The sequence below is a fragment of the Lolium perenne genome, chromosome 2 (genome assembly GCF_019359855.2).
Source record: "Lolium perenne isolate Kyuss_39 chromosome 2, Kyuss_2.0, whole genome shotgun sequence".
Lineage (NCBI taxonomy): Eukaryota > Viridiplantae > Streptophyta > Magnoliopsida > Poales > Poaceae > Lolium > Lolium perenne.
The window spans coordinates 30,386,289-30,449,535 of record NC_067245.2 but is presented as its reverse complement, the minus strand read 5'-3'; the positions used below and the strand labels follow the sequence as shown (position 1 = coordinate 30,449,535).

The 63,247-nt window shown below is 48.3% G+C and overlaps 4 protein-coding genes and 1 long non-coding RNA gene across 5 annotated transcripts; all 5 read right to left on the bottom strand.

The window, feature by feature from the left end:
• Nucleotides 1-18,861: 18,861 nt before the first annotated feature.
• LOC127331664 (uncharacterized) lies at nucleotides 18,862-23,016 on the bottom strand. The gene is made up of 5 exons (XM_071825935.1): nucleotides 22,816-23,016; nucleotides 22,528-22,742; nucleotides 22,061-22,443; nucleotides 21,553-21,704; nucleotides 18,862-20,574 (listed from the first exon to the last, which is right to left on the bottom strand). Exons 1-3 carry the CDS (start codon nucleotides 22,952-22,954, stop codon nucleotides 22,432-22,434), a joined length of 366 nt encoding a protein of 121 aa, XP_071682036.1. The 5' UTR covers nucleotides 22,955-23,016; the 3' UTR covers nucleotides 18,862-20,574; nucleotides 21,553-21,704; nucleotides 22,061-22,431.
• A 4,875-nt stretch (nucleotides 23,017-27,891) lies between these two features.
• On the bottom strand, nucleotides 27,892-32,045 carry LOC127331667 (uncharacterized). Its single transcript, XM_071825934.1, has 6 exons — nucleotides 31,845-32,045; nucleotides 31,557-31,771; nucleotides 31,092-31,474; nucleotides 30,584-30,735; nucleotides 29,474-29,605; nucleotides 27,892-28,408 (listed from the first exon to the last, which is right to left on the bottom strand). Exons 1-3 carry the CDS (start codon nucleotides 31,981-31,983, stop codon nucleotides 31,463-31,465), a joined length of 366 nt encoding a protein of 121 aa, XP_071682035.1. The 5' UTR covers nucleotides 31,984-32,045; the 3' UTR covers nucleotides 27,892-28,408; nucleotides 29,474-29,605; nucleotides 30,584-30,735; nucleotides 31,092-31,462.
• Nucleotides 32,046-36,927: 4,882 nt separating this feature from the next.
• On the bottom strand, nucleotides 36,928-40,202 carry LOC139829972 (uncharacterized). Its single transcript, XR_007869924.2, has 4 exons — nucleotides 40,128-40,202; nucleotides 39,620-39,771; nucleotides 38,510-38,641; nucleotides 36,928-37,444 (listed from the first exon to the last, which is right to left on the bottom strand). It is a non-coding gene; the product is annotated as an uncharacterized lncRNA (long non-coding RNA).
• A 2-nt stretch (nucleotides 40,203-40,204) lies between these two features.
• On the bottom strand, nucleotides 40,205-41,062 carry LOC139835973 (uncharacterized). Its single transcript, XM_071825933.1, has 3 exons — nucleotides 40,880-41,062; nucleotides 40,592-40,806; nucleotides 40,205-40,509 (listed from the first exon to the last, which is right to left on the bottom strand). Exons 1-3 carry the CDS (start codon nucleotides 41,016-41,018, stop codon nucleotides 40,498-40,500), a joined length of 366 nt encoding a protein of 121 aa, XP_071682034.1. The 5' UTR covers nucleotides 41,019-41,062; the 3' UTR covers nucleotides 40,205-40,497.
• Nucleotides 41,063-45,953: 4,891 nt separating this feature from the next.
• LOC127331668 (uncharacterized) lies at nucleotides 45,954-50,107 on the bottom strand. The gene is made up of 6 exons (XM_071825932.1): nucleotides 49,907-50,107; nucleotides 49,619-49,833; nucleotides 49,154-49,536; nucleotides 48,646-48,797; nucleotides 47,536-47,667; nucleotides 45,954-46,470 (listed from the first exon to the last, which is right to left on the bottom strand). Exons 1-3 carry the CDS (start codon nucleotides 50,043-50,045, stop codon nucleotides 49,525-49,527), a joined length of 366 nt encoding a protein of 121 aa, XP_071682033.1. The 5' UTR covers nucleotides 50,046-50,107; the 3' UTR covers nucleotides 45,954-46,470; nucleotides 47,536-47,667; nucleotides 48,646-48,797; nucleotides 49,154-49,524.
• Nucleotides 50,108-63,247: the final 13,140 nt, after the last annotated feature.

Genomic DNA, 63,247 nt, shown 5'->3' with positions numbered 1-63,247 from the left:
CGGAGTACATAGCGGCTTCAGAGGCTTCATAAGAAGCGGTATGGATGAAGAGGTTCATTATAGAGCTCGGTGTGGTTCCTAGTGCATTGGACCCACTAGTCATCTACTGTGACAACATGGGTGCCATCGCCAATGCACAAGAACCAAGGTCACACAAGAGGCTGAAGCATATCAAGCTGCGTTATCATTCGATTCGCGAGTACATCGAAGATGGAGAAGTAAAGATTTGCAAAGTACATACTGATCTGAATATAGCAGATCCGTTGACTAAAGCTCTCCCTAGGGCAAAGCATGACCAACACCAGAATGCCATGGGTGTTAGGTACCTTACAATGTAATCTAGATTATTGACTCTAGTGCAAGTGGGAGACTGTTGGAGATATGCCCAAGAGGCAATAATAAAAGTGGTTATTATATATCTTTATGTTTATGATAAATGTTTATATACCATGCTATAATTGTATTAACCGAAACATTGATACATGTGTGTTATGTAAACAAACAAATGAGTCCCTAGTAAGCCTCTTAACTAGCTTGTTGATTAATAGATGATTAGTTTCATAATCATGAACATTGGATGTTATTAATGACAAGGTTATATCATTATATGAATGATGTAATGGACACACCCAATTAAGCGTAGCATAAGATCACGTCATTAAGTTATTTGCTATAAGCTTTTGATACATAGTTACCTAGTCCTTATGACCATGAGATCATATAAATCACTTATACCGGAAAGGTACTTTGATTACATCAAACGCCACTGCGTAAATGGGTGGTTATAAAGGTGGGATTAAGTATCCGGAAAGTATGAGTTGAGGCATATGGATCAACAGTGGGATTTGTCCATCCCGATGACGGATAGATATACTCTGGGCCCTCTCGGTGGAATGTCGTCTAATGTCTTGCAAGCATATGAATAAGTTCATAAGAGACCACATACCACGGTACGAGTAACACTACTAGAAAACAGCCTAGCCGTAAGATTGCTAATAGTGGCGCACGACTATACTGGTGCGCCACTGCTATATAGCAGTGGCGCACCGAAAAGTGGTGCTCCACTGGTATTCAATTACCAATGGTGCACTAGTGTAGTCGTAGGCCACTACTAATTGTAAAACTGGATTGTAGATTGATATAGAGTTAGTAGTGGCGCACCATAAGTAGGTGCGTTATTGCTATTTTAATAACAATGGTGCACCAAAATTTGGTGCGCTACTGTGCTGCCGATACCAATAGCGCACTAGATGTGCTGCGCCACCGCACCCACTGCGCACGTGTCGCCACCCACCACGACACCTCCACGCCTCACCCACCAACCACACCGCACCCACACTTTTCTCCATTCAGCCTCATCCTCCCTCGTCTGATCCACTTCCTCTCTCCGCAGAACACACCACACAAATCGAGAGTACAGCACAGTATAGTACCCAGTGCTGCATAGTTGTCTGGCCATGGTGTCGGTGAGGCTCATGAGCAGGCCGCAGATACAGAGCCCGAGCGCCGCCCACCACGTCCCGCACCTGCTCCCATATCCCCGCATCCGGCGCTATCATCTCCTCTGGAACCTGTAGCTCGGCCCCGTCGCTCGCGCCCGCCCCGGCGATGCATCGGCTGGCCCCGCCGCGCCCGCCTATTCATCTGCGTCTGCGCCTCCACGGTCCGCCCGCACCGCCGCCGCGGCCTGCATCGTCGTCGGCCCCGCGCGTGGCACCGTCGTGTGCGCCGCGGTCGCTGGTTTTCCGCGTCGGCGGCAGCGTCCTAGCCGGCCCCTCCATCAGCTGCCCCTCTGGCCCCGGGGCGACCGCGCTCACCTGCTCGGGGTCCGCGCCTTGCCGCGCCATCCTCGCGGCCACCAGCAGGCCGCCGCCCTCCCCGCGCTCGCCACGGCCTCCACCGTCGAGGACCAGACCGAAGACCAGCGCGACCCGGCGGCGCATCTTCACCCCCACCCCGGACGATGGCGCGCGACGCATCTTCACCTACTCATGGCCGTGCTGCTGCAGGCGCTCCTCCCGGCGTCGGACGCAGAGGGCCTGGTGCGGATCGACGACGAGCATCGTCGCGGGTGTCGACCAGCGTGCTCGGGCTCCACCGACGGCCTTCGACGCCTGCCTCCGCCGGCGACATGCGCGTGCAGGAAGCCAGGGACCTGATTGCTTTTTTGTTTTTGTTTTAGGGATTTAGTTGCAAAGTTACCTAAATGGTTGTATTTTGGTAGTATAATAAATGTTGAGTATATTTTTGTTTTCTTACCGTGGTGAAACGAGAGAAAGAGCATCGTGAGAGCAGCAGTGAGCCACCATACGAGGCACACTTCTTTTTTTTTGTTTTTTTCTCGTACTAGTAGTGGCGCACCATTTAGGAACCTAGTGGCGCACCTCTAGGTTGTAGCTATGGCGCACGTCAATGCTACCTGTGGTGCGCCACTGCTATGTGCCATACCAATAGCGCACTAGTGGTGCGCCACTGCTAAAAGTTAGCAGTGGCGTGATAGTAGTGGCGCACCGAGGTGCGCCACTGATAGCCAAAAGTGGTGCGCCACTGATTAGCTGTTTTCTAGTAGTGTAAAGAGTACTTGTCAGGAGACGAGGTTGAACAAGGTATAGAGTGATACCGATGATCAAACCTCGGACAAGTAAAATATCGCGTGACAAAGGGAATTGGTATCGTATGTGAATGGTTCATTCGATCACTAAGTCATCGTTGAATATGTGGGAGCCATTATGGATCTCCAAATCCCGCTATTGGTTATTGGTCGGAGTGAGTACTCAACCATGTCCGCATAGTTCACGAACCGTAGGGTGACACACTTAAAGTTGGATGTTGAAATGGTAGAACTTGAATATGGAATGGAGTTCGAATATTTGTTCGAAGTCCCGGATGAGATCCCGGACATCACGAGGAGTTCCGGAATGGTCCGGAGAATAAGATTCATATATAGGATGTCATTTTATGTGTTTGAAAATGATCCGGTGCATTTATGGAAGGTTCTAGAAGGTTCTAGAAAAATCCGGAAGAAAGTCACTTTGGAAGGCGGAGTCCCGAAGGGACTCCACCACCATGGCCGGCCAACCCTAGGGGGTGGAGTCCCAGGTGGACTCCACCTAAGGTGGCCGGCCACCCCCTCCCAGGGGAAGGTGGGAATCCCACCTCTAGTGGGAGTCCTAGCTTGGGTAGGTTTCATGTGATATGGAAGGTTTTGGTTTGGGGTCTTATTCGAAGACTTGTAGACCAACTCTTGGGTGTTCCACCTATATAATGAGGGCCAAGGGGAGGGGGCCGGCCACCCAAAGACCACAAGGTGGCCGCACCCCTTAGTGGCCGGCGCCCCCCTCTCCCAAACCCTAGCGGCCCTCTCTCCTCCACCACATCCCACACGCTTAGCGAAGCTCCGCCGGATTTCTCCACCACCACCGACACCACGCCGTCGTGCTGTCGGATTCAAGAGGAGCTACTACTTCCGTTGCCCGCTGGAACGGGGAGGTGGACGTCGTCTTCATCGACAACCGAACGTGTGACCGAGTACGGAGGTGCTGCCCGTTCGTGGCGTCGTGATCAAGATCTTCTACGCGCTTTTGCAAGCGGCAAGTGAACGTCTACCGCAGCAACAAGAGCCTCATCTTGTAGGCTTTGGAATCTCTTCAAGGGTGAGACTCGACAATCCCCTCGTTGCTACCATCTTCTAGATTGCATCTTGGCTTGGATTTCGTGTTCGCGGTAGGAATTTTTTTGTTTTCTATGCTACGTTATCCTACATTTACTTGGCACAACAATGCAATAAAATAAAGATAAGGAGAGGTTGCTACAGTAGTAACAACTTCCAAGACTCAAATATAAAACAAAAGTGCAGAAGTAAAATAATGGGTTGTCTCCCATAAGCGCTTTTCTTTAACGCCTTTCAGTTAGGCGCAGAAAGTGTGAATCAAGTGTTATCAAGAGATGAAGCATCGACATCATAATTTGTTCTAATAATAGAATCATAAGGTAACTTCATTCTTTTTCTAGGAAAGTGTTCTATACCTTTCTTGAGAGGAAATTGATATTTAATATTACCTTCCTTCATATCAATGGTAGCACCAACAGTTCGAAGAAAAGGTCTTCCCAATATAATGGGACAAGATGCATTGCATTCAATATCCAAGACAACAAAATCGACGGGGACAAGGTTATTGTTAACCATAATACGAACATTATCAATCCTCCCCAAAGGTTTCTTTATAGCATTATCAGCAAGATTAACATCCAAATAACAATTTTTCAATGGTGGCAAGTCAAGCATATCATAGATTTTCTTAGGCATAGCAGAAATACTTGCACCAAGATCACATAAAGCATTACAATCAAAATCATTGACCCTCATCTTAATGATGGGCTCCCAACCATCTTCTAACTTCCTAGGAATAGAAGTTTCAAGTTTTAGTTTATCTTCTCTAGCTTTTATGAGAGCATTTGTAATATGTTTTGTAAAGGCCAAATTTATAGCACTAGCATTGGGACTTTTAGCAAGTTTTTGTAAGAACTTTATAACTTCAGAGATGTGACAAACATCAAAGTCTAAATCATTATGACCTACAGCAATGGAATCATTGTCCCCAATGTTGGAAAAAATTTCAGTAGTTTTATCACAAGCAGTTTCAGCAGTTTTAGCAATTTCAGGTAATTTTACACGCTTTGCACTAGGATTAGAAAGATTGCCAACACCAATTATTTTACCATTGATAGTAGGAGGTTTAGCAACATGTGAATCATTATCATTACTAGTGGTGGTAATAGTCCAAACTTTAGCTACATTATTCTCTTTAGCTAGTTTTTCATTTTCTTCTCTTTCCCACCTAGCATGCAATTCAGCCATCAATCTTATATTCTCATTAATTCTAACTTGGATGGCATTTGCTGTAGTAACAATATTATTTTCATTATCCTTATTAGGCATAACTTTCAATTTTAAAAGATCAACATCAGAGGCAAGTCTATCAACCTTAGAAGCAAGAATATCAATTTTATCAAGCTTTTCCTCAACAGATTTGTTAAAAGCAGTTTGTGTACTAATAAATTCTTTAAGCATGGCTTCTAGACCAGGGGGTACACTCCTATTATTGTTGTAAGAATTCCCATAAGAATTACCATAACCATTACCATTAGCAGCAGGATATGGCCTATAGTTGTTACCAGAATTATTCCTATAAGCATTGTTGTTGAAATTATTATTTTTAATGAAGTTCACATCAACATTTTCTTCTTGAGCAACCAATGAAGCTAAAGGAACATTATTTGGATCAACATTAGATCTACCATTCACAAGCATAGACATAATCACATCAATCTTATCACTCAAGGAGGAGGTTTCTTCGACAGAATTTACCTTGTGGAGCTCTTTCCGTGTGCCATTCAGAGTAATTTATCGTCATATCATCAAGAAGCTTTGTAGCCGCCCCCAAGGTGATGGACATAAAGGTACCTCCAGCAGCTGAATCCAATAGGTTCCGCGAAGAAAAATTCAATCCTGCATAGAAGGTTTGGATGATCATCCAAGTAGTTAGTCCATGGGTTGGGCAATTCTTTACCAAAGATTTCATTCTCTCCCATGCTTGAGCAACATGTTCATTATCTAATTGCTTGAAATTCATTATGCTACTTCTCAAAGATATAATTTTAGCAGGAGGATAATATCTACCAATAAAAGCATCCTTACATTTAGTCCATGAATCAATACTATTCTTAGGCAAAGATAGCAACCAATCTTTAGCTCTTCCTCTTAAGGAGAAAGGAAACAATTTTAATTTTATAATGTCACCATCTACATCCTTATACTTTTGCATTTCACAAAGTTCAACAAAATTATTTAGATGGGCAGCAGCAGCATCAGAACTAACACCAGAAAATTGCTCTCTCATAACAAGATTCAGTAAAGCAGGTTTAATTTCAAAGAATTCTGTTGTAGTAGCAGGTGGAGCAATAGGTATGCATAGGAAATCATTATTATTTGTGTTTGTGAAGTCACACAACTTAGTGTTTTCAGGAGTATTCATTTTAGCAATAGTAAATAAAGCAAACTAGATAAAGTAAATGCGAGTAACTAATTTTTGTGTGTTTTTGATAAGGAGAACAAGACAGTAAATAAAGTAAAACTAGCAACTAATTTTGTGTGTGTTTTGTTTTAGTGCAGCAAACAAAGTAGTAAATAAAATAAAGCAAGACAAAAACAAAGTAAAGAGATTGGAAGTGGAGACTCCCCTTGCAGCGTGTCTTGATCTCCCCGGCAACGGCGCCAGAAAACAGTCTTGATGCACGTGAGACACACGTCCGTTGGGAACCCCAAGAGGAAGGTGTGATATGCACAGCAGTAAGTTTTCCCTCAGAAAGAAACCAAGGTTTATCGAACCAGTAGGAGCCAAGAAGCACGTTGAAAGTTGTTGGTGGAGGAGTGTAGTGCGGCGCAACACCAGGGATTCCGGCGCCAACGTGGAACCTGCACAACACAATCACAGTACTTTGCCCCAACGTAACAGTGAGGTTTTCAATCTCACCGGCTTGCTGTAAACAAAGGATTAGATATACAGTGTGGATGATGATGATTGTTTGCGAAGAACAGTAAAGAACAATTGCAGTAGATTGTATTTCAGATGTAAAGAATAGGACCGGGGTCCACAGTTCACTAGTGGTGTCTCTCCCATAAGATAAACAAATGTTGGGTGAACAAATTACAGTTGGGCAATTGACAAATAAAGAAGGCATAACAATGCACATACATATATCATGATGAGTACTATGAGATTTAATCAGGGCATTACGACAAAGTACATAGACCGCTATCCAGCATGCATATATGCCTAAAAAGTCCACTTTCAGGTTATCATCCGAACCCCTTCCGGTATTAAGTTGTAAACAACAGACAATTGCATTAAGTATGGTGCGTAATGTAATCAACACAAATATCCTTAGACAAAGCATCGATGTTTTATCCCTAGTGGCAACAGCACATCCACAACCTTAGAACTTTCTGTCACTGTCCCAGATTTAATGCAGGCATGAACCCACTATCGAGCATAAATACTCCCTCTTGGAGTCACAAGTATCAACTTGGCCAGAGCCTCTACTAGCAACGAAGAGCATGCAAGAACATAAACAACATATATGATAGATTGATAATCAACTTGACATAGTATTCAATATTCATCGGATCCCAACAAACACAACATGTAGCATTACAAATAGATGATCTTGATCATGATAGGCAGCTCACAAGATCTAACATGATAGCACAATGAGGAGAAGACAACCATCTAGCTACTGCTATGGACCCATAGTCCAGGGGTGGACTACTCACACATCGATCTGGAGGCGATCATGGCGATGAAGAGACCTCCGGGAGATGATTCCCCTCTCCGGCAGGGTGCCGGAGGCGATCTCCTGAATCCCCTGAGATGGGATTGGCGGCGGCTGCGTCTCTGGAAGGTTTTCCGTATCGTGGCTCTCGGTACTGGGGGTTTCGCGACGAAGACTATATGTAGGCGGAAGGGTAGATCAGGGGGTGTGATACGTCTCCGACGTATCGATAATTTCTTATGTTCCATGCCACATTATTGATGTTATCTACATGTTTTATGCACACTTTATGTCATATTCGTGCATTTTCTGGAACTAACCTATTAACAAGATGCCGAAGTGCCAGTTCCTGTTTTCTGCTGTTTTTGGTTTCAGAAATCCTAGTAACGAAATATTCTCGGAATCGGACGAAATCAACGCCAAAGATCTTAGAATCCCTGGAAGCATCCAGAACACACCAGAGAAGTCAGAGGGGGGCCACAGGCCCACCAAACTATAGGCTGGCGCGGCCTAGGGGGGGCCCGCGCCCCCCTATGGTGTGGCCACCCCTTCAGCCCTCCGACGCCGCCTCTTCGCCTATAAAAAGCCCCTGGATCGAAAACCCTGATACGATTGGCGAAAACCACAGAAACCTTCCAGAGCCGCCGCCATCGCGACGCCAAGATCTGGGGGACAGGAGTCTCTGTTCCGGCACCCTGCCGGAGCGAGGAAGTGCCCCCGGAAGGCTCCTCCATCGACACCGCTGCCATCTCCACCGCCATCTTCATCACCGCTGCTGCTCCCATGAGGAGGGAGTAGTTCTCCATCGAGGCTCGGGGCTGTACCGGTAGCTATGTGGTTAATCTCTCTCCTATGTACCTCAATACAATGATCTCATGAGCTGCTTTACATGATTGAGATTCATATGAGTTTTGTATCACAATTTATCTATGTGCTACTCTAGCAAAGTTATTAAAGTAGTTCTATTCCTCCTGCACGTGTGTAAAGGTGACAGTGTGTGCACCGTGTTAGTACTTGGTTTATGCTATGATCATGATCTCTTGTAGATTGCGAAGTTAACTATTGCTATGATAATATTGATGTGATCTATTCCTCCTACATATGCATGAAGGTGACAGTGTGCATGCTATGTTAGTACTTGGTTTAGTCCTTTGATCTATCTTACACTATAAGGTTACTTAAACATGAGCATTATTGTGGAGCTTGTTAACTCCGGCATTGAGGGTTCGTGTAATCCTACGCAATGTGTTCATCATCCAACAAAAGTGTAGAGTATGCATTTATCTATTCTGTTATGTGATCAATGTTGAGAGTGTCCACTAGTGAAAGTGTAATCCCTAGGCCTTGTTCCTAAATACTGCTGTGTTACTACTGCTTGTTTTGTTTTTTGCGTTACTACTGCTGCAATACTACCACCATCAACTACACGCCAAAGAAGCTATTTTCTGGCACCGTTGCTCTTGCTCATATATATTCATACCACCTGTATTTCACTATCTCTTCGCCGAACTAGTGCACCTATTAGGTGTGTTGGGGACACAAGAGACTTCTTGCTTTGTGGTTGCAGGGTTGCATGAGAGGGATATCTTTGACCTCTTCCTCCCTGAGTTCGATAAACCTTGGGTGATCCACTTAAGGGAAAACTTGCTGCTGTTCTACAAACCTCTGCTCTTGGAGGCCCAACACTGTCTACAGGAAAAGGAGGGGGAAGTAGACATCAAGCTTATTTTCTGGTGCCGTTGCCGGGGAGGAAAGGTAAAAGGCACTCATACTTCGGTTCCAGGTAAAGTACTTTTCTGGCGCCATTGTGTTTGTGCTCGAAGCTATTTCCTTTAGATCCTGCAATTGCATCTTTTTGTTTCTTGTTTACACTAGTAAGGCATAATGGAAAACATCTGTGAGCTTTTTATTCTATTTCCTGAGTCAAGACATGAATGGTTTAATGCGAAAATTAAAAAAACCATGAAACATGTTAGTATGAACACTTTGAATACCATTGTTGCTAATGATATGGAAAATTCTAAGCTTGGGGAAGCTGGCTTTGATGAGCATGATATTTTTAGTCCCCCAAGAATTGAGGAGGAAATTTACTTTGATGATTCTTTACCTCCTATTTATGATGATTATAATAATAGTGGTCTTTTGGTGCCACCTACTATGGAGAGTGAATTTGATTATGATTACAATATGCCTCCTATATTTGATGATGAGAATAATAATGATAGCTACTTTGTTGAATTTGCTCCCACTACAACTAATAAAATTGATTATGCTTATGTGGAGAGTAATAATTTTATGCATGAGACTCATGATAAGAATGCTTTATGTGATAGTTATATTGTTGAGTTTGCTCATGATGCTACTGAAAGTTATTATGAGAGAGGAAAATATGGTTGCAAAAATTTTCATGTTACTAAAACACCTCTCTATGTGCTGAAATTTTTGAAGCTACACTTGTTTTATCTTCCTATGCTTGTTACTTTGCTCTTCATGAACTTGTTTGTGTACAAGATTCCTTTGCATAGGAAGCATGTTAGACTTAAATGTGTTTCTAATTTGCCTCTTGATGCTCTCTTTTGCTTCAACTACTATTTCTTATGAGTGCATCATTAAAACTGCTGAGCCCATCTTAATGGCTATAAAGAAAAGAACTTCTTGGGAGATAACCCATGTGTTATTTTGCTACAGTACTTTGTTTTATATTTGTGTCTTGGAAGTTGTTTACTACTGTAGCAACCTCTCCTTATCTTAGTTTTGTGTTTTGTTGTGCCAAGTGAAGCCTCTAATCGAAGGTTGATACTAGATTTGGATTTCTGCACAGAAACAGATTTCTATCTGTCACGAATCTGGGATTTTATCTCTGTAGAAAAATCAGAAAAATATGCCAATTTACGTGCGTGTTCCTCAGATATGTACGCAACTTTCATTAGTTTTGAGTTTTCTGATTTGAGCAACGGAAGTATTTATTAGAAATTCGTCTTTACGGACTGTTCTGTTTTGACAGATTCTGCCTTTTATTTCGCATTGCCTCTTTTGCTATGTGGGATGGATTTCTTTGTTCCATTAAACTCCAGTAGCTTTGAGCAATGTCCAGAAGTGTTAAGAATGATTGTGTCACCTCTGAACATGTGATTTTTTGATTATGTACTAACCCCTCTAATGAAGTTTATGAGAAGTTTGGTGTGAAGGAAGTTTTCAAGGGTCAAGAGAGGAGGATGATATACTATGATCAAGAAGAGTCAAAGCTCTAAGCTTGGGGATGCCCCCGTGGTTCATCCCTGCATATTTCAAGAAGACTCAAGCATCTAAGCTTGGGGATGCCCAAGGCATCCCCTTCTTCATCGACAAATTATCAGGTTCCTTCTCTTGAAACTATATTTTTATTCGGTCACATCTTATGTACTTTACTTGGAGCGTCTGTGTGCTTTTGTTTTTGTTTGTGTTTGAATAAATTGGATTACATCATGCTTGTGTGGGAGAGAGACACGCTCCGCTGGTTCGTATGAACACATGTGTTCTTAGCTTATAATATTCATGGCGAAGTTTCCTCTTCGTTAAATTGTTATATGGTTGGAATTGGAAAATGATACATGTAGTAATTGCTATAAATGTCTTGGGTAATGTGATACTTGGCAATTGTTGTGCTCATGTTTAAGCTCTTGCATCATATGCTTTGCACCCATTAATGAAGAAATACAAAGAGCATGCTAAAATTTGGTTTGCATAATTGGTCTCTCTAAGGTCTAGATAATTTCTAGTAAGGTGTTTGAACAACAAGGAAGACGATGTATAGTCTTATAATGCTTGTAATATTTCTTTTATGTGAGTTTTGCTGTACTGGTTCATCCTTGTGTTTGTTTCAAATAGCCTTGCTAGCCTAAGCCTTGTATCGAGAGGGAATACTTCTCATGCATCCAAATCCTTGAGCCAAACAACACTATGCCATTTGTGTCCACCATACCTACCTACTACATGGTATTTCCTGCCATTCCAAAGTAAATTGCTTGAGTGCTACCTTTAAACAATTCAAAATTTATCACCTCTGATTTGTGTCAATGTTTTATAGCTCATGAGGAAGTATGTGGTGTTTATCTTTCAATCTTGTTGGGCAACTTTCACCAATGGACTAGTGGCTTCATCCGCTTATCCAATAATTTTGCAAAAAGAGCTGGCAATGGGATTCCCAGTCCCAAATTAATTAACAAAAATAGACACTCCTCCATGGTATGTGATTGTTGGACGGCACCCGAAGGATTCGGTTAGCCATGGCTTGTGTAAGCAAAGGTTGGGAGGAGTGTCATCATAATAAAACTAAAATAAAAAGGCACTCCTTCATGGTATGAGAATGTTGGCAGGCACCCGAGGATTCGGTTAGCCATGGTTTATGAAAGAAAGGTTGGAAGGAGTGCCACCCAAAAATAAAATAAAATGGGAGCCGCTCTTTGAAGGTTTGTCTGGCAAGGGGGTTAGAGTACCCGCTACCATTCGTTGACAACAACAAACACCTCTCAAAACTTTATTTTTATGCTCTCTTTATGTTTTCAAAATAAAAGCTCTAGCACAAATATAGCAATCGATGTTTTCCTCTATGGAGGACCATTCTTTTACTTTTATTGTTGAGTCAGTTCACCTATCTTTCTCCACCTCAAGAAGCAAACATTTGTGTGAACTGTGCATTGATTCTTATATACTTGCTTATTGCACTTGTTATATTGCTTTGCATTGACAACTATCCATGAGATATACATGTTACAAGTTGAAAGCAACCGCTGAAACTTAATCTTCCATTGTGTTGCTTCAATGCCTTTACTTTGAATTATTGCTTTATGAGTTAACTCTTATGCAAGACTTATTGCTGCTTGTCTTGAAGTGCTATTCATGAAAAGTCTTTGCTTTATGATTCAGTTGTTTACTCATGTCATTACCATTGTCTTGGATTGCTGCATTCACTACATATGCTTTACAAATAGTATGATCAAGTTTATGATGGCAAGTCACTCCAGAAATTATCTGTGTTATCGTTTTACCTGCTCGGGACGAGCAGAACTAAGCTTGGGGATGCTGATACGTCTCCGACGTATCGATAATTTCTTATGTTCCATGCCACATTATTGATGTTATCTACATGTTTTATGCACACTTTATGTCATATTCGTGCATTTTCTGGAACTAACCTATTAACAAGATGCCGAAGTGCCAGTTCCTGTTTTCTGCTGTTTTTGGTTTCAGAAATCCTAGTAACGAAATATTCTCGGAATCGGACGAAATCAACGCCAAAGATCTTAGAATCCCCGGAAGCATCCAGAACACACCAGAGAAGTCAGAGGGGGGCCACAGGCCCACCAAACTATAGGCTGGCGCGGCCTAGGGGGGGCCCGCGCCCCCCTATGGTGTGGCCACCCCTTCAGCCCTCCGACGCCGCCTCTTCGCCTATAAAAAGCCCCTGGATCGAAAACCCTGATACGATTGGCGAAAACCACAGAAACCTTCCAGAGCCGCCGCCATCGCGACGCCAAGATCTGGGGGACAGGAGTCTCTGTTCCGGCACCCTGCCGGAGCGGGGAAGTGCCCCCGGAAGGCTCCTCCATCGACACCGCTGCCATCTCCACCGCCATCTTCATCACCGCTGCTGCTCCCATGAGGAGGGAGTAGTTCTCCATCGAGGCTCGGGGCTGTACCGGTAGCTATGTGGTTAATCTCTCTCCTATGTACCTCAATACAATGATCTCATGAGCTGCTTTACATGATTGAGATTCATATGAGTTTTGTATCACAATTTATCTATGTGCTACTCTAGCAAAGTTATTAAAGTAGTTCTATTCCTCCTGCACGTGTGTAAAGGTGACAGTGTGTGCACCGTGTTAGTACTTGGTTTATGCTATGATCATGATCTCTTGTAGATTGCGAAGTTAACTATTGCTATGATAATATTGATGTGATCTATTCCTCCTACATATGCATGAAGGTGACAGTGTGCATGCTATGTTAGTACTTGGTTTAGTCCTTTGATCTATCTTACACTATAAGGTTACTTAAACATGAGCATTATTGTGGAGCTTGTTAACTCCGGCATTGAGGGTTCGTGTAATCCTACGCAATGTGTTCATCATCCAACAAAAGTGTAGAGTATGCATTTATCTATTCTGTTATGTGATCAATGTTGAGAGTGTCCACTAGTGAAAGTGTAATCCCTAGGCCTTGTTCCTAAATACTGCTGCGTTACTACTGCTTGTTTCTTGTTTCTTTGCGTTACTACACTGCAATACTACCACCATCAACTACACGCCAGCAAGCTATTTTCTGGCACCGTTGCTACTGCTCATATATATTCATACCACCTGTATTTCACTATCTCTTCGCCGAACTAGTGCACCTATTAGGTGTGTTGGGGACACAAGAGACTTCTTGCTTTGTGGTTGCAGGGTTGCATGAGAGGGATATCTTTGACCTCTTCCTCCCTGAGTTCGATAAACCTTGGGTGATCCACTTAAGGGAAAACTTGCTGCTGTTCTACAAACCTCTGCTCTTGGAGGCCCAACACTGTCTACAGGAAAAGGAGGGGGAAGTAGACATCAGGGTGTCACGAGGGACCCACACAACAGGGCCATGCGGCCAGGACCTGGGTCGCGCCGCCCTAGTGTGGCGTCGCCTCGCGGCCCCACTTCGTATCTCCCTCGGTCTTCTGGAAGCTTCGTGGAAAAATAAGCCCTACGTGCTGCTAGCAATCCACTATATGATCACAAGTATGTTTAGAGGGTGCCGCCGTAGGCGGAGCTATGCTGTCTATCTGTTGGCCTATTTCTTTCGGGTGCCCTGGCTAGCTTTATATATGCAACCAGCCTAGGGTTTTACAAGAGTCCTAGTCAACTACTTCTTCGGGTTGCCTTGTTGGGCCTTCTCCATATTGGGTCGAGCTGATCCAGGTATACCAATAATGGGTACCCGAAGGGTATACCCATGTCACCTGGGCGTTGATTTCGTCCAATTCCGATAATATTTCCTTACTAGGATTTCTGAAACCAAAAACAACAGAAAACAGCAACTGGCTCTTCGGCATCTCGTCAATAGGTTAGTGCCGGAAAATGCATAATAATGACATATAATGTGTATAAAACATGTGAGTATCATCATAAAAGTAGCATGGAACATAAGAAATTATAGATACGTTTGGGACGTATCACATAGTTAGGGTAAATACCATCTGTGAGATAGTACCCCATGGTGTACTCATTGTTCATAACTTTGTAGTTACAAGTTGGAGCTTCACCCTTAATTAGTCTTGCAAATAAAGGGGATCTATTCAAGACGTTGATGTCGTTGAGTGTCCCCGGCAATCCAAAAAAAGCATGCCAAATCCATAAGTCTTGCGAGGCCACAACTTCAAGAACAATGGTAGCATCACGGCTTTTGCAACAATACATTACATGCCATGCTTTTAGATAATTTTTCCATGTCCAATGCATGCAATCCAAACTACCAAACATCCCCGGCCACCCCCTCTTTTCATTGATCTCCATGAGTCTCTTCGTATCTTGCTCATCTGGAGCTCGAAGATACCTCTCACCATACAACTTTATCACCATCTTGGCAAACATACACACGCAATCTGTGGTTGTTTGTACACCAATGCGAAGGTACTCATCGATATAGTATGCTGGGATACCGTATGCAATCACCCTCATGGCGGCTGATATTTTCTGAAATTTTTTAATTCACAAATTTCTTTCTTTTCTTAAAACCCTACTCCAAACCGCACCCAAACAAACCCACAACCCCTGCTCAAAAACATCTCCGGAACCAGGCCTCAGACTCCAGATACGTGCGCATCTTCGTCAATAACGCAAGATCGCAAGGAAATCCTACATTTTGAGATGATTAGGTCGAGGTTTAAGGCTTACCGTACTCGGGAGCCGCTGCGCTGTCCAGGCGCCGTCGCGGCCAATCCATGGAGCCGGCCAGATCCTTCCCACTCAACGACCTCCACCCTTCTCCACTTTCTTCACCGTTGTCCACCGCCGGTGGAGCGGTAGCGCGGCAACGAAGGCTCCCTCTACCCGCGGCGTTCCCTCTACCCACGCCCTACTCCTCGGAATAATCGCGAGACAGAAGCAGAGGAAGGAGGGGGAAGATATTAAATTAGGGAAGGAGGTGGGAGGGGTTTTCTGCAATTTTCGCAACCTTCCGACATGTCCTGACGCCCTACGCCGCTGATAGTGGGTCCCGCAGGTGCCACGTCGCATCATACAGCGCTACACAGTAGGCGGTGACCGTCAGTGACTAACCAACCAGTATTTAATGACCGTAAATTCGTATTCCCTAAGTACGGTAATCAACTTAAATTCGGCTGTCAAGTTCAGTGATGTCCGATGGATTTAACTCAGCGGAGAGGATGAGGCGAACTTTTGTTCTTCTGTTTTCACAGGAGCTAGTAGGGGAACATGAATTGCATGGCTTCGCCTGCATCGTCACGGTGGAGGCAACAGAATTGACGGTTCCAGATTAACAATCAGAGGGTCCTAGTTAAGTGATAATGTGGCTACGCTGCATGTTAAGATAGATAAATTAAATGACATTTTAGTGGGGTTTGCTTTATAAGAGATATAGATTAGTACTGAACTACTGATAGGTATAGCTCTATATACACAAGCCGGTACGTTGGACAGTTAAGAACCCTAGCTCATCGAATTGGACTTTTTACTAGTAGTACTACTGAAAGCTGTCGCATTCTTTGCCAGCTCTAAATTCTTCAGGCTGATGTTCACAAATTTGTTTTTTCTGTACACAAATGTTAAGAACCTTAGCTCATCGAAGCCGGGATGCGGCCGCGCCTCGAAGAAGTCGTGCCGCACCAGGCTCCCCCTAAACACACGCCGTGACAGCGAAATAATGTCGTGCCTCGAAGCGTCGACGCCGACGACCTGCCTGACCGTGCCGCTCCTCACGTTGTACGCCACCACGCCGCGGCGCCAGCCCAGGAGGACGTCCCCTCCGTCGCCGCCCTCCGCGAGCAGCAGCCTGTCCTCTTGCAGCAACAGCCTATCGTCTTGCCACGGCACCTCGACGCGGTGCCGCCGCACCCACCTGATCTCCTCCCCCGTGCAGGCGGCGGGGCCGGCGTAGCCGTCGAGCACCCATAGGTCCACGAACACGAAGTGGTGGCTCAGCTCGGACGCCATGAGCGACCCGTCTCCGACGAGCAGGTTCGAGCATTCCCTGAACGTCACGGGCGGAGGAGGCATCCGTCGGAACGTCTCGGCCACCGTGTCGAACGCCACCATCTCGTCGGCGACTCCGCCCTCCATGTGCTTCAGCCAGTGCAGGTGCCCGTGCAGAACGGCCGGCGTCATCAGGTTCTTGAACAACAGATCGGAGTCGACGCGCCGGCCGTCAATGGGCGTCGCTTGCACGCTCAGCTGCCGCGGCCTGTCCGCGCCGGTCGACAAGATGCAGTAGCACGGCGCCCGTCGCCAGCCCGTGAACGTGAAGGAGATGTGGCACAAGAGCCGGTACTTGCCGGAGGGCCCGTGGAAGTAGAAGCCGCACTTGCGTTGCCTGACTTGGACGTTCCGGCCCAGTCTCAGCCGCGGGAGGTGGCTCCACTGCCGCGTCACGGGGTTGCAAACCAGGTACTGCTCGCGGGCATTGGCGTCGGCGATCACCGGATTTCCTATACACCGACCAGGTCGGCGCGTACCGCGCGCCGCACACCCCGTGACGAATTGGGCCGACCAATTTTGTGGTTTTTGGGATATTATAGTCTTAACTAAAATTAAGCACGTACTAATGCAATCATATTTGTTATAGACTATTTGAATTGGTAAATAACTTTTCTTGAAATAGGATTATGGAACTATTAGGTCACATGCTTAAAGTAGTTTGATTTGCCGTGAAACTTATTTGATGGTTTCGTGATTGGGAGATTGACATCGGCTGGAGTCATCGTTTTTTAGTACCCGTAGAAGATCCGCGCGTATTTATATTAAGAGGCAGAAAGGGCGGAGCCAGTACAAAGGATGCCACCTGGTCCTAGTCACCACAGACGGTGCCAGACAACTCTTCTACCCCCACTTAGCAAGATTGTTTTCAAGAAATTAAGCACGTACTATGCAATCATATTTGTTATAGACTACTTTGAATTGGAAAAATAACTTTTCTTGAAATAGGATTATCAAACTGTTAGGTCACATGCTTAAAGTACATGTATATTGGTTGTTTCTGGAAAAAAATCTGAAAGATGATTTACTACCTATTGTCAGTGATTTACTACCTATTGCTAGTTTTCAGAAGGAAGGCACTCAAATCCGAGCATAGAAGTATTCACGGCACTTTTTTCTGATTATTAATAGGATCGTTCCTGTTGGTATACTACAATATGGTGGTATTAAGTTTTCTACTGTCATACAATGGTATCACGTGAAGGCAATTCTGACATAGGCCAACACAGCCAGCAGGGGTCACCGCTAAAGTAGGGAACCAATCAGAGCCCAGCAGTCCACCACCCACGGATTACCCATCGCCACCTAATCCCGACCGTCTATTCTTCCCCCATCCGACAGCTCAAAAGGATTACCCATTGGCATGTGATCTGAAGTGAGGTATGAGTTTCCTCCACACCCTCTCACTTGCTCTATATATATGAGGGTATTGTGAGTAAAGCCGCGTGCGAGGTTCGCGTGTGACTTGTGACTTTGGACTTTGGCGTGGTCGTGGTCGTGGGGGTCGGGGCGATTCTCCTCTCGCTCTCAGCTATGTCTCCCCTCTTTCTCTCTCTCTCGGGAAGGTTGCTTATTATTGTACTAAAAGTGGGCTGGAGATGAAGGTCTCATCTCTCCGCATCTGCCTCTTACAAGTGTGCCGAGATTTCTTCTTCCCTTTGGTTTTCTTGACTTTCTCCTTGTTAGCCTTTTTTCTTAACATCAAGTCTCTCCTCTATCTCATCTCTTGCCGAGCTCAACTCTGTTCGACTGAGTACTTTTTCTATTGAATTCTTAGTCCTGCGGAGGAGGCTGCCGGTGGTAACGCCCTAGTGTAGTCTTCATATCGACTCTAGCCTCCGGCAGTCCGGCGCCACCGAAAACAAACTTGGGGAGAAGTTCTTTGTCCAGCTCGCACCTATTAGCGTGAACCGCTACCCACGTACAGCTGAAACTGATCCATTCTTGTAGCAAAATATCACGAATTATTCTCTGAACCAAAGGCTTGCTTTACGTCCTATTCTAGATAGCTAGAAAATATGAAGGAATGATATGAAGGAAAAAACATTGATATGTTCAAAATAAAGCAAGCTTAAATTACTTTGCCAATTCGGTTCACCACCATATGTTTCTCCTGCCAAATCTGAGAATATTCTTTGCTAAGAAAGTACAAAAGGATATGTTTAGAATATTATCTGCATCGATTTTTTTTTGGGCATGGCTAGCTCTGTTTCTGGGACATCCCAAGCACACAGCAAAACAGTGAGTAACAAATTTGCACAGGTCGGCATATCTAAGCATTTAAGACTCAAACTCAACCATCATAACCAGCACGTCAAAGGTAAAGCCAGCAGATCCACGCACAGCATCAAATAAGTTCCAATTCTAGGACAAACACTGATGGTTAACTATTACAACAAAATATGGATTACATAAATTCTCTCAAATCTGAGATCTCAGGTGGCGCAGGCATGACCAAGGCAGCGGCATGCATAAAAATGGGTCTTCTTCTAGCTACCGACATGTGAGAATGGTGCACCAGGCTGTTGCTGCTACAGGTCTGCCAGCTTCTCTGCTAACCTAGATGTGCTCTTCGTGGTTATCCTTCAACAACTGATTTTTTTTAGGATGACCTGGTTACTTTACTTGCACATCCAGACCACAATTCGAGAAACAGAACAGGTACCTATTTTGATTCTCAAGCCAAAGTAAACAGCACGGATTTAAGGCTCATTTAACCTCAGCCTATACAGATTTGATTCTGTAGCCATGTGTGATATTTTCATTGTTACAAAGAGAGAAGAACCCCATCCTTGCTCCTGTTAGCGGCGCGGACTGGGTAGCGAAGCTTACTGCACGTGAAAATTTGTGTCAATGCAGCAATATGCATGGGAAAGATATGAATATGAGAGCAATCTAGCTACTCTTGAATGTGCTCTGTATTTGCATACTTAAAATAAGAGCATCAGCGTATGAATGAGAGTTAACGTACTCTTGAATGTATCCAGAATTTAGCCACTCCTAATTTGCAATCTAGCTAAACTACTGTGGTTAATTTAGCATACACCGAAGGGATAGTTGTCCCATTTAATTATCATATATGAAATGAGATTTCAATATACCATGTCCATCTATAAGATGATCATCAGCTACCGTTCATTAAGCATACACGTAAGCAGCACTCCCATTGTTCTCAGAAAAGATGAACATAAGCTCAAACTTAAGGTTACTAGAACAAAACACTCCAATCCAGCATAGTAAATTAGCAATGGTCAGATTCAAAAAAGCTCAGACCTTTCTCTGCAGCAATGGTTGCATGGCAGCCAAATATCACAAATTTATTGGAGAAGGAAACAGGAAGGCGTTCAAGGGGTTCTCAAATTTATTACATAAAAGAAAACCCTTCACAAAGGGTTTTCTCCTTAGCGTGATGACAAAGAGAATGACTAGAAGAGAACATTCCCATTTTGACATATTCAAAAGGTACAGACCTGGAGAGCTACAAGATAATACAAATTTTGCCACCATAAAATAGCACGTGAAATTCTTGGACGAGCTCATGAGCTGTTTGTTTACTAGATATAGATGAGCTAGCGTTAATTTGTCATACACTTAAACAGTAGTCCCATTTTCTTGCATTTGTTTACCAAAAGAGATTGCAGGTACCAAACAATATACAATAAGTTTGAGAAAGCTCCCAAGATGGTTCATTAAGCAAGCATACGCAGCAGCCTAAGCAGCTAGCAACCCCATTTCTTTACCAAGTACAAACAAGTCACAATGGAAGGTCGATCTTGAGGATCAATACCAAAACAAAATCCAGCACTTGAACTTCAGGTACACAAATCCGTTCCTAGCAGGCGTATACAGTACCAAATCAAGGTTTTAGAGAAGGGAAATAGAAAGAAAGCTGCAACCTTTTTTTGGAGAGGAAGAGGAGGTGGAGCAGCGAGGCCGATGCCTAGGACTGTGGCCTTTTCATTGTTACAAAGAGAGAAGAACCCCATCCTTGCTCCCGTCAGCGGCGCGGGCTGGGTAGCGAAGCTCCCTGCACGTGAAAACTTGCGTCAATGCAGCAATACGCATGAGAAAGATAAGCAATCAGAATGTACTTAATAACTGATATGCCCTGTAATTGCATACTTAAAATGAGAGCATCAGTGTATGAATATGAGAGTTAAGGTACTCTTGAATGTATCCAGAATTTAGGCTAAACTACTATCGTTAATTTAGCATACACCAAAGGGAAAGTTGTCCCATTTAATTATTCATATATGAAAGGGGATTTTAATATACCATGTCCATCTATAAGAAGATCATCAGCTACCATTCATTAAGCATACACGTAAGCAGCACTCCCAGTGTTTTCAGAAAAGATCAACGTAAGCTCAAACTTAAGGTTACTGGAACAAAACACTCCAATCCAGCAAAGTAAATTAGCAATGGTCAGATTCAAACAAGCTCGGACCTTTCTCTGCAGCAATGATTGCATGGCAGCCAAAAATCACAAATTTATCGGAGAAGACAACAGGATGCACCTTAGCGTGATGGCAAAGAGAATGATTAGAAGAGAACATTCCCATTTTGACATATTCAAAAGCTACAAACCTGGAGAGCTACAAGAGAATACAAAATTTACCCACCACATAATAGCACGTGAAATTCTTAGACGAGATCATGAGCTGTTTGTTTACTAGATATAGATGAGCTAATGTTAATTTGTCACAGTTAAACAGCAGTCCCATTTTCTTCTATACAATAAGTTTGAGAAAGCTCCCAAGATGTTGTTATTACTCGTTTACCGGTAGATAGATGGTCCATTAAGCAAGCATGCAGGGGCCTAAGCAGCTAGCAACCCCATTCCTTTACCAAGTACAAACAAGATCACAATGGAAATTTGATCTTGAGGATCAATACCAAAGCAAAATCCAGCACTTGAACTTCAGGTACACAAGTCCGTTCCTAGCAGGCGTATACATTACTAAATCAAGGTTTTAGAGGATGGAAATAGGAAGAAAGCTGCAACCATTTTTGGAGAGGAAGAGGAGGCGAAGCAGCGAGGCCGATGCCTAGGATAGGGTGGGGACTGTCGAATCGTAGGAGGATGGCTCGCCCTGCGGCGCCATGATCGCCGTCGTGGTGAGCCGCATCCCCTCCAGCTAGCTTTCCTTGGCATGTCTAACATTGCTGACAATTAGTCTTCAGGAAAAAGCAGGACAGATATATGCATATAGATGGACAGAACTACTGGTACATGTCCTTGACATTCTCAGCCAATAGCAAGTGCAGACTGCAGAAAAGCAAATCCATTTTTGCACAAAACAACCATTGGATTGCTTAGCTTAGCAACTACAAAATAATAATTATCGCTCCATCAAGACAAGTCTGCCCAAAGTGTGGTAAATTTCAATTAGCTCATCGCCACCTCATACATACCTATCTAGCTACAAATACATACCTATCTAGCTACACATCACACATAGCATACAACAGACCAGAGCAAACTAGGGAGAAATCAAGTGATGAAACCATACCACAGATCATGCACAAGGCTGCAGATTTTGAACCGAAGCCTTCTCCAAGGAAGCCGAGACGGACAACGCAAGGGGGCAATGGTTTGCCTCTGCCTTGGGCTGCTCGGCGATGAATTGTTTCTGAATTCAGATCGAACTGGGGCACATCCTCCTTCCAGCAGGCCAGTTCCTCTTCACCATGTCATGAGCGATACATACCAGAACAGAAAATTGCAGATGTCATTAGTAGTGCAGCAACACGTTGTTGGAGCAGAGCAGTTTTGTTTTGGGGAAGAAGTAGCATAGGAGGAAAAGGAGGAATAACTTAACGAGGAACTTGAAGAGGCCCTCCATGGCGGCAACTTTGGAGACGGACAGGATGAGGAACAGCTTCAATCCCTCAGCTGCACGGAATATTCTCTCAAACTAAATCCAATTGATACACAACTATTACACATCCATGCTTGAGAGAGAGAGAGAGAGAGGACCTTTAGGTTTGTGGGCGTCGTGGTGTATGGATCGATATGGGCGAGCTCCTCCTCCTGGTCGGCCATGTCCAGGACGCCGTAACCTTGTGCGTCCTCGTCGCTGTCCAGAAACGCCCAGCTGCAGCAGGTCCGGCGCGCGGCCTGTCCTTGGCTCTGTCGGCGCGCGCACACGAGAAGGAGCTGGGGAAGGCCGGCCTTGACCTCCTTTTCATTTTCTGCACGGCAGCGGCTTGAGCAAGACGAAATTGAGGTACTGGTGGCGGAGAGGAGATGGGATCGAAAGCTTACCGTGGCTGGTGAGCTCGACGCGGATGCCGTGAAGCAGATCCAGCGCCGTCTTCATCCTCTGCCGATGTGCTGGTGGTGTTGCTTTGTCGCCATGGCCCGCCGCGACTGGTGCATCTACAGCCGGGCGAGGGCCTCTCATTGCCCGGCTGGTGCGGCGTCCGGCGAGGGTCAGCACCGGGCGGTGGCCTTCGACGCCGGACCAGCAGCCGCTCCTCTAGGGTTTCGCGGAGGTAGGGCGGCGCGGGTCTTGGGGAGCAGGGGAAGGTGGTGTGGTAGATGAGGAGGGGCGGCGTGGTCGGCGGGGAGGAGGCGGCGGCGGCGGCGGCGGCGGCGGCGGCGTGGGGAAGGAGGGAGAAAGGGGATCGCGCTATGGAAGGAGAGGAGGAGATTTCGTCTCGCGCTTCGTTTGACTCCCAAAGTTTTGAACGAAAACTCCCGCTTGCGCGCCAACCCGAATATTTTGGCGAGGGCCCTCAAATATTTTCGGGATAGGACTCGCGCCTTTGTTTAGCTTCAAAAGTTTCGTCCCAAAGCTCCCGCTCGGCGCCAATCTGAATATTTTTTGAAAAGCTCCCGCTCATGTTGGATTTCTGTAACCTTTCACGGGGTAAGGTCTACTATATTGCATGACATCCTAAATTCCATAGGTGGCTCTTCCGCAATACGGGATCTCGAAAAAAAACCATTGCTTCTCATTTCCTCTAACGATGTTGTTTTTCTATTCTGAAATCTTCATGAAAAGCAAACTTAGAGTAGGAGACATTTTACTATGACGATGCACTTAGAGCATCTCCACCGGCGTCCCTAAATAGGCGCCGGCAGAGCTTTCTCTATTTGGGGATGCTGCTCCCACACCGACGCCCCCAAACCGGCGGCCCCGATAGATTTTGAAAGTTAAAATCACATTTTTAAAACCATATTCATACTGAAGTCCAGGCCGTCGCCGTCGTCGGTGGATGCCCCCAAGGACCAGCTATCGTCCTCGTCGGCCTTCTCCTCCTTTGGCGTCGGCAGCTCCGATGGTCCGGCGAGGTCGACGAAGTTGGCGCCGTGGTCCCTCGCAGACCACACCGCCGCCTATCGTGGGTCCAGCGTAATATGCCGGTAGTCCTCGTCGACGGAGCGGGCGACCATGAAGTTTAGGCCGGGAATTCCTCCTCGTCATCGTCACCACGGAGGGCCGCCTCCGCCTCCTTCTTCCACCATTGTTTCTTTTTCGCCGGTGGAAGTGGTGGTGAGGCCGCGACGCCCTCATCCTTGACGCGGTGGCCCGACCCCGTCGTCCGACGGGCCGGAGCAGAGGACGTGTGCCTCGCTTCGTCGCGGATGACGACGCCTCCGGAAGGAGGCCCGGGGCGCGGCCGAGCGCGTGCGGTCGCCCGCTGCGGATGATCCGGTTCGCGAGCTCCGGGTCGCCGCGGATGCGCTGGCGGAAGCAGTATTGACGCATCGTGGCATCGATGTCGCGGCCGTGCCACCAGGCACGGCGCCGACGGTGTTAAAGCGGCCCCTCGCGTGTCCGGACGCCCGTGCGAGCTCGACGGCGCGCTCATCTTCAAATCGACGTGCCCAAGTCGGGCTGCCGAGCACATTGGTCGGCAGGTTCCTCTCCGCCGGCGTCATCAGGCTCTGCCGTTCCCTGGCGAGGGCCCGCGTATGTGGTCCTGGCGGTGGCGACGGTGGCACCATGAAGCCGGCGGTTGAGACGTGCCAGCCGTGCGGCGATCAGACCGCATCGGCACGGGGACGCGATGCCGCATGCGATGCCGGCCTCGTCGAGGTTGAGCTGCAACGAGCGGAGCACGCCGCTGGCGCCGGCCTCGTCGTTGTGCGCCATCATCGGTGGGTGTGTGGGAGTTTTGTGCGGCGGTTGGTGTTGGACGGCGGCGGCTAGTGTTGGAAGGCGGGGAACAGAGAGTGGGTTTTAAGGGAGGCGGCAGACGCGCATCGAAGGCGTGTGGGTAAGGTAGGTGGAAGCCGTGTGGCCAGTCGTCGCCCTCGCCGCTTGGGTTTCCGCGCGGGAGGCCATTAACGCCGATGACCAACCTCCCCACTTCGTTTCTGATGCGAACCGCAGCGTCCTCTCGCTGACAAGGCGCCCACACCCGCAGGTGATGCCGCCACCGGCACATGCCATAGCCATGCGCTGCTTTCGTCGAGGTGTCATAAATTCAGGACACCGTCATGAGGGTGCACAACAGACAAGGCGAAGATCACAAACACGCCTCCAAGCTAAGTCGCACACTGAACTAGCCCCAACTATACTCAACCGCGGGGAAAAACACGATGGCTGGCATAGTCCGGCCAAGCCCAGATCTAGACGTCCACGACGCTAGGTCGGAGGCACCACGGCGGCCACACCATCCCAGCGTGTGAGCACCTGCACATACACGCCTAAGCTAGACGGAGGGGGAAAATACTGCAGCCGCAGGAGAAGCTGCAGTACAGAGCCGGCCCAGGGACCGTGTCCCCAATAGCTGGCAAGGACATCGCCCAACGATTCCGAAACGCCGCCCCGCAGCGACAGAGGACTACCGGAGTCTGCGGAAGAAACATACCGCCGACAACCTCGAAGACAGCCAGTGAAAGGCCCGCATGGCCCAGAGCCAACCCAAATGCAACCGGCGGAAGGCGGCGAAGGTGGCGCATCGGGCACGCAGCCGCGCACCCCAGGCCACCCTTAGATCCAGAGGATCCGGCCATGCCCTACCGAGCCCAGATCTGAGCCCACAAGCCCATATCGGGTCGAGCCGCCCGCCTAGAGCCACTGCCGGCTCGAGCAACGCCGGGAGATGCCGCAGCTGCATTCAGGCCTCCTGCCATTGGGGGAGGCAACGGCAGCGCCGACCGGCGCCGGCGTCAACGGGCCGCTCCGCCACGAGGAAGGGTGCCGCCCTGTCGGGCCCATTACTCACGCGGGAGGATAAAACCACCGCCGTCGGCACCGCCCGGGCTTTGCTCGGCGGCGGTGGAGGGGAGCTACATGGTGGGGAGGGCCGGAGGGGCAGGGGCGCTCCGGCCGCTCACGGGGGAGCGGCGGGAGCGAGGCTCCGGAGTTGGAGTAGTCGGCTTGATTGACCAGACTTATAGTGTAAACTCTCACTTCGCCTCCAACCCAACTCTTGTAGCAATTTAGCCTCTTTTGTAGTTGTTTACCTATTATAACATAAAAATAGCGAAGTGACATGGAATCACCACTTTTCGATGGAAAGGTAGGGCAAATGTCGAGAGGCCCGTTGAACTAGGGGACACATGAAATCACACGAGGATGGGTCGGAAACCATTCCCCTTACGTGCCATAATATATAGGTATGTAAAGGTGGTTTAAATAGGAAAAATTATTACAGAACTTTGAGCTGGCACTCACTTCACAGGACGAACTATCCCAACGGAAGATTCAAAACTTATAGCGCAAAACTACCACTTCGAGATTGCCGTGAAACTTATTTGATGGTTTCGTGATTGGGAGATTGACATCGGCTGGAGTCATCGTTTTTTAGTACCCGTAGAAGATCTGCGCGTATTTATATTAAGAGTCAGAAAGGGCGGAGCCAGTACAAAGGATGCCACCTGGTCCTAGTCACCACAGACGGTGCCGGACAACTCTTCTACCCCCACTTAGCAAGATTGTTTTCAAGAAATTAAGCACGTACTATGCAATCATATTTGTTATAGACTACTTTGAATTGGAAAAATAACTTTTCTTGAAATAGGATTATCAAACTGTTAGGTCACATGCTTAAAGTACATGTATATTGGTTGTTTCTGGAAAAAAATCTGAAAGATGATTTACTACCTATTGTCAGTGATTTACTACCTATTGCTAGTTTTCAGAAGGAAGGCACTCAAATCCGAGCATAGAAGTATTCACGGCACTTTTTTCTGATTATTAATAGGATCGTTCCTGTTGGTATACTACAATATGGTGGTATTAAGTTTTCTACTGTCATACAATGGTATCACGTGAAGGCAATTCTGACATAGGCCAACACAGCCAGCAGGGGTCACCGCTAAAGTAGGGAACCAATCAGAGCCCAGCAGTCCACCACCCACGGATTACCCATCGCCACCTAATCCCGACCGTCTATTCTTCCCCCATCCGACAGCTCAAAAGGATTACCCATTGGCATGTGATCTGAAGTGAGGTATGAGTTTCCTCCACACCCTCTCACTTGCTCTATATATATGAGGGTATTGTGAGTAAAGCCGCGTGCGAGGTTCGCGTGTGACTTGTGACTTTGGACTTTGGCGTGGTCGTGGTCGTGGGGGTCGGGGCGATTCTCCTCTCGCTCTCAGCTATGTCTCCCCTCTTTCTCTCTCTCTCGGGAAGGTTGCTTATTATTGTACTAAAAGTGGGCTGGAGATGAAGGTCTCATCTCTCCGCATCTGCCTCTTACAAGTGTGCCGAGATTTCTTCTTCCCTTTGGTTTTCTTGACTTTCTCCTTGTTAGCCTTTTTTCTTAACATCAAGTCTCTCCTCTATCTCATCTCTTGCCGAGCTCAACTCTGTTCGACTGAGTACTTTTTCTATTGAATTCTTAGTCCTGCGGAGGAGGCTGCCGGTGGTAACGCCCTAGTGTAGTCTTCATATCGACTCTAGCCTCCGGCAGTCCGGCGCCACCGAAAACAAACTTGGGGAGAAGTTCTTTGTCCAGCTCGCACCTATTAGCGTGAACCGCTACCCACGTACAGCTGAAACTGATCCATTCTTGTAGCAAAATATCACGAATTATTCTCTGAACCAAAGGCTTGCTTTACGTCCTATTCTAGATAGCTAGAAAATATGAAGGAATGATATGAAGGAAAAACATTGATATGTTCAAAATAAAGCAAGCTTAAATTACTTTGCCAATTAGGTTCACCACCATATGTTTCTCCTGCCAAATCTGAGAATATTCTTTGCTAAGAAAGTACAAAAGGATATGTTTAGAATATTATCTGCATCGATTTTTTTGGGCATGGCTAGCTCTGTTTCTGGGACATCCCAAGCACACAGCAAAACAGTGAGTAACAAATTTGCACAGGTCGGCATATCTAAGCATTTAAGACTCAAACTCAACCATCATAACCAGCACGTCAAAGGTAAAGCCAGCAGATCCACGCACAGCATCAAATAAGTTCCAATTCTAGGACAAACACTGATGGTTAACTATTACAACAAAATATGGATTACATAAATTCTCTCAAATCTGAGATCTCAGGTGGCGCAGGCATGACCAAGGCAGCGGCATGCATAAAAATGGGTCTTCTTCTAGCTACCGACATGTGAGAATGGTGCACCAGGCTGTTGCTGCTACAGGTCTGCCAGCTTCTCTGCTAACCTAGATGTGCTCTTCGTGGTTATCCTTCAACAACTGATTTTTTTTAGGATGACCTGGTTACTTTACTTGCACATCCAGACCACAATTCGAGAAACAGAACAGGTACCTATTTTGATTCTCAAGCCAAAGTAAACAGCACGGATTTAAGGCTCATTTAACCTCAGCCTATACAGATTTGATTCTGTAGCCATGTGTGATATTTTCATTGTTACAAAGAGAGAAGAACCCCATCCTTGCTCCTGTTAGCGGCGCGGACTGGGTAGCGAAGCTTACTGCACGTGAAAATTTGTGTCAATGCAGCAATATGCATGGGAAAGATATGAATATGAGAGCAATCTAGCTACTCTTGAATGTGCTCTGTATTTGCATACTTAAAATAAGAGCATCAGCGTATGAATGAGAGTTAACGTACTCTTGAATGTATCCAGAATTTAGCCACTCCTAATTTGCAATCTAGCTAAACTACTGTGGTTAATTTAGCATACACCGAAGGGATAGTTGTCCCATTTAATTATCATATATGAAATGAGATTTCAATATACCATGTCCATCTATAAGATGATCATCAGCTACCGTTCATTAAGCATACACGTAAGCAGCACTCCCATTGTTCTCAGAAAAGATGAACATAAGCTCAAACTTAAGGTTACTAGAACAAAACACTCCAATCCAGCATAGTAAATTAGCAATGGTCAGATTCAAAAAAGCTCAGACCTTTCTCTGCAGCAATGGTTGCATGGCAGCCAAATATCACAAATTTATTGGAGAAGGAAACAGGAAGGCGTTCAAGGGGTTCTCAAATTTATTACATAAAAGAAAACCCTTCACAAAGGGTTTTCTCCTTAGCGTGATGACAAAGAGAATGACTAGAAGAGAACATTCCCATTTTGACATATTCAAAAGGTACAGACCTGGAGAGCTACAAGATAATACAAATTTTGCCACCATAAAATAGCACGTGAAATTCTTGGACGAGCTCATGAGCTGTTTGTTTACTAGATATAGATGAGCTAGCGTTAATTTGTCATACACTTAAACAGTAGTCCCATTTTCTTGCATTTGTTTACCAAAAGAGATTGCAGGTACCAAACAATATACAATAAGTTTGAGAAAGCTCCCAAGATGGTTCATTAAGCAAGCATACGCAGCAGCCTAAGCAGCTAGCAACCCCATTTCTTTACCAAGTACAAACAAGTCACAATGGAAGGTCGATCTTGAGGATCAATACCAAAACAAAATCCAGCACTTGAACTTCAGGTACACAAATCCGTTCCTAGCAGGCGTATACAGTACCAAATCAAGGTTTTAGAGAAGGGAAATAGAAAGAAAGCTGCAACCTTTTTTTTGGAGAGGAAGAGGAGGTGGAGCAGCGAGGCCGATGCCTAGGACTGTGGCCTTTTCATTGTTACAAAGAGAGAAGAACCCCATCCTTGCTCCCGTCAGCGGCGCGGGCTGGGTAGCGAAGCTCCCTGCACGTGAAAACTTGCGTCAATGCAGCAATACGCATGAGAAAGATAAGCAATCAGAATGTACTTAATAACTGATATGCCCTGTAATTGCATACTTAAAATGAGAGCATCAGTGTATGAATATGAGAGTTAAGGTACTCTTGAATGTATCCAGAATTTAGGCTAAACTACTATCGTTAATTTAGCATACACCAAAGGGAAAGTTGTCCCATTTAATTATTCATATATGAAAGGGGATTTTAATATACCATGTCCATCTATAAGAAGATCATCAGCTACCATTCATTAAGCATACACGTAAGCAGCACTCCCAGTGTTTTCAGAAAAGATCAACGTAAGCTCAAACTTAAGGTTACTGGAACAAAACACTCCAATCCAGCAAAGTAAATTAGCAATGGTCAGATTCAAACAAGCTCGGACCTTTCTCTGCAGCAATGATTGCATGGCAGCCAAAAATCACAAATTTATCGGAGAAGACAACAGGATGCACCTTAGCGTGATGGCAAAGAGAATGATTAGAAGAGAACATTCCCATTTTGACATATTCAAAAGCTACAAACCTGGAGAGCTACAAGAGAATACAAAATTTACCCACCACATAATAGCACGTGAAATTCTTAGACGAGATCATGAGCTGTTTGTTTACTAGATATAGATGAGCTAATGTTAATTTGTCACAGTTAAACAGCAGTCCCATTTTCTTCTATACAATAAGTTTGAGAAAGCTCCCAAGATGTTGTTATTACTCGTTTACCGGTAGATAGATGGTCCATTAAGCAAGCATGCAGGGGCCTAAGCAGCTAGCAACCCCATTCCTTTACCAAGTACAAACAAGATCACAATGGAAATTTGATCTTGAGGATCAATACCAAAGCAAAATCCAGCACTTGAACTTCAGGTACACAAGTCCGTTCCTAGCAGGCGTATACATTACTAAATCAAGGTTTTAGAGGATGGAAATAGGAAGAAAGCTGCAACCATTTTTGGAGAGGAAGAGGAGGCGAAGCAGCGAGGCCGATGCCTAGGATAGGGTGGGGACTGTCGAATCGTAGGAGGATGGCTCGCCCTGCGGCGCCATGATCGCCGTCGTGGTGAGCCGCATCCCCTCCAGCTAGCTTTCCTTGGCATGTCTAACATTGCTGACAATTAGTCTTCAGGAAAAAGCAGGACAGATATATGCATATAGATGGACAGAACTACTGGTACATGTCCTTGACATTCTCAGCCAATAGCAAGTGCAGACTGCAGAAAAGCAAATCCATTTTTGCACAAAACAACCATTGGATTGCTTAGCTTAGCAACTACAAAATAATAATTATCGCTCCATCAAGACAAGTCTGCCCAAAGTGTGGTAAATTTCAATTAGCTCATCGCCACCTCATACATACCTATCTAGCTACAAATACATACCTATCTAGCTACACATCACACATAGCATACAACAGACCAGAGCAAACTAGGGAGAAATCAAGTGATGAAACCATACCACAGATCATGCACAAGGCTGCAGATTTTGAACCGAAGCCTTCTCCAAGGAAGCCGAGACGGACAACGCAAGGGGGCAATGGTTTGCCTCTGCCTTGGGCTGCTCGGCGATGAATTGTTTCTGAATTCAGATCGAACTGGGGCACATCCTCCTTCCAGCAGGCCAGTTCCTCTTCACCATGTCATGAGCGATACATACCAGAACAGAAAATTGCAGATGTCATTAGTAGTGCAGCAACACGTTGTTGGAGCAGAGCAGTTTTGTTTTGGGGAAGAAGTAGCATAGGAGGAAAAGGAGGAATAACTTAACGAGGAACTTGAAGAGGCCCTCCATGGCGGCAACTTTGGAGACGGACAGGATGAGGAACAGCTTCAATCCCTCAGCTGCACGGAATATTCTCTCAAACTAAATCCAATTGATACACAACTATTACACATCCATGCTTGAGAGAGAGAGAGAGAGGACCTTTAGGTTTGTGGGCGTCGTGGTGTATGGATCGATATGGGCGAGCTCCTCCTCCTGGTCGGCCATGTCCAGGACGCCGTAACCTTGTGCGTCCTCGTCGCTGTCCAGAAACGCCCAGCTGCAGCAGGTCCGGCGCGCGGCCTGTCCTTGGCTCTGTCGGCGCGCGCACACGAGAAGGAGCTGGGGAAGGCCGGCCTTGACCTCCTTTTCATTTTCTGCACGGCAGCGGCTTGAGCAAGACGAAATTGAGGTACTGGTGGCGGAGAGGAGATGGGATCGAAAGCTTACCGTGGCTGGTGAGCTCGACGCGGATGCCGTGAAGCAGATCCAGCGCCGTCTTCATCCTCTGCCGATGTGCTGGTGGTGTTGCTTTGTCGCCATGGCCCGCCGCGACTGGTGCATCTACAGCCGGGCGAGGGCCTCTCATTGCCCGGCTGGTGCGGCGTCCGGCGAGGGTCAGCACCGGGCGGTGGCCTTCGACGCCGGACCAGCAGCCGCTCCTCTAGGGTTTCGCGGAGGTAGGGCGGCGCGGGTCTTGGGGAGCAGGGGAAGGTGGTGTGGTAGATGAGGAGGGGCGGCGTGGTCGGCGGGGAGGAGGCGGCGGCGGCGGCGGCGGCGGCGGCGGCGTGGGGAAGGAGGGAGAAAGGGGATCGCGCTATGGAAGGAGAGGAGGAGATTTCGTCTCGCGCTTCGTTTGACTCCCAAAGTTTTGAACGAAAACTCCCGCTTGCGCGCCAACCCGAATATTTTGGCGAGGGCCCTCAAATATTTTCGGGATAGGACTCGCGCCTTTGTTTAGCTTCAAAAGTTTCGTCCCAAAGCTCCCGCTCGGTGCCAATCTGAATATTTTTTGAAAAGCTCCCGCTCATGTTGGATTTCTGTAACCTTTCACGGGGTAAGGTCTACTATATTGCATGACATCCTAAATTCCATAGGTGGCTCTTCCGCAATACGGGATCTCGAAAAAAAACCATTGCTTCTCATTTCCTCTAACGATGTTGTTTTTCTATTCTGAAATCTTCATGAAAAGCAAACTTAGAGTAGGAGACATTTTACTATGACGATGCACTTAGAGCATCTCCACCGGCGTCCCTAAATAGGCGCCGGCAGAGCTTTCTCTATTTGGGGATGCTGCTCCCACACCGACGCCCCCAAACCGGCGGCCCCGATAGATTTTGAAAGTTAAAATCACATTTTTAAAACCATATTCATACTGAAGTCCAGGCCGTCGCCGTCGTCGGTGGATGCCCCCAAGGACCAGCTATCGTCCTCGTCGGCCTTCTCCTCCTTTGGCGTCGGCAGCTCCGATGGTCCGGCGAGGTCGACGAAGTTGGCGCCGTGGTCCCTCGCAGACCACACCGCCGCCTATCGTGGGTCCAGCGTAATATGCCGGTAGTCCTCGTCGACGGAGCGGGCGACCATGAAGTTTAGGCCGGGGAATTCCTCCTCGTCATCGTCACCACGGAGGGCCGCCTCCGCCTCCTTCTTCCACCATTGTTTCTTTTTCGCCGGTGGAAGTGGTGGTGAGGCCGCGACGCCCTCATCCTTGACGCGGTGGCCCGACCCCGTCGTCCGACGGGCCGGAGCAGAGGACGTGTGCCTCGCTTCGTCGCGGATGACGACGCCTCCGGAAGGAGGCCCGGGGCGCGGCCGAGCGCGTGCGGTCGCCCGCTGCGGATGATCCGGTTCGCGAGCTCCGGGTCGCCGCGGATGCGCTGGCGGAAGCAGTATTGACGCATCGTGGCATCGATGTCGCGGCCGTGCCACCAGGCACGGCGCCGACGGTGTTAAAGCGGCCCCTCGCGTGTCCGGACGCCCGTGCGAGCTCGACGGCGCGCTCATCTTCAAATCGACGTGCCCAAGTCGGGCTGCCGAGCACATTGGTCGGCAGGTTCCTCTCCGCCGGCGTCATCAGGCTCTGCCGTTCCCTGGCGAGGGCCCGCGTATGTGGTCCTGGCGGTGGCGACGGTGGCACCATGAAGCCGGCGGTTGAGACGTGCCAGCCGTGCGGCAGTCTGTACTGTACTGGCACGGGGGACGCGATGCCAGTACAGTACAGCGGCCTCGTCGAGGTTGAGCTGCAACGAGCGGAGCACGCCGCTGGCGCCGGCCTCGTCGTTGTGCGCCATCATCGGTGGGTGTGTGGGAGTTTTGTGCGGCGGTTGGTGTTGGACGGCGGCGGCTAGTGTTGGAAGGCGGGGAACAGAGAGTGGGTTTTAAGGGAGGCGGCAGACGCGCATCGAAGGCGTGTGGGTAAGGTAGGTGGAAGCCGTGTGGCCAGTCGTCGCCCTCGCCGCTTGGGTTTCCGCGCGGGAGGCCATTAACGCCGATGACCAACCTCCCCACTTCGTTTCTGATGCGAACCGCAGCGTCCTCTCGCTGACAAGGCGCCCACACCCGCAGGTGATGCCGCCACCGGCACATGCCATAGCCATGCGCTGCTTTCGTCGAGGTGTCATAAATTCAGGACACCGTCATGAGGGTGCACAACAGACAAGGCGAAGATCACAAACACGCCTCCAAGCTAAGTCGCACACTGAACTAGCCCCAACTATACTCAACCGCGGGGAAAAACACGATGGCTGGCATAGTCCGGCCAAGCCCAGATCTAGACGTCCACGACGCTAGGTCGGAGGCACCACGGCGGCCACACCATCCCAGCGTGTGAGCACCTGCACATACACGCCTAAGCTAGACGGAGGGGGAAAATACTGCAGCCGCAGGAGAAGCTGCAGTACAGAGCCGGCCCAGGGACCGTGTCCCCAATAGCTGGCAAGGACATCGCCCAACGATTCCGAAACGCCGCCCCGCAGCGACAGAGGACTACCGGAGTCTGCGGAAGAAACATACCGCCGACAACCTCGAAGACAGCCAGTGAAAGGCCCGCATGGCCCAGAGCCAACCCAAATGCAACCGGCGGAAGGCGGCGAAGGTGGCGCATCGGGCACGCAGCCGCGCACCCCAGGCCACCCTTAGATCCAGAGGATCCGGCCATGCCCTACCGAGCCCAGATCTGAGCCCACAAGCCCATATCGGGTCGAGCCGCCCGCCTAGAGCCACTGCCGGCTCGAGCAACGCCGGGAGATGCCGCAGCTGCATTCAGGCCTCCTGCCATTGGGGGAGGCAACGGCAGCGCCGACCGGCGCCGGCGTCAACGGGCCGCTCCGCCACGAGGAAGGGTGCCGCCCTGTCGGGCCCATTACTCACGCGGGAGGATAAAACCACCGCCGTCGGCACCGCCCGGGCTTTGCTCGGCGGCGGTGGAGGGGAGCTACATGGTGGGGAGGGCCGGAGGGGCAGGGGCGCTCCGGCCGCTCACGGGGGAGCGGCGGGAGCGAGGCTCCGGAGTTGGAGTAGTCGGCTTGATTGACCAGACTTATAGTGTAAACTCTCACTTCGCCTCCAACCCAACTCTTGTAGCAATTTAGCCTCTTTTGTAGTTGTTTACCTATTATAACATAAAAATAGCGAAGTGACATGGAATCACCACTTTTCGATGGAAAGGTAGGGCAAATGTCGAGAGGCCCGTTGAACTAGGGGACACATGAAATCACACGAGGATGGGTCGGAAACCATTCCCCTTACGTGCCATAATATATAGGTATGTAAAGGTGGTTTAAATAGGAAAAATTATTACAGAACTTTGAGCTGGCACTCACTTCACAGGACGAACTATCCCAACGGAAGATTCAAAACTTATAGCGCAAAACTACCACTTCGAGATTGCCGTGAAACTTATTTGATGGTTTCGTGATTGGGAGATTGACATCGGCTGGAGTCATCGTTTTTTAGTACCCGTAGAAGATCTGCGCGTATTTATATTAAGAGTCAGAAAGGGCGGAGCCAGTACAAAGGATGCCACCTGGTCCTAGTCACCACAGACGGTGCCGGACAACTCTTCTACCCCCACTTAGCAAGATTGTTTTCAAGAAATTAAGCACGTACTATGCAATCATATTTGTTATAGACTACTTTGAATTGGAAAAATAACTTTTCTTGAAATAGGATTATCAAACTGTTAGGTCACATGCTTAAAGTACATGTATATTGGTTGTTTCTGGAAAAAAATCTGAAAGATGATTTACTACCTATTGTCAGTGATTTACTACCTATTGCTAGTTTTCAGAAGGAAGGCACTCAAATCCGAGCATAGAAGTATTCACGGCACTTTTTTCTGATTATTAATAGGATCGTTCCTGTTGGTATACTACAATATGGTGGTATTAAGTTTTCTACTGTCATACAATGGTATCACGTGAAGGCAATTCTGACATAGGCCAACACAGCCAGCAGGGGTCACCGCTAAAGTAGGGAACCAATCAGAGCCCAGCAGTCCACCACCCACGGATTACCCATCGCCACCTAATCCCGACCGTCTATTCTTCCCCCATCCGACAGCTCAAAAGGATTACCCATTGGCATGTGATCTGAAGTGAGGTATGAGTTTCCTCCACACCCTCTCACTTGCTCTATATATATGAGGGTATTGTGAGTAAAGCCGCGTGCGAGGTTCGCGTGTGACTTGTGACTTTGGACTTTGGCGTGGTCGTGGTCGTGGGGGTCGGGGCGATTCTCCTCTCGCTCTCAGCTATGTCTCCCCTCTTTCTCTCTCTCTCGGGAAGGTTGCTTATTATTGTACTAAAAGTGGGCTGGAGATGAAGGTCTCATCTCTCCGCATCTGCCTCTTACAAGTGTGCCGAGATTTCTTCTTCCCTTTGGTTTTCTTGACTTTCTCCTTGTTAGCCTTTTTTCTTAACATCAAGTCTCTCCTCTATCTCATCTCTTGCCGAGCTCAACTCTGTTCGACTGAGTACTTTTTCTATTGAATTCTTAGTCCTGCGGAGGAGGCTGCCGGTGGTAACGCCCTAGTGTAGTCTTCATATCGACTCTAGCCTCCGGCAGTCCGGCGCCACCGAAAACAAACTTGGGGAGAAGTTCTTTGTCCAGCTCGCACCTATTAGCGTGAACCGCTACCCACGTACAGCTGAAACTGATCCATTCTTGTAGCAAAATATCACGAATTATTCTCTGAACCAAAGGCTTGCTTTACGTCCTATTCTAGATAGCTAGAAAATATGAAGGAATGATATGAAGGAAAAAACATTGATATGTTCAAAATAAAGCAAGCTTAAATTACTTTGCCAATTCGGTTCACCACCATATGTTTCTCCTGCCAAATCTGAGAATATTCTTTGCTAAGAAAGTACAAAAGGATATGTTTAGAATATTATCTGCATCGATTTTTTTTTGGGCATGGCTAGCTCTGTTTCTGGGACATCCCAAGCACACAGCAAAACAGTGAGTAACAAATTTGCACAGGTCGGCATATCTAAGCATTTAAGACTCAAACTCAACCATCATAACCAGCACGTCAAAGGTAAAGCCAGCAGATCCACGCACAGCATCAAATAAGTTCCAATTCTAGGACAAACACTGATGGTTAACTATTACAACAAAATATGGATTACATAAATTCTCTCAAATCTGAGATCTCAGGTGGCGCAGGCATGACCAAGGCAGCGGCATGCATAAAAATGGGTCTTCTTCTAGCTACCGACATGTGAGAATGGTGCACCAGGCTGTTGCTGCTACAGGTCTGCCAGCTTCTCTGCTAACCTAGATGTGCTCTTCGTGGTTATCCTTCAACAACTGATTTTTTTTAGGATGACCTGGTTACTTTACTTGCACATCCAGACCACAATTCGAGAAACAGAACAGGTACCTATTTTGATTCTCAAGCCAAAGTAAACAGCACGGATTTAAGGCTCATTTAACCTCAGCCTATACAGATTTGATTCTGTAGCCATGTGTGATATTTTCATTGTTACAAAGAGAGAAGAACCCCATCCTTGCTCCTGTTAGCGGCGCGGACTGGGTAGCGAAGCTTACTGCACGTGAAAATTTGTGTCAATGCAGCAATATGCATGGGAAAGATATGAATATGAGAGCAATCTAGCTACTCTTGAATGTGCTCTGTATTTGCATACTTAAAATAAGAGCATCAGCGTATGAATGAGAGTTAACGTACTCTTGAATGTATCCAGAATTTAGCCACTCCTAATTTGCAATCTAGCTAAACTACTGTGGTTAATTTAGCATACACCGAAGGGATAGTTGTCCCATTTAATTATCATATATGAAATGAGATTTCAATATACCATGTCCATCTATAAGATGATCATCAGCTACCGTTCATTAAGCATACACGTAAGCAGCACTCCCACTGTTCTCAGAAAAGATGAACATAAGCTCAAACTTAAGGTTACTAGAACAAAACACTCCAATCCAGCATAGTAAATTAGCAATGGTCAGATTCAAAAAAGCTCAGACCTTTCTCTGCAGCAATGGTTGCATGGCAGCCAAATATCACAAATTTATTGGAGAAGGAAACAGGAAGGCGTTCAAGGGGTTCTCAAATTTATTACATAAAAGAAAACCCTTCACAAAGGGTTTTCTCCTTAGCGTGATGACAAAGAGAATGACTAGAAGAGAACATTCCCATTTTGACATATTCAAAAGGTACAGACCTGGAGAGCTACAAGATAATACAAATTTTGCCACCATAAAATAGCACGTGAAATTCTTGGACGAGCTCATGAGCTGTTTGTTTACTAGATATAGATGAGCTAGCGTTAATTTGTCATACACTTAAACAGTAGTCCCATTTTCTTGCATTTGTTTACCAAAAGAGATTGCAGGTACCAAACAATATACAATAAGTTTGAGAAAGCTCCCAAGATGGTTCATTAAGCAAGCATACGCAGCAGCCTAAGCAGCTAGCAACCCCATTTCTTTACCAAGTACAAACAAGTCACAATGGAAGGTCGATCTTGAGGATCAATACCAAAACAAAATCCAGCACTTGAACTTCAGGTACACAAATCCGTTCCTAGCAGGCGTATACAGTACCAAATCAAGGTTTTAGAGAAGGGAAATAGAAAGAAAGCTGCAACCTTTTTTTTGGAGAGGAAGAGGAGGTGGAGCAGCGAGGCCGATGCCTAGGACTGTGGCCTTTTCATTGTTACAAAGAGAGAAGAACCCCATCCTTGCTCCCGTCAGCGGCGCGGGCTGGGTAGCGAAGCTCCCTGCACGTGAAAACTTGCGTCAATGCAGCAATACGCATGAGAAAGATAAGCAATCAGAATGTACTTAATAACTGATATGCCCTGTAATTGCATACTTAAAATGAGAGCATCAGTGTATGAATATGAGAGTTAAGGTACTCTTGAATGTATCCAGAATTTAGGCTAAACTACTATCGTTAATTTAGCATACACCAAAGGGAAAGTTGTCCCATTTAATTATTCATATATGAAAGGGGATTTTAATATACCATGTCCATCTATAAGAAGATCATCAGCTACCATTCATTAAGCATACACGTAAGCAGCACTCCCAGTGTTTTCAGAAAAGATCAACGTAAGCTCAAACTTAAGGTTACTGGAACAAAACACTCCAATCCAGCAAAGTAAATTAGCAATGGTCAGATTCAAACAAGCTCGGACCTTTCTCTGCAGCAATGATTGCATGGCAGCCAAAAATCACAAATTTATCGGAGAAGACAACAGGATGCACCTTAGCGTGATGGCAAAGAGAATGATTAGAAGAGAACATTCCCATTTTGACATATTCAAAAGCTACAAACCTGGAGAGCTACAAGAGAATACAAAATTTACCCACCACATAATAGCACGTGAAATTCTTAGACGAGATCATGAGCTGTTTGTTTACTAGATATAGATGAGCTAATGTTAATTTGTCACAGTTAAACAGCAGTCCCATTTTCTTCTATACAATAAGTTTGAGAAAGCTCCCAAGATGTTGTTATTACTCGTTTACCGGTAGATAGATGGTCCATTAAGCAAGCATGCAGGGGCCTAAGCAGCTAGCAACCCCATTCCTTTACCAAGTACAAACAAGATCACAATGGAAATTTGATCTTGAGGATCAATACCAAAGCAAAATCCAGCACTTGAACTTCAGGTACACAAGTCCGTTCCTAGCAGGCGTATACATTACTAAATCAAGGTTTTAGAGGATGGAAATAGGAAGAAAGCTGCAACCATTTTTGGAGAGGAAGAGGAGGCGAAGCAGCGAGGCCGATGCCTAGGATAGGGTGGGGACTGTCGAATCGTAGGAGGATGGCTCGCCCTGCGGCGCCATGATCGCCGTCGTGGTGAGCCGCATCCCCTCCAGCTAGCTTTCCTTGGCATGTCTAACATTGCTGACAATTAGTCTTCAGGAAAAAGCAGGACAGATATATGCATATAGATGGACAGAACTACTGGTACATGTCCTTGACATTCTCAGCCAATAGCAAGTGCAGACTGCAGAAAAGCAAATCCATTTTTGCACAAAACAACCATTGGATTGCTTAGCTTAGCAACTACAAAATAATAATTATCGCTCCATCAAGACAAGTCTGCCCAAAGTGTGGTAAATTTCAATTAGCTCATCGCCACCTCATACATACCTATCTAGCTACAAATACATACCTATCTAGCTACACATCACACATAGCATACAACAGACCAGAGCAAACTAGGGAGAAATCAAGTGATGAAACCATACCACAGATCATGCACAAGGCTGCAGATTTTGAACCGAAGCCTTCTCCAAGGAAGCCGAGACGGACAACGCAAGGGGCAATGGTTTGCCTCTGCCTTGGGCTGCTCGGCGATGAATTGTTTCTGAATTCAGATCGAACTGGGGCACATCCTCCTTCCAGCAGGCCAGTTCCTCTTCACCATGTCATGAGCGATACATACCAGAACAGAAAATTGCAGATGTCATTAGTAGTGCAGCAACACGTTGTTGGAGCAGAGCAGTTTTGTTTTGGGGAAGAAGTAGCATAGGAGGAAAAGGAGGAATAACTTAACGAGGAACTTGAAGAGGCCCTCCATGGCGGCAACTTTGGAGACGGACAGGATGAGGAACAGCTTCAATCCCTCAGCTGCACGGAATATTCTCTCAAACTAAATCCAATTGATACACAACTATTACACATCCATGCTTGAGAGAGAGAGAGAGAGGACCTTTAGGTTTGTGGGCGTCGTGGTGTATGGATCGATATGGGCGAGCTCCTCCTCCTGGTCGGCCATGTCCAGGACGCCGTAACCTTGTGCGTCCTCGTCGCTGTCCAGAAACGCCCAGCTGCAGCAGGTCCGGCGCGCGGCCTGTCCTTGGCTCTGTCGGCGCGCGCACACGAGAAGGAGCTGGGGAAGGCCGGCCTTGACCTCCTTTTCATTTTCTGCACGGCAGCGGCTTGAGCAAGACGAAATTGAGGTACTGGTGGCGGAGAGGAGATGGGATCGAAAGCTTACCGTGGCTGGTGAGCTCGACGCGGATGCCGTGAAGCAGATCCAGCGCCGTCTTCATCCTCTGCCGATGTGCTGGTGGTGTTGCTTTGTCGCCATGGCCCGCCGCGACTGGTGCATCTACAGCCGGGCGAGGGCCTCTCATTGCCCGGCTGGTGCGGCGTCCGGCGAGGGTCAGCACCGGGCGGTGGCCTTCGACGCCGGACCAGCAGCCGCTCCTCTAGGGTTTCGTGGAGGTAGGGCGGCGCGGGTCTTGGGGAGCAGGGGAAGGTGGTGTGGTAGATGAGGAGGGGCGGCGTGGTCGGCGGGGAGGAGGCGGCGGCGGCGGCGGCGGCGGCGGCGTGGGGAAGGAGGGAGAAAGGGGATCGCGCTATGGAAGGAGAGGAGGAGATTTCGTCTCGCGCTTCGTTTGACTCCCAAAGTTTTGAACGAAAACTCCCGCTTGCGCGCCAACCCGAATATTTTGGCGAGGGCCCTCAAATATTTTCGGGATAGGACTCGCGCCTTTGTTTAGCTTCAAAAGTTTCGTCCCAAAGCTCCCGCTCGGCGCCAATCTGAATATTTTTTGAAAAGCTCCCGCTCATGTTGGATTTCTGTAACCTTTCACGGGGTAAGGTCTACTATATTGCATGACATCCTAAATTCCATAGGTGGCTCTTCCGCAATACGGGATCTCGAAAAAAAACCATTGCTTCTCATTTCCTCTAACGATGTTGTTTTTCTATTCTGAAATCTTCATGAAAAGCAAACTTAGAGTAGGAGACATTTTACTATGACGATGCACTTAGAGCATCTCCACCGGCGTCCCTAAATAGGCGCCGGCAGAGCTTTCTCTATTTGGGGATGCTGCTCCCACACCGACGCCCCCAAACCGGCGGCCCCGATAGATTTTGAAAGTTAAAATCACATTTTTAAAACCATATTCATACTGAAGTCCAGGCCGTCGCCGTCGTCGGTGGATGCCCCCAAGGACCAGCTATCGTCCTCGTCGGCCTTCTCCTCCTTTGGCGTCGGCAGCTCCGATGGTCCGGCGAGGTCGACGAAGTTGGCGCCGTGGTCCCTCGCAGACCACACCGCCGCCTATCGTGGGTCCAGCGTAATATGCCGGTAGTCCTCGTCGACGGAGCGGGCGACCATGAAGTTTAGGCCGGGGAATTCCTCCTCGTCATCGTCACCACGGAGGGCCGCCTCCGCCTCCTTCTTCCACCATTGTTTCTTTTTCGCCGGTGGAAGTGGTGGTGAGGCCGCGACGCCCTCATCCTTGACGCGGTGGCCCGACCCCGTCGTCCGACGGGCCGGAGCAGAGGACGTGTGCCTCGCTTCGTCGCGGATGACGACGCCTCCGGAAGGAGGCCCGGGGCGCGGCCGAGCGCGTGCGGTCGCCCGCTGCGGATGATCCGGTTCGCGAGCTCCGGGTCGCCGCGGATGCGCTGGCGGAAGCAGTATTGACGCATCGTGGCATCGATGTCGCGGCCGTGCCACCAGGCACGGCGCCGACGGTGTTAAAGCGGCCCCTCGCGTGTCCGGACGCCCGTGCGAGCTCGACGGCGCGCTCATCTTCAAATCGACGTGCCCAAGTCGGGCTGCCGAGCACATTGGTCGGCAGGTTCCTCTCCGCCGGCGTCATCAGGCTCTGCCGTTCCCTGGCGAGGGCCCGCGTATGTGGTCCTGGCGGTGGCGACGGTGGCACCATGAAGCCGGCGGTTGAGACGTGCCAGCCGTGCGGCGATCAGACCGTGCGGCACGGGGACGCGATGCCGCATGCACAGCCGGCCTCGTCGAGGTTGAGCTGCAACGAGCGGAGCACGCCGCTGGCGCCGGCCTCGTCGTTGTGCGCCATCATCGGTGGGTGTGTGGGAGTTTTGTGCGGCGGTTGGTGTTGGACGGCGGCGGCTAGTGTTGGAAGGCGGGGAACAGAGAGTGGGTTTTAAGGGAGGCGGCAGACGCGCATCGAAGGCGTGTGGGTAAGGTAGGTGGAAGCCGTGTGGCCAGTCGTCGCCCTCGCCGCTTGGGTTTCCGCGCGGGAGGCCATTAACGCCGATGACCAACCTCCCCACTTCGTTTCTGATGCGAACCGCAGCGTCCTCTCGCTGACAAGGCGCCCACACCCGCAGGTGATGCCGCCACCGGCACATGCCATAGCCATGCGCTGCTTTCGTCGAGGTGTCATAAATTCAGGACACCGTCATGAGGGTGCACAATGTACAAGGCGAAGATCACAAACACGCCTCCAAGCTAAGTCGCACACTGAACTAGCCCCAACTATACTCAACCGCGGGGAAAAACACGATGGCTGGCATAGTCCGGCCAAGCCCAGATCTAGACGTCCACGACGCTAGGTCGGAGGCACCACGGCGGCCACACCATCCCAGCGTGTGAGCACCTGCACATACACGCCTAAGCTAGACGGAGGGGGAAAATACTGCAGCCGCAGGAGAAGCTGCAGTACAGAGCCGGGCCAGGCACCGTGTCCCCAATAGCTGGCAAGGACATCGCCCAACGATTCCGAACGCCGCCCGCAGCGACGAGAGGACTACCGGAGTCTGCGGGAAGAAACATACCGCCGACAACCTCGAAGACAGCGGTGAAAGGCCCGCATGGCCCAGAGCCAGCCCAAATGCAACCGGAGGAAGGCGGCGAAGGTGGCGCATCGGGCACGCAGCCGCGCACCCTGTGCCACCCTTAGATCCAGAGGATCCGGCCATGCCCTACCGAGCCCAGATCTGAGCCCACAAGCCCATATCGGGTCGAGCCGCCCGCCTAGAGCCACTGCCGGCTCGAGCAACGCCGGGAGATGCCGCAGCTGCATTCAGGCCTCCTGCCATTGGGGGAGGCAACGGCAGCGCCGACCGGCGCCGGCGTCAACGGGCCGCTCCGCCACGAGGAAGGGTGCCGCCCTGTCGGGCCCATTACTCACGCGGGAGGATAAAACCACCGCCGTCGGCACCGCCCGGGCTTTGCTCGGCGGCGGTGGAGGGGAGCTACATGGTGGGGAGGGCCGGAGGGGCAGGGGCGCTCCGGCCGCTCACGGGGGAGCGGCGGGAGCGAGGCTCCGGAGTTGGAGTAGTCGGCTTGATTGACCAGACTTATAGTGTAAACTCTCACTTCGCCTCCAACCCAACTCTTGTAGCAATTTAGCCTCTTTTGTAGTTGTTTACCTATTATAACATAAAAATAGCGAAGTGACATGGAATCACCACTTTTCGATGGAAAGGTAGGGCAAATGTCGAGAGGCCCGTTGAACTAGGGGACACATGAAATCACACGAGGATGGGTCGGAAACCATTCCCCTTACGTGCCATAATATATAGGTATGTAAAGGTGGTTTAAATAGGAAAAATTATTACGTAACTTTGAGCTGGCACTCACTTCACAGGACGAACTATCCCAACGGAAGATTCAAAACTTATAGCGCAAAACTACCACTTCGAGATTGCCGTGAAACTTATTTGATGGTTTCGTGATTGGGAGATTGACATCGGCTGGAGTCATCGTTTTTTAGTACCCGTAGAAGATCTGCGCGTATTTATATTAAGAGTCGAAAGGGCGGAGCCAGTACAAAGGATGCCACCTGGTCCTAGTCACCACAGACGGTGCCGGACAACTCTTCTACCCCCACTTAGCAAGATTGTTTTCAAGAAATTAAGCACGTACTATGCAATCATATTTGTTATAGACTACTTTGAATTGGAAAAATAACTTTTCTTGAAATAGGATTATCAAACTGTTAGGTCACATGCTTAAAGTACATGTATATTGGTTGTTTCTGGAAAAAAATCTGAAAGATGATTTACTACCTATTGTCGTTGATTTACTACCTATTGCTAGTTTTCAGAAGGAAGGCACTCAAATCCGAGCATAGAAGTATTCACGGCACTTTTTTCTGATTATTAATAGGATCGTTCCTGTTGGTATACTACAATATGGTGGTATTAAGTTTTCTACTGTCATACAATGGTATCACGTGAAGGCAATTCTGACATAGGCCAACACAGCCAGCAGGGGTCACCGCTAAAGTAGGGAACCAATCAGAGCCCAGCAGTCCACCACCCACGGATTACCCATCGCCACCTAATCCCGACCGTCTATTCTTCCCCCATCCGACAGCTCAAAAGGATTACCCATTGGCATGTGATCTGAAGTGAGGTATGAGTTTCCTCCACACCCTCTCACTTGCTCTATATATATGAGGGTATTGTGAGTAAAGCCGCGTGCGAGGTTCGCGTGTGACTTGTGACTTTGGACTTTGGCGTGGTCGTGGTCGTGGGGGTCGGGGCGATTCTCCTCTCGCTCTCAGCTATGTCTCCCCTCTTTCTCTCTCTCTCGGGAAGGTTGCTTATTATTGTACTAAAAGTGGGCTGGAGATGAAGGTCTCATCTCTCCGCATCTGCCTCTTACAAGTGTGCCGAGATTTCTTCTTCCCTTTGGTTTTCTTGACTTTCTCCTTGTTAGCCTTTTTTCTTAACATCAAGTCTCTCCTCTATCTCATCTCTTGCCGAGCTCAACTCTGTTCGACTGAGTACTTTTTCTATTGAATTCTTAGTCCTGCGGAGGAGGCTGCCGGTGGTAACGCCCTAGTGTAGTCTTCATATCGACTCTAGCCTCCGGCAGTCCGGCGCCACCGAAAACAAACTTGGGGAGAAGTTCTTTGTCCAGCTCGCACCTATTAGCGTGAACCGCTACCCACGTACAGCTGAAACTGATCCATTCTTGTAGCAAAATATCACGAATTATTCTCTGAACCAAAGGCTTGCTTTACGTCCTATTCTAGATAGCTAGAAAATATGAAGGAATGATATGAAGGAAAAAACATTGATATGTTCAAAATAAAGCAAGCTTAAATTACTTTGCCAATTCGGTTCACCACCATATGTTTCTCCTGCCAAATCTGAGAATATTCTTTGCTAAGAAAGTACAAAAGGATATGTTTAGAATATTATCTGCATCGATTTTTTTTTGGGCATGGCTAGCTCTGTTTCTGGGACATCCCAAGCACACAGCAAAACAGTGAGTAACAAATTTGCACAGGTCGGCATATCTAAGCATTTAAGACTCAAACTCAACCATCATAACCAGCACGTCAAAGGTAAAGCCAGCAGATCCACGCACAGCATCAAATAAGTTCCAATTCTAGGACAAACACTGATGGTTAACTATTACAACAAAATATGGATTACATAAATTCTCTCAAATCTGAGATCTCAGGTGGCGCAGGCATGACCAAGGCAGCGGCATGCATAAAAATGGGTCTTCTTCTAGCTACCGACATGTGAGAATGGTGCACCAGGCTGTTGCTGCTACAGGTCTGCCAGCTTCTCTGCTAACCTAGATGTGCTCTTCGTGGTTATCCTTCAACAACTGATTTTTTTTAGGATGACCTGGTTACTTTACTTGCACATCCAGACCACAATTCGAGAAACAGAACAGGTACCTATTTTGATTCTCAAGCCAAAGTAAACAGCACGGATTTAAGGCTCATTTAACCTCAGCCTATACAGATTTGATTCTGTAGCCATGTGTGATATTTTCATTGTTACAAAGAGAGAAGAACCCCATCCTTGCTCCTGTTAGCGGCGCGGACTGGGTAGCGAAGCTTACTGCACGTGAAAATTTGTGTCAATGCAGCAATATGCATGGGAAAGATATGAATATGAGAGCAATCTAGCTACTCTTGAATGTGCTCTGTATTTGCATACTTAAAATAAGAGCATCAGCGTATGAATGAGAGTTAACGTACTCTTGAATGTATCCAGAATTTAGCCACTCCTAATTTGCAATCTAGCTAAACTACTGTGGTTAATTTAGCATACACCGAAGGGATAGTTGTCCCATTTAATTATCATATATGAAATGAGATTTCAATATACCATGTCCATCTATAAGATGATCATCAGCTACCGTTCATTAAGCATACACGTAAGCAGCACTCCCATTGTTCTCAGAAAAGATGAACATAAGCTCAAACTTAAGGTTACTAGAACAAAACACTCCAATCCAGCATAGTAAATTAGCAATGGTCAGATTCAAAAAAGCTCAGACCTTTCTCTGCAGCAATGGTTGCATGGCAGCCAAATATCACAAATTTATTGGAGAAGGAAACAGGAAGGCGTTCAAGGGGTTCTCAAATTTATTACATAAAAGAAAACCCTTCACAAAGGGTTTTCTCCTTAGCGTGATGACAAAGAGAATGACTAGAAGAGAACATTCCCATTTTGACATATTCAAAAGGTACAGACCTGGAGAGCTACAAGATAATACAAATTTTGCCACCATAAAATAGCACGTGAAATTCTTGGACGAGCTCATGAGCTGTTTGTTTACTAGATATAGATGAGCTAGCGTTAATTTGTCATACACTTAAACAGTAGTCCCATTTTCTTGCATTTGTTTACCAAAAGAGATTGCAGGTACCAAACAATATACAATAAGTTTGAGAAAGCTCCCAAGATGGTTCATTAAGCAAGCATACGCAGCAGCCTAAGCAGCTAGCAACCCCATTTCTTTACCAAGTACAAACAAGTCACAATGGAAGGTCGATCTTGAGGATCAATACCAAAACAAAATCCAGCACTTGAACTTCAGGTACACAAATCCGTTCCTAGCAGGCGTATACAGTACCAAATCAAGGTTTTAGAGAAGGGAAATAGAAAGAAAGCTGCAACCTTTTTTTTGGAGAGGAAGAGGAGGTGGAGCAGCGAGGCCGATGCCTAGGACTGTGGCCTTTTCATTGTTACAAAGAGAGAAGAACCCCATCCTTGCTCCCGTCAGCGGCGCGGGCTGGGTAGCGAAGCTCCCTGCACGTGAAAACTTGCGTCAATGCAGCAATACGCATGAGAAAGATAAGCAATCAGAATGTACTTAATAACTGATATGCCCTGTAATTGCATACTTAAAATGAGAGCATCAGTGTATGAATATGAGAGTTAAGGTACTCTTGAATGTATCCAGAATTTAGGCTAAACTACTATCGTTAATTTAGCATACACCAAAGGGAAAGTTGTCCCATTTAATTATTCATATATGAAAGGGGATTTTAATATACCATGTCCATCTATAAGAAGATCATCAGCTACCATTCATTAAGCATACACGTAAGCAGCACTCCCAGTGTTTTCAGAAAAGATCAACGTAAGCTCAAACTTAAGGTTACTGGAACAAAACACTCCAATCCAGCAAAGTAAATTAGCAATGGTCAGATTCAAACAAGCTCGGACCTTTCTCTGCAGCAATGATTGCATGGCAGCCAAAAATCACAAATTTATCGGAGAAGACAACAGGATGCACCTTAGCGTGATGGCAAAGAGAATGATTAGAAGAGAACATTCCCATTTTGACATATTCAAAAGCTACAAACCTGGAGAGCTACAAGAGAATACAAAATTTACCCACCACATAATAGCACGTGAAATTCTTAGACGAGATCATGAGCTGTTTGTTTACTAGATATAGATGAGCTAATGTTAATTTGTCACAGTTAAACAGCAGTCCCATTTTCTTCTATACAATAAGTTTGAGAAAGCTCCCAAGATGTTGTTATTACTCGTTTACCGGTAGATAGATGGTCCATTAAGCAAGCATGCAGGGGCCTAAGCAGCTAGCAACCCCATTCCTTTACCAAGTACAAACAAGATCACAATGGAAATTTGATCTTGAGGATCAATACCAAAGCAAAATCCAGCACTTGAACTTCAGGTACACAAGTCCGTTCCTAGCAGGCGTATACATTACTAAATCAAGGTTTTAGAGGATGGAAATAGGAAGAAAGCTGCAACCATTTTTGGAGAGGAAGAGGAGGCGAAGCAGCGAGGCCGATGCCTAGGATAGGGTGGGGACTGTCGAATCGTAGGAGGATGGCTCGCCCTGCGGCGCCATGATCGCCGTCGTGGTGAGCCGCATCCCCTCCAGCTAGCTTTCCTTGGCATGTCTAACATTGCTGACAATTAGTCTTCAGGAAAAAGCAGGACAGATATATGCATATAGATGGACAGAACTACTGGTACATGTCCTTGACATTCTCAGCCAATAGCAAGTGCAGACTGCAGAAAAGCAAATCCATTTTTGCACAAAACAACCATTGGATTGCTTAGCTTAGCAACTACAAAATAATAATTATCGCTCCATCAAGACAAGTCTGCCCAAAGTGTGGTAAATTTCAATTAGCTCATCGCCACCTCATACATACCTATCTAGCTACAAATACATACCTATCTAGCTACACATCACACATAGCATACAACAGACCAGAGCAAACTAGGGAGAAATCAAGTGATGAAACCATACCACAGATCATGCACAAGGCTGCAGATTTTGAACCGAAGCCTTCTCCAAGGAAGCCGAGACGGACAACGCAAGGGGGCAATGGTTTGCCTCTGCCTTGGGCTGCTCGGCGATGAATTGTTTCTGAATTCAGATCGAACTGGGGCACATCCTCCTTCCAGCAGGCCAGTTCCTCTTCACCATGTCATGAGCGATACATACCAGAACAGAAAATTGCAGATGTCATTAGTAGTGCAGCAACACGTTGTTGGAGCAGAGCAGTTTTGTTTTGGGGAAGAAGTAGCATAGGAGGAAAAGGAGGAATAACTTAACGAGGAACTTGAAGAGGCCCTCCATGGCGGCAACTTTGGAGACGGACAGGATGAGGAACAGCTTCAATCCCTCAGCTGCACGGAATATTCTCTCAAACTAAATCCAATTGATACACAACTATTACACATCCATGCTTGAGAGAGAGAGAGAGAGGACCTTTAGGTTTGTGGGCGTCGTGGTGTATGGATCGATATGGGCGAGCTCCTCCTCCTGGTCGGCCATGTCCAGGACGCCGTAACCTTGTGCGTCCTCGTCGCTGTCCAGAAACGCCCAGCTGCAGCAGGTCCGGCGCGCGGCCTGTCCTTGGCTCTGTCGGCGCGCGCACACGAGAAGGAGCTGGGGAAGGCCGGCCTTGACCTCCTTTTCATTTTCTGCACGGCAGCGGCTTGAGCAAGACGAAATTGAGGTACTGGTGGCGGAGAGGAGATGGGATCGAAAGCTTACCGTGGCTGGTGAGCTCGACGCGGATGCCGTGAAGCAGATCCAGCGCCGTCTTCATCCTCTGCCGATGTGCTGGTGGTGTTGCTTTGTCGCCATGGCCCGCCGCGACTGGTGCATCTACAGCCGGGCGAGGGCCTCTCATTGCCCGGCTGGTGCGGCGTCCGGCGAGGGTCAGCACCGGGCGGTGGCCTTCGACGCCGGACCAGCAGCCGCTCCTCTAGGGTTTCGCGGAGGTAGGGCGGCGCGGGTCTTGGGGAGCAGGGGAAGGTGGTGTGGTAGATGAGGAGGGGCGGCGTGGTCGGCGGGGAGGAGGCGGCGGCGGCGGCGGCGGCGGCGGCGTGGGGAAGGAGGGAGAAAGGGGATCGCGCTATGGAAGGAGAGGAGGAGATTTCGTCTCGCGCTTCGTTTGACTCCCAAAGTTTTGAACGAAAACTCCCGCTTGCGCGCCAACCCGAATATTTTGGCGAGGGCCCTCAAATATTTTCGGGATAGGACTCGCGCCTTTGTTTAGCTTCAAAAGTTTCGTCCCAAAGCTCCCGCTCGGCGCCAATCTGAATATTTTTTGAAAAGCTCCCGCTCATGTTGGATTTCTGTAACCTTTCACGGGGTAAGGTCTACTATATTGCATGACATCCTAAATTCCATAGGTGGCTCTTCCGCAATACGGGATCTCGAAAAAAACCATTGCTTCTCATTTCCTCTAACGATGTTGTTTTTCTATTCTGAAATCTTCATGAAAAGCAAACTTAGAGTAGGAGACATTTTACTATGACGATGCACTTAGAGCATCTCCACCGGCGTCCCTAAATAGGCGCCGGCAGAGCTTTCTCTATTTGGGGATGCTGCTCCCACACCGACGCCCCCAAACCGGCGGCCCCGATAGATTTTGAAAGTTAAAATCACATTTTTAAAACCATATTCATACTGAAGTCCAGGCCGTCGCCGTCGTCGGTGGATGCCCCCAAGGACCAGCTATCGTCCTCGTCGGCCTTCTCCTCCTTTGGCGTCGGCAGCTCCGATGGTCCGGCGAGGTCGACGAAGTTGGCGCCGTGGTCCCTCGCAGACCACACCGCCGCCTATCGTGGGTCCAGCGTAATATGCCGGTAGTCCTCGTCGACGGAGCGGGCGACCATGAAGTTTAGGCCGGGGAATTCCTCCTCGTCATCGTCACCACGGAGGGCCGCCTCCGCCTCCTTCTTCCACCATTGTTTCTTTTTCGCCGGTGGAAGTGGTGGTGAGGCCGCGACGCCCTCATCCTTGACGCGGTGGCCCGACCCCGTCGTCCGACGGGCCGGAGCAGAGGACGTGTGCCTCGCTTCGTCGCGGATGACGACGCCTCCGGAAGGAGGCCCGGGGCGCGGCCGAGCGCGTGCGGTCGCCCGCTGCGGATGATCCGGTTCGCGAGCTCCGGGTCGCCGCGGATGCGCTGGCGGAAGCAGTATTGACGCATCGTGGCATCGATGTCGCGGCCGTGCCACCAGGCACGGCGCCGACGGTGTTAAAGCGGCCCCTCGCGTGTCCGGACGCCCGTGCGAGCTCGACGGCGCGCTCATCTTCAAATCGACGTGCCCAAGTCGGGCTGCCGAGCACATTGGTCGGCAGGTTCCTCTCCGCCGGCGTCATCAGGCTCTGCCGTTCCCTGGCGAGGGCCCGCGTATGTGGTCCTGGCGGTGGCGACGGTGGCACCATGAAGCCGGCGGTTGAGACGTGCCAGCCGTGCGGCAGTCTGTACTGTACTGGCACGGGGGACGCGATGCCAGTACAGTACAGCGGCCTCGTCGAGGTTGAGCTGCAACGAGCGGAGCACGCCGCTGGCGCCGGCCTCGTCGTTGTGCGCCATCATCGGTGGGTGTGTGGGAGTTTTGTGCGGCGGTTGGTGTTGGACGGCGGCGGCTAGTGTTGGAAGGCGGGGAACAGAGAGTGGGTTTTAAGGGAGGCGGCAGACGCGCATCGAAGGCGTGTGGGTAAGGTAGGTGGAAGCCGTGTGGCCAGTCGTCGCCCTCGCCGCTTGGGTTTCCGCGCGGGAGGCCATTAACGCCGATGACCAACCTCCCCACTTCGTTTCTGATGCGAACCGCAGCGTCCTCTCGCTGACAAGGCGCCCACACCCGCAGGTGATGCCGCCACCGGCACATGCCATAGCCATGCGCTGCTTTCGTCGAGGTGTCATAAATTCAGGACACCGTCATGAGGGTGCACAACAGACAAGGCGAAGATCACAAACACGCCTCCAAGCTAAGTCGCACACTGAACTAGCCCCAACTATACTCAACCGCGGGGAAAAACACGATGGCTGGCATAGTCCGGCCAAGCCCAGATCTAGACGTCCACGACGCTAGGTCGGAGGCACCACGGCGGCCACACCATCCCAGCGTGTGAGCACCTGCACATACACGCCTAAGCTAGACGGAGGGGGAAAATACTGCAGCCGCAGGAGAAGCTGCAGTACAGAGCCGGCCCAGGGACCGTGTCCCCAATAGCTGGCAAGGACATCGCCCAACGATTCCGAAACGCCGCCCCGCAGCGACAGAGGACTACCGGAGTCTGCGGAAGAAACATACCGCCGACAACCTCGAAGACAGCCAGTGAAAGGCCCGCATGGCCCAGAGCCAACCCAAATGCAACCGGCGGAAGGCGGCGAAGGTGGCGCATCGGGCACGCAGCCGCGCACCCCAGGCCACCCTTAGATCCAGAGGATCCGGCCATGCCCTACCGAGCCCAGATCTGAGCCCACAAGCCCATATCGGGTCGAGCCGCCCGCCTAGAGCCACTGCCGGCTCGAGCAACGCCGGGAGATGCCGCAGCTGCATTCAGGCCTCCTGCCATTGGGGGAGGCAACGGCAGCGCCGACCGGCGCCGGCGTCAACGGGCCGCTCCGCCACGAGGAAGGGTGCCGCCCTGTCGGGCCCATTACTCACGCGGGAGGATAAAACCACCGCCGTCGGCACCGCCCGGGCTTTGCTCGGCGGCGGTGGAGGGGAGCTACATGGTGGGGAGGGCCGGAGGGGCAGGGGCGCTCCGGCCGCTCACGGGGGAGCGGCGGGAGCGAGGCTCCGGAGTTGGAGTAGTCGGCTTGATTGACCAGACTTATAGTGTAAACTCTCACTTCGCCTCCAACCCAACTCTTGTAGCAATTTAGCCTCTTTTGTAGTTGTTTACCTATTATAACATAAAAATAGCGAAGTGACATGGAATCACCACTTTTCGATGGAAAGGTAGGGCAAATGTCGAGAGGCCCGTTGAACTAGGGGACACATGAAATCACACGAGGATGGGTCGGAAACCATTCCCCTTACGTGCCATAATATATAGGTATGTAAAGGTGGTTTAAATAGGAAAAATTATTACAGAACTTTGAGCTGGCACTCACTTCACAGGACGAACTATCCCAACGGAAGATTCAAAACTTATAGCGCAAAACTACCACTTCGAGATTGCCGTGAAACTTATTTGATGGTTTCGTGATTGGGAGATTGACATCGGCTGGAGTCATCGTTTTTTAGTACCCGTAGAAGATCTGCGCGTATTTATATTAAGAGTCAGAAAGGGCGGAGCCAGTACAAAGGATGCCACCTGGTCCTAGTCACCACAGACGGTGCCGGACAACTCTTCTACCCCCACTTAGCAAGATTGTTTTCAAGAAATTAAGCACGTACTATGCAATCATATTTGTTATAGACTACTTTGAATTGGAAAAATAACTTTTCTTGAAATAGGATTATCAAACTGTTAGGTCACATGCTTAAAGTACATGTATATTGGTTGTTTCTGGAAAAAATCTGAAAGATGATTTACTACCTATTGTCAGTGATTTACTACCTATTGCTAGTTTTCAGAAGGAAGGCACTCAAATCCGAGCATAGAAGTATTCACGGCACTTTTTTCTGATTATTAATAGGATCGTTCCTGTTGGTATACTACAATATGGTGGTATTAAGTTTTCTACTGTCATACAATGGTATCACGTGAAGGCAATTCTGACATAGGCCAACACAGCCAGCAGGGGTCACCGCTAAAGTAGGGAACCAATCAGAGCCCAGCAGTCCACCACCCACGGATTACCCATCGCCACCTAATCCCGACCGTCTATTCTTCCCCCATCCGACAGCTCAAAAGGATTACCCATTGGCATGTGATCTGAAGTGAGGTATGAGTTTCCTCCACACCCTCTCACTTGCTCTATATATATGAGGGTATTGTGAGTAAAGCCGCGTGCGAGGTTCGCGTGTGACTTGTGACTTTGGACTTTGGCGTGGTCGTGGTCGTGGGGGTCGGGGCGATTCTCCTCTCGCTCTCAGCTATGTCTCCCCTCTTTCTCTCTCTCTCGGGAAGGTTGCTTATTATTGTACTAAAAGTGGGCTGGAGATGAAGGTCTCATCTCTCCGCATCTGCCTCTTACAAGTGTGCCGAGATTTCTTCTTCCCTTTGGTTTTCTTGACTTTCTCCTTGTTAGCCTTTTTTCTTAACATCAAGTCTCTCCTCTATCTCATCTCTTGCCGAGCTCAACTCTGTTCGACTGAGTACTTTTTCTATTGAATTCTTAGTCCTGCGGAGGAGGCTGCCGGTGGTAACGCCCTAGTGTAGTCTTCATATCGACTCTAGCCTCCGGCAGTCCGGCGCCACCGAAAACAAACTTGGGGAGAAGTTCTTTGTCCAGCTCGCACCTATTAGCGTGAACCGCTACCCACGTACAGCTGAAACTGATCCATTCTTGTAGCAAAATATCACGAATTATTCTCTGAACCAAAGGCTTGCTTTACGTCCTATTCTAGATAGCTAGAAAATATGAAGGAATGATATGAAGGAAAAAACATTGATATGTTCAAAATAAAGCAAGCTTAAATTACTTTGCCAATTCGGTTCACCACCATATGTTTCTCCTGCCAAATCTGAGAATATTCTTTGCTAAGAAAGTACAAAAGGATATGTTTAGAATATTATCTGCATCGATTTTTTGGGCATGGCTAGCTCTGTTTCTGGGACATCCCAAGCACACAGCAAAACAGTGAGTAACAAATTTGCACAGGTCGGCATATCTAAGCATTTAAGACTCAAACTCAACCATCATAACCAGCACGTCAAAGGTAAAGCCAGCAGATCCACGCACAGCATCAAATAAGTTCCAATTCTAGGACAAACACTGATGGTTAACTATTACAACAAAATATGGATTACATAAATTCTCTCAAATCTGAGATCTCAGGTGGCGCAGGCATGACCAAGGCAGCGGCATGCATAAAAATGGGTCTTCTTCTAGCTACCGACATGTGAGAATGGTGCACCAGGCTGTTGCTGCTACAGGTCTGCCAGCTTCTCTGCTAACCTAGATGTGCTCTTCGTGGTTATCCTTCAACAACTGATTTTTTTTAGGATGACCTGGTTACTTTACTTGCACATCCAGACCACAATTCGAGAAACAGAACAGGTACCTATTTTGATTCTCAAGCCAAAGTAAACAGCACGGATTTAAGGCTCATTTAACCTCAGCCTATACAGATTTGATTCTGTAGCCATGTGTGATATTTTCATTGTTACAAAGAGAGAAGAACCCCATCCTTGCTCCTGTTAGCGGCGCGGACTGGGTAGCGAAGCTTACTGCACGTGAAAATTTGTGTCAATGCAGCAATATGCATGGGAAAGATATGAATATGAGAGCAATCTAGCTACTCTTGAATGTGCTCTGTATTTGCATACTTAAAATAAGAGCATCAGCGTATGAATGAGAGTTAACGTACTCTTGAATGTATCCAGAATTTAGCCACTCCTAATTTGCAATCTAGCTAAACTACTGTGGTTAATTTAGCATACACCGAAGGGATAGTTGTCCCATTTAATTATCATATATGAAATGAGATTTCAATATACCATGTCCATCTATAAGATGATCATCAGCTACCGTTCATTAAGCATACACGTAAGCAGCACTCCCATTGTTCTCAGAAAAGATGAACATAAGCTCAAACTTAAGGTTACTAGAACAAAACACTCCAATCCAGCATAGTAAATTAGCAATGGTCAGATTCAAAAAAGCTCAGACCTTTCTCTGCAGCAATGGTTGCATGGCAGCCAAATATCACAAATTTATTGGAGAAGGAAACAGGAAGGCGTTCAAGGGGTTCTCAAATTTATTACATAAAAGAAAACCCTTCACAAAGGGTTTTCTCCTTAGCGTGATGACAAAGAGAATGACTAGAAGAGAACATTCCCATTTTGACATATTCAAAAGGTACAGACCTGGAGAGCTACAAGATAATACAAATTTTGCCACCATAAAATAGCACGTGAAATTCTTGGACGAGCTCATGAGCTGTTTGTTTACTAGATATAGATGAGCTAGCGTTAATTTGTCATACACTTAAACAGTAGTCCCATTTTCTTGCATTTGTTTACCAAAAGAGATTGCAGGTACCAAACAATATACAATAAGTTTGAGAAAGCTCCCAAGATGGTTCATTAAGCAAGCATACGCAGCAGCCTAAGCAGCTAGCAACCCCATTTCTTTACCAAGTACAAACAAGTCACAATGGAAGGTCGATCTTGAGGATCAATACCAAAACAAAATCCAGCACTTGAACTTCAGGTACACAAATCCGTTCCTAGCAGGCGTATACAGTACCAAATCAAGGTTTTAGAGAAGGGAAATAGAAAGAAAGCTGCAACCTTTTTTTTGGAGAGGAAGAGGAGGTGGAGCAGCGAGGCCGATGCCTAGGACTGTGGCCTTTTCATTGTTACAAAGAGAGAAGAACCCCATCCTTGCTCCCGTCAGCGGCGCGGGCTGGGTAGCGAAGCTCCCTGCACGTGAAAACTTGCGTCAATGCAGCAATACACATGAGAAAGATAAGCAATCAGAATGTACTTAATAACTGATATGCCCTGTAATTGCATACTTAAAATGAGAGCATCAGTGTATGAATATGAGAGTTAAGGTACTCTTGAATGTATCCAGAATTTAGGCTAAACTACTATCGTTAATTTAGCATACACCAAAGGGAAAGTTGTCCCATTTAATTATTCATATATGAAAGGGGATTTTAATATACCATGTCCATCTATAAGAAGATCATCAGCTACCATTCATTAAGCATACACGTAAGCAGCACTCCCAGTGTTTTCAGAAAAGATCAACGTAAGCTCAAACTTAAGGTTACTGGAACAAAACACTCCAATCCAGCAAAGTAAATTAGCAATGGTCAGATTCAAACAAGCTCGGACCTTTCTCTGCAGCAATGATTGCATGGCAGCCAAAAATCACAAATTTATCGGAGAAGACAACAGGATGCACCTTAGCGTGATGGCAAAGAGAATGATTAGAAGAGAACATTCCCATTTTGACATATTCAAAAGCTACAAACCTGGAGAGCTACAAGAGAATACAAAATTTACCCACCACATAATAGCACGTGAAATTCTTAGACGAGATCATGAGCTGTTTGTTTACTAGATATAGATGAGCTAATGTTAATTTGTCACAGTTAAACAGCAGTCCCATTTTCTTCTATACAATAAGTTTGAGAAAGCTCCCAAGATGTTGTTATTACTCGTTTACCGGTAGATAGATGGTCCATTAAGCAAGCATGCAGGGGCCTAAGCAGCTAGCAACCCCATTCCTTTACCAAGTACAAACAAGATCACAATGGAAATTTGATCTTGAGGATCAATACCAAAGCAAAATCCAGCACTTGAACTTCAGGTACACAAGTCCGTTCCTAGCAGGCGTATACATTACTAAATCAAGGTTTTAGAGGATGGAAATAGGAAGAAAGCTGCAACCATTTTTGGAGAGGAAGAGGAGGCGAAGCAGCGAGGCCGATGCCTAGGATAGGGTGGGGACTGTCGAATCGTAGGAGGATGGCTCGCCCTGCGGCGCCATGATCGCCGTCGTGGTGAGCCGCATCCTCCAGCTAGCTTTCCTTGGCATGTCTAACATTGCTGACAATTAGTCTTCAGGAAAAAGCAGGACAGATATATGCATATAGATGGACAGAACTACTGGTACATGTCCTTGACATTCTCAGCCAATAGCAAGTGCAGACTGCAGAAAAGCAAATCCATTTTTGCACAAAACAACCATTGGATTGCTTAGCTTAGCAACTACAAAATAATAATTATCGCTCCATCAAGACAAGTCTGCCCAAAGTGTGGTAAATTTCAATTAGCTCATCGCCACCTCATACATACCTATCTAGCTACAAATACATACCTATCTAGCTACACATCACACATAGCATACAACAGACCAGAGCAAACTAGGGAGAAATCAAGTGATGAAACCATACCACAGATCATGCACAAGGCTGCAGATTTTGAACCGAAGCCTTCTCCAAGGAAGCCGAGACGGACAACGCAAGGGGGCAATGGTTTGCCTCTGCCTTGGGCTGCTCGGCGATGAATTGTTTCTGAATTCAGATCGAACTGGGGCACATCCTCCTTCCAGCAGGCCAGTTCCTCTTCACCATGTCATGAGCGATACATACCAGAACAGAAAATTGCAGATGTCATTAGTAGTGCAGCAACACGTTGTTGGAGCAGAGCAGTTTTGTTTTGGGGAAGAAGTAGCATAGGAGGAAAAGGAGGAATAACTTAACGAGGAACTTGAAGAGGCCCTCCATGGCGGCAACTTTGGAGACGGACAGGATGAGGAACAGCTTCAATCCCTCAGCTGCACGGAATATTCTCTCAAACTAAATCCAATTGATACACAACTATTACACATCCATGCTTGAGAGAGAGAGAGAGAGGACCTTTAGGTTTGTGGGCGTCGTGGTGTATGGATCGATATGGGCGAGCTCCTCCTCCTGGTCGGCCATGTCCAGGACGCCGTAACCTTGTGCGTCCTCGTCGCTGTCCAGAAACGCCCAGCTGCAGCAGGTCCGGCGCGCGGCCTGTCCTTGGCTCTGTCGGCGCGCGCACACGAGAAGGAGCTGGGGAAGGCCGGCCTTGACCTCCTTTTCATTTTCTGCACGGCAGCGGCTTGAGCAAGACGAAATTGAGGTACTGGTGGCGGAGAGGAGATGGGATCGAAAGCTTACCGTGGCTGGTGAGCTCGACGCGGATGCCGTGAAGCAGATCCAGCGCCGTCTTCATCCTCTGCCGATGTGCTGGTGGTGTTGCTTTGTCGCCATGGCCCGCCGCGACTGGTGCATCTACAGCCGGGCGAGGGCCTCTCATTGCCCGGCTGGTGCGGCGTCCGGCGAGGGTCAAGACCGGGCGGTGGCCTTCGACGCCGGACCAGCAGCCGCTCCTCTAGGGTTTCGCGGAGGTAGGGCGGCGCGGGTCTTGGGGAGCAGGGGAAGGTGGTGTGGTAGATGAGGAGGGGCGGCGTGGTCGGCGGGGAGGAGGCGGCGGCGGCGGCGGCGGCGGCGGCGGCGTGGGGAAGGAGGGAGAAAGGGGATCGCGCTATGGAAGGAGAGGAGGAGATTTCGTCTCGCGCTTCGTTTGACTCCCAAAGTTTTGAACGAAAACTCCGCTTGCGCGCCAACCCGAATATTTTGGCGAGGGCCCTCAAATATTTTCGGGATAGGACTCGCGCCTTTGTTTAGCTTCAAAAGTTTCGTCCCAAAGCTCCCGCTCGGCGCCAATCTGAATATTTTTTGAAAAGCTCCCGCTCATGTTGGATTTCTGTAACCTTTCACGGGGTAAGGTCTACTATATTGCATGACATCCTAAATTCCATAGGTGGCTCTTCCGCAATACGGGATCTCGAAAAAAAACCATTGCTTCTCATTTCCTCTAACGATGTTGTTTTTCTATTCTGAAATCTTCATGAAAAGCAAACTTAGAGTAGGAGACATTTTACTATGACGATGCACTTAGAGCATCTCCACCGGCGTCCCTAAATAGGCGCCGGCAGAGCTTTCTCTATTTGGGGATGCTGCTCCCACACCGACGCCCCCAAACCGGCGGCCCCGATAGATTTTGAAAGTTAAAATCACATTTTTAAAACCATATTCATACTGAAGTCCAGGCCGTCGCCGTCGTCGGTGGATGCCCCCAAGGACCAGCTATCGTCCTCGTCGGCCTTCTCCTCCTTTGGCGTCGGCAGCTCCGATGGTCCGGCGAGGTCGACGGTTGGCGCCGTGGTCCCTCGCAGACCACACCGCCGCCTATCGTGGGTCCAGCGTAATATGCCGGTAGTCCTCGTCGACGGAGCGGGCGACCATGAAGTTTAGGCCGGGGAATTCCTCCTCGTCATCGTCACCACGGAGGGCCGCCTCCGCCTCCTTCTTCCACCATTGTTTCTTTTTCGCCGGTGGAAGTGGTGGTGAGGCCGCGACGCCCTCATCCTTGACGCGGTGGCCCGACCCCGTCGTCCGACGGGCCGGAGCAGAGGACGTGTGCCTCGCTTCGTCGCGGATGACGACGCCTCCGGAAGGAGGCCCGGGGCGCGGCCGAGCGCGTGCGGTCGCCCGCTGCGGATGATCCGGTTCGCGAGCTCCGGGTCGCCGCGGATGCGCTGGCGGAAGCAGTATTGACGCATCGTGGCATCGATGTCGCGGCCGTGCCACCAGGCACGGCGCCGACGGTGTTAAAGCGGCCCCTCGCGTGTCCGGACGCCCGTGCGAGCTCGACGGCGCGCTCATCTTCAAATCGACGTGCCCAAGTCGGGCTGCCGAGCACATTGGTCGGCAGGTTCCTCTCCGCCGGCGTCATCAGGCTCTGCCGTTCCCTGGCGAGGGCCCGCGTATGTGGTCCTGGCGGTGGCGACGGTGGCACCATGAAGCCGGCGGTTGAGACGTGCCAGCCGTGCGGCAGATGCATCAGACCGGCACGGGGACGCGATGCCGATGCGCATGGCCGGCCTCGTCGAGGTTGAGCTGCAACGAGCGGAGCACGCCGCCGGCGCCGGCCTCGTCGTTGTGCGCCATCATCGGTGGGTGTGTGGGAGTTTTGTGCGGCGGTTGGTGTTGGACGGCGGCTAGTGTTGGAAGGCGGGGAACAGAGAGTGGGTTTTAAGGGAGGCGGCAGACGCGCATCGAAGGCGTGTGGGTAAGGTAGGTGGAAGCCGTGTGGCCAGTCGTCGCCCTCGCCGCTTGGGTTTCCGCGCGGGAGGCCATTAACGCCGATGACCAACCTCCCCACTTCGTTTCTGATGCGAACCGCAGCGTCCTCTCGCTGACAAGGCGCCCACACCCGCAGGTGATGCCGCCACCGGCACATGCCATAGCCATGCGCTGCTTTCGTCGAGGTGTCATAAATTCAGGACACCGTCATGAGGGTGCACAACAGACAAGGCGAAGATCACAAACACGCCTCCAAGCTAAGTCGCACACTGAACTAGCCCCAACTATACTCAACCGCGGGGAAAAACACGATGGCTGGCATAGTCCGGCCAAGCCCAGATCTAGACGTCCACGACGCTAGGTCGGAGGCACCACGGCGGCCACACCATCCCAGCGTGTGAGCACCTGCACATACACGCCTAAGCTAGACGGAGGGGAAAATACCGCAGCCGCAGGAGAAGCTGCGATGAGAGCCGGCCCGGGGACCGTGTCCCCAATAGCTGGCAAGGACATCGCCCAACGATTCCGAAACGCCGCCCCGCAGCGACAGAGGACTACCGGAGTCTGCGGAAGAAACATACCGCCGACAACCTCGAAGACAGCCAGTGAAAGGCCCGCATGGCCCAGAGCCAACCCAAATGCAACCGGCGGAAGGCGGCGAAGGTGGCGCATCGGGCACGCAGCCGCGCACCCCAGGCCACCCTTAGATCCAGAGGATCCGGCCATGCCCTACCGAGCCCAGATCTGAGCCCACAAGCCCATATCGGGTCGAGCCGCCCGCCTAGAGCCACTGCCGGCTCGAGCAACGCCGGGAGATGCCGCAGCTGCATTCAGGCCTCCTGCCATTGGGGGAGGCAACGGCAGCGCCGACCGGCGCCGGCGTCAACGGGCCGCTCCGCCACGAGGAAGGGTGCCGCCCTGTCGGGCCCATTACTCACGCGGGAGGATAAAACCACCGCCGTCGGCACCGCCCGGGCTTTGCTCGGCGGCGGTGGAGGGGAGCTACATGGTGGGGAGGGCCGGAGGGGCAGGGGCGCTCCGGCCGCTCACGGGGGAGCGGCGGGAGCGAGGCTCCGGAGTTGGAGTAGTCGGCTTGATTGACCAGACTTATAGTGTAAACTCTCACTTCGCCTCCAACCCAACTCTTGTAGCAATTTAGCCTCTTTTGTAGTTGTTTACCTATTATAACATAAAAATAGCGAAGTGACATGGAATCACCACTTTTCGATGGAAAGGTAGGGCAAATGTCGAGAGGCCCGTTGAACTAGGGGACACATGAAATCACACGAGGATGGGTCGGAAACCATTCCCCTTACGTGCCATAATATATAGGTATGTAAAGGTGGTTTAAATAGGAAAAATTATTACAGAACTTTGAGCTGGCACTCACTTCACAGGACGAACTATCCCAACGGAAGATTCAAAACTTATAGCGCAAAACTACCACTTCGAGAGCACCTACCCAACTTGTAAATGCTTGGTCTCTTTTTGGTTTGGGATTGTTCCTATGACCTATTATAACATAAAAAGAGGAAATTGACATGAACTCACCACTTTCAAGGAAAATATGCGAGTAGACGTCGAGGGGCCTACCATACAAAGGGATAGAGGGTCACGTACATGGTATATATTTTATAAGTTATGCATGCTATGTTATTAAATTTGTTATTACGCTATACGAAAATAGATAAATTCTATTATTTTATGTAATTTTCGTTCGATATAGCTTTTTGCTTCACAATAGCTCTGGTGTATCAATGTTGATGATTATTATGTCACGTGCCTCGGCCGTCATAATAATAGTTTGATGTCATGCATGTACTCCCTCTTAGTGAAAGATCGAGATGTCGCCTAGAGGGGGGGTGAATAGGCAATTACAAACTCTTGCGGATTTGACTTGTAAGAATGCGGAATTAAACTAACGTTTAGTTTACAAGCACAAACCCTAAATATGCTAAACTCAACTAAGTATAACAATGGCAACTAGAGCTAAGCAAGATAGGCACAAGATATATGTAGCACAAGGCTAAGCAAGATAGGCACAAGATATATGTAGCACAAGTGATAGCAAGATATATATATACTTCAAGCACGATGGCTATCACAAGGAAAGAGAGCTCGGGTATAGAGATAACCGAGGCACGCGGAGACGAGGATGTATTCCCGTGTTCCCTTGCTTTGCAACAAGGTACGTCACGTTTGGAGGAGTGGAGGTCCCACGAAGGATTCCCCGCGCCACGAAGGCTCACCCTATTCTCCGAACCACACCCACGAAGGATAATGGCCCTTTCCTTATGGTTAGCTTTTCCTCCGCTCCGGAGATGGCAAGCTCCACAACCACTTC

What these genes read in the sequence shown, in the direction of transcription:
- LOC127331668 (XM_071825932.1), bottom strand. Translation starts at nt 50,045, where the DNA reads ATGAGAGGCCCTCGCCCGGCTGTAGATGCACCAGTCGCGGCGGGCCAT. An exon ending in CGTCGAGCTCACCAGCCACG is followed by an intron (nt 49,834 to 49,906) that starts GTAAGCTTTCGA and finishes GCTGCCGTGCAG; the next exon opens with AAAATGAAAAGGAGGTCAAG.
- LOC127331664 (XM_071825935.1), bottom strand. Translation starts at nt 22,954, where the DNA reads ATGAGAGGCCCTCGCCCGGCTGTAGATGCACCAGTCGCGGCGGGCCAT. An exon ending in CGTCGAGCTCACCAGCCACG is followed by an intron (nt 22,743 to 22,815) that starts GTAAGCTTTCGA and finishes GCTGCCGTGCAG; the next exon opens with AAAATGAAAAGGAGGTCAAG.
- LOC127331667 (XM_071825934.1), bottom strand. Translation starts at nt 31,983, where the DNA reads ATGAGAGGCCCTCGCCCGGCTGTAGATGCACCAGTCGCGGCGGGCCAT. An exon ending in CGTCGAGCTCACCAGCCACG is followed by an intron (nt 31,772 to 31,844) that starts GTAAGCTTTCGA and finishes GCTGCCGTGCAG; the next exon opens with AAAATGAAAAGGAGGTCAAG.
- LOC139835973 (XM_071825933.1), bottom strand. Translation starts at nt 41,018, where the DNA reads ATGAGAGGCCCTCGCCCGGCTGTAGATGCACCAGTCGCGGCGGGCCAT. An exon ending in CGTCGAGCTCACCAGCCACG is followed by an intron (nt 40,807 to 40,879) that starts GTAAGCTTTCGA and finishes GCTGCCGTGCAG; the next exon opens with AAAATGAAAAGGAGGTCAAG.